Source organism: Solanum verrucosum, unplaced genomic scaffold (genome assembly GCF_900185275.1).
Source record: "Solanum verrucosum unplaced genomic scaffold, falcon-dt-bn FXZP01000012.1, whole genome shotgun sequence".
Lineage (NCBI taxonomy): Eukaryota > Viridiplantae > Streptophyta > Magnoliopsida > Solanales > Solanaceae > Solanum > Solanum verrucosum.
In genome coordinates, this window is record NW_026020063.1 from 3783152 (window position 1) to 3855240 (window position 72089).

Here is a 72089-nt window from a genome sequence, read left to right on the forward strand (position 1 = left end):
ACCCTCAAGTCCCAGAACTACGTGCCCCGTAGGTTGTAACTCCCCTATGTAGTCATCAATTTAGTGATCACGCAATCATGCCTCTATACCTTTGGCAGGGTATATTGGGTCCTCTCGATGGGACGTATACATCGGACTCCACATTTAGCTCCTGTGGTTTTTGTTGGTTATTAGTAGCTCCCTTACCGTCAGATTCTATTGCATTGACCATGTTACCATTTATAGTCAGATTTCAGTCTCAGCATGTTATAAACTTGGTCATTGCATTCAGTTATTTCATGTTTAGTATTCTCAGTATAGTATCGTGCTTATCTCTTATCATTGCTCAGATATATGCATGTTCGGTTATGTTTTTATTTAGATTTATTCTATCTTGCATGCTTAGTACCTTTCAAATACTGACGCATACTCTGCGCTACATCTTCTCGTGATATAGGTTCAGGTCCTCAGCTTCCAGATCACGCATAGATCGGTTCCTGATCTTCATCTCAGCAGTATCAGTGGTGAGTCCTCATTCTTTGAGGACGACATACATGTTTCTTTTTCTTTTAGTCTTTAGTTTCAGTTCTTGCTAGATTTAGCTGGGGCATGTCCCAGCACTTCTAGTTAGTTAGAGGTTTATTTTAGATATAGTTTCAGCTTTAGTATCTGAGTTTGACGTTTCAGTTGCTGTTAAAATCTCAGTTTTCATATATTCAGACAGTATATGGGTATTCCCCATCATTTCAGTTTATCTCATGATTTAGCTTCTGCACAGTCTTTTCTTACTTCAGTTTATTTAGTATGCTTATGATATGCCAACAGGATTAGCTTGGGGTCACTCGTGATCCTAGGTCCCGTGTCCGTGTCCTGGGGGTATCTTCGGGGTGTGACATAACTCATCATGTACTGAAAGTTATGGTCGTTTGAAGTTGACCCAAAACTCACAACTTAAGCTTAACTTGCAAAATTCTCGATTTGGCTCTTTCTAAGGTAGGATGTTACAGTACCCTTACAAGAAGTTACTCCCTTACTTTCATATCCTATGTTTTTAACTATTAATGAGTGTTTGATACCATAAAAGTGTATATATCTACTCTGATGGTTTCAAAGAAGAAGAAATAGTGCTTCTATGAAAACACTCTTCAATTACTCCTTGATACCATTAGAGTATATATATATATATATATAATCGCTAAGTTCAAAGTTAGGTCCTTTTGTATGTAAGTTTGACATAAGAATATATTGATTAAAAAAATATAGCATGAAAATCTTGTGTCAGGTTTAATATTTTTAATGTTTCATGAAAAATAAACCTTCTATTATATGAGAGGAATTAATATATTTTAATTACTAAATGTAAGTTTTAATAATAAAAAAATTTCATATATAATTAATAATTTTCCACATAATAAAATTAAAAGCCTAGATATTAAACTCATTATTGACCAATAAAAAGCTTTTTGTAACTCATAAAGCAAGTCATCTATAATACAAACTTCTATTTTGTATATTTATGGTTTGCAAGTTTTCACCAAGATTGTTGAATTTTCTTATAGATGAATATTATCATTCTTTACTCAAAAAAAGAAAAAAGAATATTATTACTCAATTCATCAAAGTATTGTGTTGACAAAAATGTCCAATCACATTTGTATCTTTTCAAAAAACCTTTTGCAATTTAAGGGCAAATAATACCCGGATTTTTTTTTTTAAAATCATTTAAAGGAAGTTCAAAATATTAAAAGACATGTGACATCAAAATATACAAGTAGAAGAAGAAGAATGACAAATTTGATTTCATATTTACACTATCCCAAAGGCTCACGATGATAACTAAATTTAAAGTCTTATACTGAGTTGATGAAAATCGGAAACAAATGAATTATAAAGGATGAAAATCTTGTAATGGAAAAAAGAAAGAAAGTATGAGGAGTTGAGGATATATATTGCAAAGCAAGATCCCACATTCTGATGAATAAATAACAAAAAGTAACTTTCTTATTCTTGGCGTCAAACATATTAACATAAAGACTGTATTCAATCTACTTTACTTTTTTTCGTTGCTTTTGTTTCTTTTCTTGATTAGCAGCTTCCAACATTTTTTTTGTTATCCCTCATTTGCAGTTTCCAACTCTCTTTTCTTCTCATATTGAATTGTGCGATTTCCTTCATCCAATCTCATGTGATTAGCATCCATCTTAATAAGTTGGTTCTTAAATAGTATTAGATAATGAACTTTTAAATTCAACTTTAATTTCAAAATAGATTCGTATGTAATAGTGGGAATTGACCCTTCATATTCAATTTTTAATTTTGTATAGTAGTGCCTACTCAAATGCAAACATTTATTTAGTAAATCTTGGTAACGTTTTAATTGCAAAAGAATTATGATTATTTAATTTAGGGAAAAGGGTCAAAAATGCCCTTAAACTATGTGAAAGGAACAAAAATGCCCTTCGTTTATAGTTTGGCTCAAAAATGCCCTTAGCGTTAATACTTTGGTTCAAAAATGCTCTTAAACTATGTGAAAGGAACAAAAATGCCATCCCTTTATAGTTTGGCTCAAAAATGCCCTTACCATCAATACTTTGGTCCAAAAATGCCCCTATAGTTACAAAATGGGTCAAAAATGCCCTTTTCCGAATAAATATATATTTTTTCTTTTTAAACACATCTTCGTCCTAATTAAAATATTATTGAAGAACACTATTCTTGTTTTCTTTCTTCTAAAATCACTTTAACAAATAAAAAGGTAGGAAATATTTTTTTTCTTCTTAATCTCATTTTATCAATTAAAATAGAATAACGTCATGTACCCTTTGGACATATAATATATGTCATATATAAGATTATAGTATATCCATCATTAATTTATATTTATATAACGATAAAAAATAAGAAATTTTTTCATTTTTTATTTTTTTCTAAATTGAAGTTGGATAACATTTGCTAATTTTAAAAAAAAACATTATTAGAAAAGAATGTGTTAAAAAAAATATTTATTTGAAAAATGAGCATTTTTTACCCATTAAATAACAATAAGGGCAATTTTGGACCAAAATATTAACGATAAGGGCATTTTTGGACCAAACTACAAACGGATGACATTTTTGTTCCTTTCATATAGTTTAAGGGCATTTTTGAACCAAAGTATTAACGCTAAGGGCATTTTTGAGCCAAACTATAAACGAAGGGCATTTTTGTTCCTTTCACATAGTTTAAGGGCATTTTTGACCCTTTTCCCTTTAATTTATATAATCCAATGAATTTGACCTACATTAAATTACTTTTTCCAACTTTCTATCTTCTCCACATTCTGGACATAATGTTATTTTTAATGGAATTTTTAAAAAAAATAATGATTACTATTTAATATTTAATTAATTGTATTTTATTTTAAGGGCAAAATGGTAATTCAACTTTGAGGTTAGAAGCTTCTCACTTTTAGTAATACTAGTTTTTCGACACGTGATTATCAATTCAGAAAATTTAGGCAAAAATTTGAATAATAAGTTTTGGACAAAATAATATTGCAGATTATTTTGTGAATGTTCAATGTCATATATATCTCTTATTTATACAAACCTATGAAGATGGTCAATGGAAAATTTTATTAGTTAAATGCAATAATGTATATATTTATTTCAATTTGATGAGGTTCAATCATGTAATTAGTCGTATCTCACTAATATTACCTTATAGACTATATTTGGTGTGTATTTTTCTTTTTATCTAATCAGATGTGATTTTCACGTGTATTCCACATTAATCTGTTTAGATGTCATATGAACATGTGGAGAATAACCACATTTTATATTTTAGAACTATTTTTGTATATTAATTTTTATTTTATAAGTTATAACATAATAAATAATGTTCTTGTTGTTGGTTCTCATATTTGACTTCTTGATTGACTGTGTACATAAATCAAAGATTATTTGACTGTCCATAGTTAACTCAGAAATGTTTTTTTTTTTTTTTTTATCGGAGAAACGAAAAATTTAAATTAAAGAATATATTTTATTTGTGAAATCATATATAAAATAACCTATTTATCTTAAACCCAACAAAGATATAGTTTATATACTTGTAAACGATTTTCAAGTCATTTAACCAAGCATGATTCGTCCGAGAAATAATAACAACACTGTGTCATCACATATATAGGGGCGGTATAATAATAAGAAAAATTATTGATAAAAAGTTAATATAAAGAAAGATGAAAGATAGAAATAGTTAATGTAATAACTATGAGAATTCATAATATTATAACTAAAATATGTAAAAGAGTGTGAATAATGTTTGCAATAATTAGTAATAACTAAGAGAATTTATAATGTTATAACTAAAGAATTAATGTGCAATAGATGAATTTCTTATAAATTTTATACTTAAATAAATAAATAGCACTTTTAATTAATGTTACTATCTTTTTTGTAGTTATTAGATTTTAATTTAGTGTACATACAAAATGAAAATGTTTATTCCATATTACAGAATATAAAATTTATTTTGTAAATGATAAATTTTAAATGATTCATATATGTTCACATATTTTCACATTTGTTGTGAGATTTTAAAAAAAAAAAAACTCGAAACATTTTAAAATAATATATTTTGAAGTTAGAAGATCTTGTTAACTTGATAATACATTCGTAACATATATAAATGCCTACCCAAATAAATAAATAGATATATATAAATACAAACTTCAATATGAACTTTTCTTCGTTAAAAATACTGAAATATTAAGAAATAGTAAAATCAGTAAAACGAAAGGTCAATGATTATATAGTAATAACTATTTTGATGCAAATTTCCTGACAATCTAAATCACATAAGAAGCATTGATAAATAAAGTGATTCTTTTGTCTTGAGCATCAAAATATAAATCATGACAATTCCCTAACTCTTGAGAAGTTTAATAATTTTGGAAAAGATATTCAGAAGCATATATCTACATTACAAGAGATATTTTTAACAAAAACAAATCATCATGTTAACTTCATATATTGGAACATTACATACTAATGTATATACTAAGGAAAAATAATAATTATTGTATCATCAGAATTATTTTCCTTGAGTACTCGAGGATAAGAAATATACCGTCTTAGGATAGAGCAACTTACTTAATCAAAATAGTGGTACCTCATATTCCGTTGAACTTCGAACTCACTCAACGACAATAAATCACAAGAATTTTTTTAAAATGCAAGAAGAAGAATAGTAGAAGATAAAAAAAATAATTGTGGTTGAAAAATGAAAAGAAACCCCTCTATGTATAACAAAGGGTAGTATAAACAACTGTTTTTTGTGTCTTATCTGAAAAGTCATGACCGTTTCGAGAAGTCACAAACCTTTGGATTATTGATAAAGTCACAATTCTTTGGAAAAGTCACAACTCTTTGGAAAAGTCACAACTCATCGAATAATCACAACCCTTTGAAAAAAGTCACAACTTATCAGAAAAAGTCACAACTCATCGGAAAAGTCACAACCTAAGTTAGAGATATTATAATAATTTAACATTCAAGTTAGGAGTTCATGCTTTTAAGGTAATACATACTTCAATATGAACTTTTCTTCGTTGAAAATACTGAAATATTAAGAAATAGTAAACTCAATAAAACAAAAGGTCAATGTTTATATAGTAATAACTATTTTGATGCAAATTTTCTGACAATCTAAATCACATAAGAAGCATTGATAAATAAATTGATTTTTTTATCTTGAGCATCAAAAAATAAATCGTGACAATTCTCTAACTCTTGAGAAATTTAATAATTTTGGAAAAGATATTTAGAAGCGTATATCTACATCACACAATTCTCTAACTCTTGAGAAGTTTAATAATTTTGGAAAAGATATTTAGAAGCATATATCTACATCACAAGAGAATTTTTTTAATAAAAATAAATCATCATGTTAACTTCATAAATTGGAACATTACATACTAATGTATATACTAAGCAAAAAAATAATTATTGTATCATCAAAATTATTTTCCTTAAGTACTCGAGGTTAAGAAATATAACCTCTTAGGATAGAATAACTTACTTAATAAGAATAATGGTACCTCATAATCCGATGAACTTTTAACTTACTCAATGACAATAAATCACAAGAAATTTTTTAGAATCCAAGAAGAAGAAGAGTAGAAGATAAAAAAAAAATTGTGGTTGAAAAATGAAAGGAAACCCCTCTATTTATAGTCAACAAAGGGTAGTATGAATAACTATTTTTGTGTCTTATCTGAAAAGTCATGACCGCTTCAAGAAGTCACAACCTTCTGGAAAAGTCACAACTTATTGAAAAAGTCACAACTCATCGAAAAATCACAACGCTTTGAAAAAAGTCACATATTTTCAGAAAAGTCACAACTTATCGTAAAAATCACAACCTAAGTTAGGGATATTATAGTAATTTAACATTCAAGTTAGGAGTTCATGCTTTTAAGGTAATATAGATAGATAGATAGATATGGTTCTAATGACATCAAGGAGGAACATGCAATGTTTTTTGTGAAAAAACTACTCAATTACTGAAAGTATATATATACTCTGATGGTATCAAGGATGAAGAAACAATGGTCAGTGAATAGAACAAGGAGGTAGTCATGTAAAATATTTGGAATGTGAGTCCAATTATCACGACCACGACCGTCGTGATTGGCACCCACACTAACCCTCCGGTGAGAGAACCACTACTACAACCCAAACCAAGCAACTAAACCAAAAACAAAAGCATTTAAGTTACGAAAGCAAGTTAAATAGCTAAAGACTGAAGTTCCCATAAACTTCCAAGAGATCTAACAACTAAACAATGAGTAAAATACACCTAGAACCTGAAAGTCAATGTACCAAAACACCTAAGTTCAACAAGTCTAAACAAGAAGGGATACAACCCCGAAATAATGAACTAACAACTAACTAGAAAAGTCTAAGTCCGAAATGTGGACATAGACAAAAGGAGAACTCATAGCAGTCTGGAAGAACTGGCTCACCCTTGAATTCGATCGGTGATCACTGATCTTCTAAGCGAGGTCTGTCAATAACCGCCTGAAGATGCCATGTACTTAACAAAGAAAGAGCAAGTCCAGTATCAGAATACAACCACAGTGTACTGGTGGGGTCACGTTGCTATCCCACTAAGTGCAACATACATAAGTCGATACAACAGTATAATCACATTCATATTTCGAACATATACAATATCATCATCATTTACGAACAACGAACAATTTCACATTTCTCAAGATACACAATTATATCAAATCATTGGTCTTCTCATGGAACCCAAACCCAACCTGTTAGCATACCGGAACGTGGTACCCAATCCAATGTTTATGCCGGAACGTGTCCCATAATTATGCTGGAACGTGGCAACGTATCCAAGTTAGTGTGTCGAAACGCAACACCTAATCCATTCAACAAGTCACAATCACAATCACAAAGTACATCTCATAATCATACAATCAAGTCATTATTCATGACATTCATCATTCATATATCCTCATTTACAATTAATGTGATCAATAATGCAACATTTGCATACAAACATGTATCATAATGAAGCAAGAACAAACATACATCACACAATCATAGAATCACAACTATCACCTATCTCAAACCAAGCTCGAAACTCTAAGAACCTTGATCCTTCTCTTTCCGAATTCGTTACATTTGTTCTTGGTCTACAAACAGCAATTATAACATGGGAAATAATAACGATAACTAATTACCCGAATTACTAACAATTTTATCAACCCAAGATCATACCCGTGATCCCAAATACCTAAATTAGGGATTTTCTACCATAGTTTCTAGATCAAAACCTCCCCCATCGATAATTACCCATTAGATTATGTTCTATGGATCGAAAAATGGATTCGGGGAGTTAAAACCTTACCTTTGGCCTCAAGAATGGTGGAAAACTATCAAGAAGTCTCCTGGGATCGTTCCTTAGCTCTCAAGTTCAAAAATTGCAGAATAAAATAATTTTGGGGTTTATTTACGACTTTAAGTCGTGTCTGGCTAGCCATAGTGGCCTTCACCCCGTTACAGTGGCCCTGCCTTGGCGACTAAAATCATCGCCAAAGCGACTTGCCTGAAACAATGAGCTATTTAAAGAATTCCAAAACCCCCTTTTCACAACACACCTTTAACCAACGACACTCAGAAACTACCCTTTCTCACTAAGATCGATTTCGAAAGTTCTACTCGCCCGAATTTAATTCCGTAAAGTTGTACGGATTCCTTAACGACTTATCTAACTACTCATGTAATCAAAATCATAATTAGATCACCCAATTGCTACCAGAGTTCTCTAGACCTCGCTGACTCTGATTTCATCTAAATTTGAACTAGGTTGGGAAATTCCAAGTTACTACGAAAAAAAATTTCGATCCAAAATTTTTTCCCGTTGGCTTCTCTATAACGACAGAGTCTGGTCGTGACAATAGTTACCAATTTACCCATCACTCGTCCCCTAGTGACAAACTTAGGAAAATAGGCTAAAGAAGGAATGAAATAGTACCTGAATCGACGAACAATTAGGGATACTTGTCTCGTATGTCCCTCTTGATTTCTCAAGTAGCTTCCTCAACTGGACGATGCTTCCATTGAACTTTCACGGACTTAATCTCTTTGGTCCTCAGCTTACGCACATCACGATGAAGAATTGCAACCGGTTCCTCCTCATATTGGAGGTCCTTGTCTAACATAATTGAGTCCCACTTTATGATATAATCCCTGTCACCATGATATCTCTTCAACATGGACACATGAAATACCATATGAACACCCGATAGATTAGGAGGTAAAGCCAATCTATACACTACCGATCCTACACATTCAAGAACCTTAAACGGACCAATGTATCGTGGACTTAGCTTGCCCTTCTTGCCAAATCTTATCACCCCTTTCTTGGGTGATACCTTAAGAAGAACATTCTCACCAGTCTGAAAAGCCATACCTCTTACCTTATAGTCTGCATAGTTTTTCTACCCACTATGGGCTCCTAGAAGCTTAGCTTGAATACTCCTCACCTTATCTTGAGCATCATTTACTAAATCAACCCCCAAATGTTTCACATCTCCAGCCTCGAACCATCCTATGGGTGATCTATATCCCCTTCCATAAAGTGCCTCAAATGGTGCCATATCAATGATGAAGTGACAACTATTATTATAAGAGAACTACACAAAGGTAAGAACTTGTCCCAATGCCCTACAAAATCAATCACACATGCCCTCAACATGTCTTCCAACACTTGAATAGTCCTCTCTGATTGCCCGTCTGTCTGTGGATGAAAGGTTGTACTAAAAGTGAGTTGTGTGCCCAATTCATCATGCAATTTCCTCCAAAAGTTGGATGTGAATAGGGTACCACGGTCTGAGATGATAGAAAGGGGAATCCCATGCAACCTTACTATCTCCTTCACATACACCTTAGCCAATTGTTCAACATTATAATCTATTCTTACCGGCATAAAATGGGCTGACTTAGTCTATCTATCAACCACTACCCAAATAGAATCGATCTTCCCCAAGGTCTTGGGAAGACTAACCACAAAATCCATGACTATCCTTTCCCACTTCCACTCTAGAATTAGCATTCTTTGAAGCAAACCTGCTAGCCTTTGATGTTCATACTTCACTTGTTGACAATTTTGACACTTTGCCACAAACTCTGCAATATCCTTCTTCATGCCCGGCCACCAATAAATTCTCTTCAAATCTCGATACATCTTGGTCACTCCCAGATGAATAGAAGATCGCGAACCATGAGACTATGCCAACAATTTCTGAATAAAGTCATCTACTCTAGGAACACAAACTCTTCATTTAAAATTGAGCACACCTTTTACATCAAGAGTGGTCTCTTGTGCCTTACCAATCGCAGTCTTCTTTCTAAGCTCCTCCAAATTCTCATCCGCAAACTGTTTGGCCTTGTTCTCCTCAATGAATGTGGCCCTCACTTCAATGCTAGCTAACACCCCACCTTTTTCTGAGATGCCCAACTGCATGAACTTAGACTCTAAGGTTTGAATTTCCTTAGCCAAAGGTCGCTTGGTTACACTTAAGCAAGCTAAAATACCCATACTCACCGCTTTTCGACTTAAAGCGTCTGCTACTACATTAGCCTTACCCGGATGGTATTGAATGGTGACATCATAATCTTTAAGTAACTCCATCCATCTTCGTTGTCTCAAATTCAGATCCTTTTGAGTGAACACATGCTGCAAACTATGATGATCAGTAAACACTTCACACTTAACCCCATAGAGGTAATGCCGCCAAATCTTAAGAGTAAACACTACCGCTGCCAACTCCAAATCATGTATTGGATAATTCCTCTCATGCACCTTCAATTGACGCGATGAATAAGATATAACATTCTTATCCTATATCAACACAGCACCCAAAACCAGAATGTGAAGCATCACAATAAACAATAAAATCCTTACCTTTAATCGGTAATAATAGAATTGGTGTAGTGGTCAAGAGAGTCTTGAGCTTTTGAAAGCTCTCTTCATATTTTTCAGTCCATTCAAATGGTATCTCCTCTTTGGTCAAATTAGTCAAGTGAGTGGCAATAGAAGCAAAGTTCTTCACAAATCGATGATAATAGCTAGCGAGCCCCACAAAACTCCTAACTTCAGTCACAGAGCTAGGCCAAACCCAATTTTTCACCGCCTCAATCTTTTGAAGATCTACCATTACCCCTTCTTTTGAAAGTACATGTCCTAAAAATGCAACCGAAGTCAACCAAAATTCACATTTAGAAAATTTTGCATACAACCTTTGTTTCCCAAGAACACCCAGAACAATACGAAGATGGTTGGCATGCATGCTCTTTCTCACTTTTCGAATAGACCAAAATATCATCAATAAAGACTATCACAAACGAGTCAAGAAATGGCTTGAACACCCCATTCATCAAACTCATGAAAGCTGCAGGCGCATTAGTCAAGCCAAATGACATAACTAGGAACTCATAGTGCCCATAGCGGGCTCTAAACGCCGTCTTGGACACATCCTCAAGCCTAATTTTTAACTGATGGTAGCCAGGCCTTAGATCAATCTTGGAGAAAACTGATGCACATTGAAATTGGTCGAAAAGATTATCTATTCGAGGCAAATGATACTTGTTTCAAATAGTGACCCTATTCAACTGCCAGTAATTTATACACATTCTCATACTACTATCATTTTTCTTAACAAACAAAACTGGAGCACCCCATGGGGAAGCATTAGGACGAATAAATCCATTATCAAGAAGCTCTTTGATTTGAGCCTTAAGCTCTCTTAATTCTGTTGGAGCCATGCGATATGGAGGGATAGAAATGGACGCGTACCAGGTTCTAAATCAATGTAGAAATCTATATCTCTATTCGGAGGCATACCAGACGAATCATTAGGAAACACTTCTCTAAATTATGACATCACATGAATAGACTCAACAGATGGAGACTCAACCTCAACATCCCGAATATGAGCCAAATAAGCCAAACAACCCTGCTCTACCAACTTGCTAGCCCAAATGAAGGATATAATCTTAGATTTCTTAGGTTTGTACACCTCTTCCAACTCTAACTTTTCCCTTCTCGGAATTTCTAGAGTTACAGACTTAGTATTACAATTAAGCACAACATAATAGGGGGACAACCAAGTCATGCCTAAGATTATATCAAAATCAGTCATATCCAAAATCACCGAATCAACCCAAGTTTGAAAACCCATAAACAAAATAGAGCAAGCACGATACACATGGGTTATTATGACAGACTTTCCAACTGGGTAGAAACATGAATGGGGGGATCAAGTATATCACAAATCATAGCAAATTCTGAGGCAAATCGCCCGGATACATAAGAATAAGTAGAACCCAGATCAAATAACACATTACCCATCCGGTCACATACAAGAATAGTACATGTGATCACTGCGTCAGACACCTCTCCCTCATTCTTGCCCGGAAAGGCATAACACTGAGCCCTATCATCTTGACAAGCTACTTCCCTGCCTGGTTGCACGTTACCCCTGCCTGCGTTACCATTTCCTCTACCTCTATGACCTCACTAATTACTTCCTCGCCCACCATGTGGACTCCCTCGACCATTACTACCATTTCCCACAGGTACCACTGCTCTAGTTGGCTGCTGCGCGAAAAACATCATGTGTGGGTGGGGACAATCTCTCCTCATATGCCAAGGTTCTCCACAGTTGTAACATGTACGATCAAAACATGGTCTGCTGCCCGTTGAAGGCGCGACTCCTTGGATATCCTGAATCAAATTATGAGATGGAGTTCCCGAGTAATTACCTGTAGAGGCGGGCATAGCAGATTGAATTGTCTTGGCTGCAAGCATTGGCCTTCCGGACCCCTGGAGTAAGAACCTTGAAAGTTACCCGAGTTCTTGGCCCTTTTATCCAATGCCTTAGTCTGACCGTCTCGCCTCACCCCCTCCATTTTCTTCACAAAGTCTGTTACCTTATTAAAACTCCTCCCTGCAGAGGTCGTATGAACAGATAATACCTGCAACTCAAAATTTAGTCCCCTAATAACTAAACGGATCCTCTCCTCCTTAGTAGTCACCAATTGAGTAGCATATCTAGACAAAGCATGGAACTTGGCCTCATAAGAAGCCACAGACATACCACCTTGGTTCAACGCCATGAACTCATCCTTCTTGCGATCTCTCAAAGTTCTAGGCACATACTTCTCTAGAAACAGAACATGAAATTGGGTCCAAGAAAGTGGAGGTAAATTTGAAGATCTACATTCCATATAAGCTTTCCACCACTGCAGCCTCACCTTGAAGCTGAAAAGTAACGAACTCAACCCCATGATAATGGGCAATTCTCAACTTATGAAGCCTCTCATAGCATTATAAGATGAACTCATAAGCATCCTCACTCTCAGAACCAAGAAATACAGGAGGCTTTAGCTTCAAAAACTTAGTCAACATTTCATGTTCATTACTAGTCATAACAAAACCCAACAAAGGACGAAAGGAAGCATCATTACCTCCAGTCCCACCCACCTTGGGCGCAGTTCTAGCCACAGGGGGATTAGTAGGATCTTGAATTGCTTGAACAGAAGGAAGCACTCCAGGACCAACCAACCCTTTCAACAATGACATGATCTGTTGAGCTAACATTGGATCTATGGGAGGAACACCGGTAGTCTCAACCTACACTTCCTCTTCTTGTCTAACCTCCTCAACATTTTCAACCTTAATATCCTCTTCTATCTCTTCATGATGCACATGAGGGGCCTCATTTTGGGGAGCATTTCCGACTGGTACCCCATCTCTAGTATGCGCCACTCTTCCTCGGCCTCTACCCCTAACTCTTCCTCCACCCCTTCCTCGACCGCGACCTCTCACTGCATATTCCTTAGTTGGAGCATTGACGGGAGCTACGAGCCTGACGCCATTGAATCTAGTATTAACCATCTGCGGACATAAGAGTGAAGGAGGTTAGATACCAATTTGAATCGCCAGATACTAATTGGAATCAAGTCATAGCACGAAAGAAGACAAGAGAAAACAGAGAGATTTCCTAAAGTCCTATAGCCTCTCGAAGAAAAGAAAAGGCGTCCTCGTACTGTTCCGCAAGACTCTACTAGACTCATTTTGGTACATCGAGATCAATGAACCTAGACTCTGATACCAACTTTTTCACGACCTAGACAGTCGTGATTGGCACCCACACTAACCCTCCGGTGGGAGAACCACTACTAAAACCCAAATCAAGCAACTAAATAAAAAAACTAAAACATTTAAGTTACGAAAGCAAGTTAAATAGCTAAATACTGAGGTTCCCATAAACTTCCAAGAGATCTAACAACTAAACAATGCGGAAAATACACCTAGAACCTAAAAGTCAATGTACTAAAACACCTAAGTTCAACAAGTCTAAACAAGAAGGGATACAACCCCGAAATAATGAACTAACAACTAACTAGAAAAGTCTAAGTCTAAAATGTGGACATAGACGAAAGGAGAACCCATGACAGCCTGGAAGAACTAGCTCACCCTTGAATTCGATCAGCGATCACTCATCTTCTAAGCGAGGTCTGTCAATAATCACATGAAGATGTCTTGTACTCAAAAAAGAAAGAACAAGTGCAGTATCAGTACACAACCACCGTGTGCTGGTAGGATCACACGACTATCCCACTAAGTGCAACATACATAAGCCGATACAACAATATAATCACATGCATATATCAAACATATACAATATCATCATCATTTACCAACAACGAACAATTTCACATTTCTCAAGATACACAATTATATCAAATCATTGGTCCTCTCATGCAACCCAAACCCAAATTGTTAGCATACCGGAACGTGGTACCCGATCCAATGTTTATGTCGAAAAGTGGCAACAGATCCCATAATTATGCCAAAACGTGGCAACCGATCCAAGTTAGTGTGTCGGAACGCAACAGCCGATCCATTCAACAAGCCACAATCACAATTACAAAGTACATTCTTATAATCATATAATCAAATCATGATTCATGACATTCATCATTCATATATCCTCATTTACAATTAATGTGATCAATAATGCAACATTTGCATACAAACATGTAACATAATGAAGCAAGAACAAACATACATCACACAATCATAGAATCACAACCATCACCTACCTCGAAACAAGCTTGAAACCCTAAGAAACTTGATCATTCCCTTTCCGGATTCGTTCCGCTTGTTCTTAGTCTACAAACAACAATTATAACATATGAATCAATAAACGATATCTAATTACCCGGATTACTAACAATTTTATCAACCCTATATCATACCCATGATCCTAAGTACCCAAATTAGGGCTTTTTCCACCAGAGTTTCTAGATCAAAACCTCCCCCCATCGATAATTACCTAATAGATTACGTTCTACGGATCAAAAAATGGATTCGGGGAGTTAAAACCTTACCTTTGGCCTCAAGAATGGTGAAAAACTGTCAAGAAGTCTCCTGGGTTCGTTCCTTAGCTCTCAAGTTCGAAGATTGCAGAATAAAATGTTTTTGGGGTTATTTACAACTTTAAGTCGCGTTTGCCCTACCACAACGACCCTCAGTCCGCTACAGTGGCTCTGCCTTGGCAACTGATGCTTATCGAGACCAACGACACTAACCTACAGTTCGAGTGTCTATAATCGTTGATAATATAGTAACCCAACCAAGGGTTGGGTTCGTGTCCCAAGGGAGTGGTAGTGAAAATAGTAGTTAGGCTAGAATTTTGTTCTAGTTAACTGTAGTTTGAGAAATTACCGAATAAAAATAAAGTAAATTCAAGTGGGTGACACCAAAGTATCAAATATCAAAGGGGGTTTTGTCACAAGTAGCTAAAATAACAAAAATAAAGAGAAAATCAAGTATGGGGAAAAGTTCTTGGGGTGTGACCGCAATATATATTGATATAAATCGTTGGGTACATGCTTTCGATAAGAAATTTGCAAGATAATAGTGACTAGACTAAGCTTTAGATGGAAATAAGTTCCCTCTCAGGCAACTTATCCCATTTCAAATGGGTTCCTCTCAAACACTCATTTGTCGCATGAAGGCCAGCCTACGCCTTACCCCACTCAGTCTCTCGAGCTGAGTGTTATGATATGGGACTAGGGCTCACCCTCTCGGGTTGAACCTCATGTCGACCCACTCTTTAGGCCATAATTCTAGCGGTCTTGGTTTCGCGACCTCTCTCTCTCGCAAGCCGAAAACACATGGGTGGTTTTGTATTTGCAACTACAAACCTATTAAATTAAACCACAACCACTAGGTGAAATCCCCATTAAAATGCATCTAACCTATCAGCAATCAAGACCCAACAATAATATCAACACATATTTGCTAAATCACACCCCAAGAATGGGGTTTTTAGCCACACATCAAGAAGTAAGAAATTATACCTAAAATGATAGAGAAATCAAATGGGTATAAGAAATTAAACCTTAATATAAGCAAAGGAAGAAGAATGGAGAAGACCCACTTCTAATTTGGGGAAGATGAACTCCTTCTCTCTTCAAGTCTCCCAAAAACCCTCTCCAAACTTAAGAGAAAATAAGAAAGCTAAAGTGAAAATTACAATAATGCTTTTTTACTCTACTGTTCCCCACAAAAACTAGTAAAGAGTTTAGTATTTATAGACTTCAGAAAATAGTGTTGGCGGATCGCTCGGCGAGGTTAGTCGCGAACGCTCAATGACTCGGTGATTCTCCCTTCTTCTAGTTTATCGCCGTTTGTGCTTTGCCTTCAGCATCTGTGCATTCTGGCTCATTGGGCGGTATATTTCTCCTTTGCGGAACGGATCGGCGAAACACCGATTGCTTCTTACATCGCCTTTTTTATCCTTCTCCTTCAGGGCTTCGCGTACTGGAACAAAGGGCGGAGTGTGTCCCTTCAACGAATCGCCAAGCATGCTTGGTGATGCTCATGCTTCAGCTTCTTCGTTCTTTTCAGTCTTTTTGTTCATTTTTGCGCCTAAGTGTCCATGCTTCCACTAAAACTTCAAATACCTGAAAGTTAAGTGTTTTCATTAGATATTTAGACTAAATAAGCATTTGAGGACACTATTTCTATTAAAAAAAAAGCTCTAAATGAGTCCAATTTGTGGACTCATCAACACCCCCAACTTAAACTTTTGTTTGTCCTCAAGTAAAACTCAAGTTCAGTAGTTCAAATAGGATGTCTCAAATAGTGCTACAGAAGACTAAATCATGAACATACACAACAAGACTCAAATTACTCATCCAAAGATTAATTGTGTACTCAAAGATTCAAGTTGTGACACACCATTACCAAAGATTCTCATAATCGCAATACTTGCTACTTATGCAAGTTCAAGCTCAACAAAAAGTATCTAAATGCCCTCACATAAAGAATGATTCCATATTCACACACAGAGGTTAATCAATTCAAGATCAGGAATCAGATGCAACACTCACACTCAAAAAGAGGAACACAATGCATGTTTTCATCCATAGGATTGCCCTTATTCTCCACTCGATCTTCGGTTCGGCTCACTCAAGATCAAAAAGGTCTTTCTAAGGCTTGTAATGGTGCTGAGTGCAAAGGTATGGTCATTTAGGCTCAATGACTTTTTCCTCATGAGATGTGGTATACTCAAGGCATCCCCTTCTTTTCCTTTATTAATTCTTTTTCTAGTGCTTCTAAGTCATCTTTTTATTCACCTCCATGGATTGCTTGGAAACCCAATTTCTTTTATACTTTTATTCCGCAACTTTTTCTTTTTCATTCTTTTCTTTTCTTTTTCTTTTTCTTTTTCTTTTCTTTCTCTTTTTTTTATATGGAGGGATTCCATTGTTCCGCAACATCATGGGTTAAGGGAGACTTTTCTTGCACTTTTTGACTTCTCTTTTTCCTTTACACCACACCCTCAACATAGGCTTTTGGCCTAAGTTGGCTATTCACTAAACTACATAACAAGAGGATTATAGGTAGTGGGTCAAGTAAGGTCTAGGGTTCATCAAGGTTCTTCCAAAGAAAGGTAAGGCTCAAAGGGTGTTCAAGAGAGTTTCACACGCTCACGGGTAAGCCATAAAAGAGGTATATGTCAAATTGGCTCACACTCTTCAAAAGTTGCCTAAGATTATCTCAAGAGAACACCTTACTAAATCAATCAGACTAACGAGGTAAATTCTAGGCTTCATGCAAGGTTCAAAGTAAGGTCATCACACAAGGCATCGACACTTAAGTCAAACAAGCCTACACACTTTCGTTGGTGTGCAATGGTCAGTATAAAAGAATCAATTTGAGAAATGGCTAATCACAACGAGATGCAAAGAGTTCACATATTGTCTATGCAACTTCATTTTTTCTCGTCGTAGCCGCACATTCATGTTTGTTCGATTAAGAGCACTATTCAAGTCATCGATATTGATTGGAAGCTAGACTCAATTTTTTTGCAAAAGAACAACCACATTCAAGAGCATATAAAGGGTGAAAATGTGTGAAAAATTCAAAAAAATTTGGAAGGGTCAAAATCATTTTACAATTAAAACAAGAAGGGAGCCATAAGCTCAAATATCCACAAAAAAGCAGTATTAACACAATTTTAAAAAGAACAACCCAAATATACACAACATACGAACATCAAATAGTACATAAAGGTGGGCCTTACCCCACCACAAATAAAAGCAATTTGTCCTCAAATGCAATTAACACAGAATCCGAAAGGTAAAATAAAGAAAGACAGAGAGAGGAAAAGATAATTTTGTCTACACAGTCGCTCCATCTGTCTGGGCATCAGTGCCTGGAGTGTTGTCATTCTGCTTCTGGTTCTCTTTTTCTTTTCGCTCTGTTTCACGTTCTGCAGCTATATTAGCCTCGATCATATTATCCAACTCGTGAGTTTCCACAAAGGCGTGTATCAAATTAATGAACCCTCAAGCCCACGAAGGGACATTAGGGTCAATGGGCATCTTTATCCTCGAACTGGTTGTCTTGTTCTAGCTCCTTGCAGTTCTTCTGATCTCTTTTGCTATTGTGTGTCTGGGTGGTATGTTTCTTCTTGCAACTTTTGGTCTGGCCATGTCTGCAAAGTCTTGAGATAATGTTAGAACATATTTGACAACCAAAACAAAGACATTCAGTTGCAGAAAGACTAGATAGTCCATTCGGCGTGTTGCCGAAGGTCACAGTGCAGAAGGAGTTAGGGGTGTAGACAAAGGGCGAATAAGAAAACTTTCGCTGAGTCACCGAGTGCTCTTGACGACCTCATGCTTCTCGCCGATAGTGATAGACGCCACAACAAATAAAGCATGATAATAAGGGTGAGATAGGGTAATTAGGCGAACCGCGGAGTAGTTCGGCGAGCTCGTCACAGCTCACCGAATGACCCAACGTGCCTATTTTTGACCCAACTTCTCAAAATTAGCCCCGCAACCCCCGAAAATGCAATTTAAGCACAAATTCGACCAGGACCCATAACATACGAATACCACTCATCACACATTAACTCCACTCGATGCATTGGAGAACAAGATTTCACAGCTTAGGCAATAAAGGCGAGGTTGTAGAAGAAAAATCGACACATAAATAATTAGACCCAATCAGGGAGGTTCAGTAGATATCAACAAGTTCACAATATTTGCAAATGAGCACAATTTTGACAAGATAATCACGGGGTTAAGGAAGCTAACCTTCTGTGCTGATCAAATGAATATTGAGATGCTAGGAAGCACTGTAATCCGATTCCAAGAACAAATTAATCAACCAAAATACTCTGAGAAATAGTGGTAATATAAAACAAGAGTTTAGGTGTGAGTTGGGGAAGGTGAAAAAGTGAGGGACGGAAATGAAATTGAAATTTTTTAAACCTTTAGCTGAAAGACCGTCCAGTTTTTGTCCATTCAGCAATATTTGTTCCGATCGCCGAACCTCTTGGCGATTCACAGAGTGAGCACTTGACTCGCCGAGTTTTACAGGACCTTCAGTCATTGTGAAGGTCCAAACGACGGTCTTCATCGCAATCGTCGATATGGTTGGTGACTCGCCAATAGCTTCTTGATCCCGCCTAGTTTTACAGATCACAATATGAATTGGTTTTGGGCCAACCGACGGTCTAGGTCAGAGTCGTTGAACCAATCGGCGAGCGTGGACTGAGACTTTAGTTCGCCAAGCTATGTTTCTCGTTCAATCTTCACACTTCCACTTGCGCAATCAACACACCATTATTTCTAAAATAAACATAAAGCGATAAAATCTTGGGTTGCCTCCCAAGAAGCACCTTATTTAACGTCGTGGCACGACGCAACTCCTCACTCAAGTTCCATTAGTGTGGTTTGCCTCATTTTCATAAGGCCATCCCTCTTTTGGCTCTGGGTAGAGAGAAGATAGCACTTGGTCCATTTGGGACCTTTGTCATCATTCATACTCGTTCTTCCTGTTTCAACACACAAACAAGCAAAACAAAACTAAACATTAAGTTAGTAAAACTACAACTATTAAAAACAGAAATTCTACTTAACTAAGAATTCCCAAATAACACCACTCCCCGGCAACGATGCCATTTTGATGCTTATCGTGACCAACAACACTAACCTATGGTTCGAGTGTCTACGATCGTCGATAATATAGTAACCCAACCAAGGGTTGGGGTCATGTCCCAAGGGAGTGGTAGTGAAAATAGTAGTTAGGCTAGAATTTTGTTCTAGTTAGCTGTAGTTTGAGAAATTATCAAATAAAAACAAAGTAATCTCAAGTGGGTGACACCAAAGTGTCAAATATCAAAGGGGTTTTTGTCATAAGTAGCTAAAACAACAAAATTAAGTGAAAATAAAGTATGGGGAAAAGTTCTTGGGGTGTGACCGCAATATATATTGATATAAATTGTTGGGTACATGCTTTCGATAGGAAATTTGCAAGATAATAGTGAATAGGCTAAGCTTTAGATGGAAATAAGTTCCCTCTCAGGCAACTTACCTCGTTTCAAATGGGTTCCTCTCGGACACCCATTTGCCATATGAAGGCCAGCCTACGACTTACCCCACTCACTCTCTCGAGCTGAGTGTTAGGATATGGGACTGGGGCTCACTCTCTCGGGCTGAACCTCATGTCGACCTACTCCTTAGGCCATCAATCTAGCGGTCTTGGTTTTGCGACCTCTCTCGAGCAAGTCGAAAACACATGGATGGTTTTGTATTTGCAACTACAAACCCATTAAATTAAACCATAACCACTAGGTGAAATCACCATTAAAATGCATCTAACCTATCAACAAACAAGACCCAACAATAATATCAACACATATTTGCTAAATCACACCCCAAGAATGGGGGTTTTAGCAACACATCAAGAAATAAGAAATTATGCCTAAAATGATAGAGAAATCAAATGGGTATAAGAAATAAAACCTTAATATAAGCAAAGGAAGAAGAATGGAGAAGACCCACTTCCAATTTGGGGAAGATGAACTCCTTCTCTCTTCAAGTCTCCCAAAAACCCTCTTCAAACTTGAGAGAAAATAAGAAAGCTAAAGTAAAAATTACAATAATGTTTTTTTACTCTACTGTTCCCCATAAAAACTAGTAAAGAGTTTAGTATTTATAGACTTCAGAAAATAGTGCTGGCGGATTGCTCGGCGAGGTTAGTCGCGAACTCCAATTGACTCGGCAATTCACCTTTCTTCTAGTTCATCGTCGTTTGTGCTTTCCCTTCAGCATATGTGCGTTCTGGATCATTGGGCGGTATACTTCTGCTTCGCAGAACTGATCGGCGAAACGCCGACTGCTCCTTTTATCACCTTTTTGATCCTTCTCCTTCAGGGCTTCACATACTGGAACAAAGGGCGGAATGCGTCCTTTTGGCGAATCGCCAAGCGATGCTCAGGCTTCAGCTTCTTCGTTTTTTGCAGCCTTTTTGTTCTTTTTTGCGCTTAAGTGTCAATGCTTCCACTAAAACTTCAAATACCTGAAACTTAAGTGTTTTCATCAGATATTTAGACTAAATAAGCATTTGAGGACAATATTTCTATTAAAATAAAACCCTAAATGAGTCCAATTTGTGGACTCACCAGCGACCAAAATCACCGCCAAAGCGGCTTGCATGAAACAATTAGCTATTTAAAGAATTCCAAAACCTCCATTTCACAACATGCCTTTAACTAATGACACTCAGAAACTACCCGTTCACGCTAAGATCGATTCTGAAAGGTCTACTCGCCCGAATTCAATTTTGTAAAGTCGTATGGATTCCTTAACGACTTATATAACTACTCATGTAATCAAAATCATAATTAGATCACCCAATTACTACTAGATTTCTCTAGACCTCATTGACTCCGATTTCGTCCAAATCTGGACTAGGTTAAGAAATTCCAAGTTACTACGAAAAAGTTTTTCGGCCCAAAAATTTATCCCGTTGGCTTTTCTATAATGACGGAACCTGGTCGTTACACCAATAAGGATAGATATATTGGATTAGATCCAATTTATGTAGTTTTCTCTTATAAAAATACCCGTTTGATCCAACTTGTTCCCCAACTCATACAACAACAACACCAACACCAACAAAATATAATAATATATTTAGTAAAATTCCATAAATAAAATCTGAGAAAAGTAAAATATACATCAACCTTATCACTGGCTCGTGAAAAGGGTCAAAAATACCCCTAACTATAGAAAAATGTCTAAAAATACTTTTCATCCATCTTTTGGTTTGAAAATACCCTTCTACATATTTTTTTTTAATCTAAAATTACCCTTCCATTCACCTTTTTGCTCACTTGTACCCTTGAAACTAACCACCCTCTCTTTTAAAAAAAAATATTTATTATGTGTCATTGTCTTATTGTATGAAATAAAATCCCCATCTCAACTAGATTGTTTCCCCATATTTATTCAAAGCCAAAAAGAATATACTTCTTCAAGACCTCAATTATTTTTATTTTTTTAAAAAAATCTAATAGTTTTTTTTATATTTGTTGTAGCTTTTTTTTGGGGGATCCGGCTTCTGTTCATTTTTTTCTCTCTATTTTCCACAAGTTCTTGCTTGGATTGAAGACACGTGGCATAAGGAAAAATTAACAGCTAAAATTTAATTAATTAAATCAAAATTTTAAATATGATATAAATAATTAATAATGTTACAATCATAATAATATTATCTTATCCATAATATATTTAAAAAAAATTCTCTCTTTTCCTATTTTTATTTTCCCTACGGGCTACAATCTACAACATCTATATTCTTTTTCTTCTTTTCAATGAATTGTTACAGTGATTATTAGTAAAAATATTAAATGGTCATTTTTTTTAAAAAAAAGATAGACTTTGTTTAGGATTTATGATAATATAATATAATATGTCCCTATAATTGTGGCATTACTAATATTTTTTAAAATATATTAATTATCTAAAACATTTTTTTTAAAAAGCTATAGAAAATAGAAATTACTAGATTTAAAAAAAATATTTTATTGGGACTTGAAATGTGTTGTATTGATTTGGATAAATTACGGGAAAAATTAATAGAGATGGATTTTTATTTCATTCAATAAGAAAATGACACATAATAAGTATTTTAAAAAATAAAATAAAGAGAGGGTTGCTAGTTTTAAAGGATATAAGTGAGCCAAAAAGGTAAATAGAAAAATATTTTTAGACTAAAAAATGAATAAAACAATATTTTTAGATCAAAAGATGAATAAAAAGTATTTTAAAACTTTTTTCAATAGTTTAAGATATTTTTGACCATTTTCCTAATAGTGATTCAAAAAAAAAAAAAAGGCGTGAGGAAGTCAATGATTGGTCTCTAAAGGGACAGTATAAATTAGTAAACGAACAGATCATCGAAATATCCTCTCCACTGTCTTCTCTTCTTCTTCAGCTTCAATTTGCATCGCCTGGGCAACAACTACACTACTCTTCAAAAACCCTAGATGGCTATGGAAGAAGAATCTTCAGTTTCTGTAGATTCTCACACTGCATCTCTCGCCTTCAATCTCGACCGTCCATTGGAATCCTCTTCTTCTAATACCAGCAAACTTAACGCTCAAGCTCCTGCTTTCCTTCCTAGAACCTCTTCTGGACGTGTCTATGCTACTCGTGCTGCTCCGCTTCATCAGATCACAACTCATGTTGCGATACAGAATCAGTTCCTTTATGCCCCTCAAATGCCACTACAGTCTCCTCAGTCGCCTTACTATGGCGGTGGTGGTGGCGTTGCTCGAAGATTTGTTGATCAAGAGGTTGCTGCTGCTGCTACTGCTGATGCCGATAATTCAGCTAAGAATGGTGGGTTAACTGAAGAAGCTGCTCAGAAAGTCGTTAATCAGGTATTTATTTGTATGTTTTAGTGCTTGTAAAGTTGCATACTGGTGAATTTGTTTATATATTAGCAGGCTAATAATGAATTTACATGTTATATATTAAGAGGAGAAAACACTCATAAAACCATGTATATTTAATTTGGATTATTTACAACATTCTGTCATTATTGATATTAGGGTTAAATGTTAGAATTTCATTTTTTTTCCTTTAACAGAAACCTTAACTCCAAGATCAGTTTCAGTAAACTTTGGAATAGAATAAAAGATCCCAAATCCTAAACTAATCTGCACATCAGATATCACTAAGAATTGAGAGTTAAAAACTTACTTTGATGAGAAAACAAAAATAATTAATTAAATCGGAGCACACATTCCATCATATCTTAGACTAATAGCTTTGTTTTTTTCAGTGTTGGAAAGTTGAGATGGCATTTACAGATAAATTTTAAAAAGTTTCAAACAAACAATTGTATTCACTTTTTTACAAATTCAGCTTTTGATTTATACATATTAAAATACAACAAAAGGAGAAAATATAAAGGAAGAAGAATTTTTGAAAAACTCGGTATTAATATGGTGCACATGTTTCCTTTTTTATGTTCATCTTATATAACTCTTAACGATCAGTTACTCTTCTATGTCTTAATTAATTACTCCACAGTGACAACAATTTTCTTATGTCTCTCAATAAATTTACATGTGATCATGCTATGGAAATTTTCTCAAGCACCTTTATTTTCCTAAGTCAATTCGTTTACTTCGAACTTTGTACTTCACGAAGAGGTAGACAAGCTACCTAAAGCTTAAAATGCCATCTCATAAAAGCAAAATGAATATGTTCCTACTTCAATCTATTCTCACTGTTTACCAAGAAAAAAATTTCGGATCTATTCCATTGCTTGGATAGAAATCCACCAGAAAAATCATCCACATAACCATCACTTTTCACAAACCAGGAGATAGAAGATTCTAGAAAACATATATAGAATGATGCATACCTTTACCATTTTTAGAAATATGGAAGTTGTTAGGACAACCTGCATAATATATTAGTACAAACATTTTGTAGCTATCATCAATATGTTCTTAAAATTAGTTTTAATCTCTAATTTTTGGCAAAATAACAAAACATTAGTTAAAAATTAAAAGGAAACATGTCAGGCCATAAGGAGAGATGGAAGATTGTCCCTGCTTGCATCTGATGGACAATATGGAAGGAAAGGAACCAAAGATGTTTTGAAAACAAGAGCATCCCTTTCCAGAGCTTGAAACTGAATTGCCTTATAACCTTTTATTTTTGGTGTAACTATGTACTCCCCAGAAAGGTGGAGGATATTACACTCACTTTTTAGATACTTTAGGAGGAGTATAGGTGATAGATATATTTGATTTTGCTTACTTTAAACTCCTGATGAATTACTACTGAAACACACTATTGGTGTATTTTGTCTATAAAATGTCAACTTACTCAAAAAAAAAAACTTATTAAGCAACATAAGAGAGTGAAATACTACCACTTTTGCTGCTTGAAAATTTATCCTCACCAGATCCAAAACAATTGATCGTGATAGATAGATAGATGCCAGAATAAGCAATCGTCCATCGAGTAGGATACAGTTGAGTATTTCCATTAGTTTTGCTTTTAAGAGATTTAGCAATGTTACCAGTTTTTTTTTTTTTTTAAAAAAAAAAAAGAGATTTAGCAACCAAAAAAAGAACGTTGGGAGACACTCACACTCTTTTTAAAAAAAAATTGCTGGCCATCTTGTATCATTGATAAATATTGGTCACAGATAATTGTTTTCAGCCTTAGCAGCATCTCCAAATCAACTAATTTTCTTCACACCGTGAATTTTTCTAAGCCATGTTCTTTCTTATTTTCTTCATTTGTTTCGTTGGTTTTCTTCATTCACAAGAAGCAACATCTAAATAGTAAATGGTGAATACCTTAACTGTTGAGAAGTTACAAAAACCATTGAATGTGTAGTTATTTATGATTTAATGAGGCAACTTTTGGACTTTTCAACTGAAAACTTCTCAAATTGCAATATCTAACCATAAAAGAGCACCAAGTTGGAAAAATGATGATAAAAAAGCAAAAAAGGAGATAAAAGATAAATAGGATTTCTACTCTATGAGATGTGCCACATCACTTTACTATTGATGTCTCTGGGCACATCGTGGGTGTAGCCCCACCAGTATTAAAAAGTGTGTTTGCGTTATAAATAAGTGATGAATGTTAATCCTATTTAGTTAAATCAATAAAGGAAGAAACCATACCCCCAAAAAGTCATCTGATGCCTATAGTAGTTTCATATATATGGGTTATGTATTTGTTTTAGGAACCCTGACATAGTGGCACAATCTGTTGACTTGTATTCACATTATTTGCAATAAAATTTCTATCCGTCTGTCACCTTTGGAGTTATTGAAGGAAACACGTGGAAAGATCAGTTTGAATGTTGCAAACTTCACATTTTCAAATATCAAAAAGATTGAACACTTTGCTCCGTACATAGACAAGTAGACGCTTCGCTCCTTACAATCAAGTGGCTTTCACTCCCAAGAAGTAGGAATAGGAGTTAATGGTACTGTCCATTAATAATTCATACAAGACCTTAATTGTATATGAGGTTGAAAGAAGAAAAAAAGTGAATAAAGTGACGCGGTGAAAGTAGTTAGAGCTGTAATTTTTGTTATTTAGGATTGAAGATCTTCCTGATACTCTCCTTTTATTTGTAATTAGTAAACCTGTAACAAGTTGTGGCAGGTTTTATTTTTTGGAATATAATACAAGACTGTTACCCTCTCAAAAAAAAAGTAGTTAGTGCTGCTGGATATTCAGTACCGATAGATAAGAATCTGATACATTTATTTTTGCTATATAGTTAGTGACATGGCGTGTAACTAAAAGAGAGACTTTCTCCTGATCATTTATCTAAAATTTAAAATGATACAGTTTCTATCTATGAATTGATTTTAATAACCAAATTCTCAATTAAGAACGAGATACAGTAATTGTTTAATGATAAGTAACTATATATTTATTTTCACATTTCGAAAAATTACTTGTCAATAGGCTTATTCTAACATGAGAGTCTTTATATCCGAAAAATACATAAATTATCTGTGGAAAAGTTTAAAGCATTCATGTGTATTCAGGGTATTTTAAAAAAATGAAACTGCTAAGTCATTTTGTTTGTGATTGTACATTACTAATGAAGAATATTACATCATTGAAATTATTTTATTTCAATGAACACATACCCTTTTGGCTTAAATAAATCATTAAGGGTTTATATACTTTCCATATATAAGGCGAAGTCTCGATCAAACTTAAAATTTGAATGGAATACTTAATTAGTCATTGATCGAATGGCTGCCCATTCTTCCATGATTTTCTTGTTTCATTTATTATAAAGAATTAAAACACACTATAAAGTACCAACAAATTTTTCTGATCTAATTGGTCGTCGTTACAGAATGTTCATGGTAATCATGAACTTTCTTTATGCACTAAGTCGAAGGTTTAATTTGTTGAATATAGAAATACCACAAGTTCTCAAATAATGCCACAAACATCATATGTAATTTCATATAATATATATATTCCCTACATTTCTGACTCTTTTTTGGTGCCAGCAACAAGGTCCAAGAAGGTCTGAAATCCATGTTTTTCATGCTGATTCTTTAATTCTATTCCTTTTCAGATCCATTATCTGTGAATCAGGTTTTTGTTTTTTTTGAAAAGGTAACAATTTGTATATATTTGTCAATACAACATCTAGGTTGTGCTAAAACCATATTTACAAGTGAAAAAGAAGAACAAGCTGCTTCATCAGCCTAACAAAAAACAAGGGTGTCTATCATTGAAGCAGTATCTTCTATGTATCTCTGGTTAGCCCAAAAACAGAAAAGTCTATAGCAATTCAACTTAATCCTCTGAACTGAACTGCTAATGTCTTCAAAACATCTGGAATTTCTCTCTTTCCAGATTGTCCACCAAATGCAAGCTGGGACAATCCTCCATCTATCTTTGTGTGTCAATCCTGTACATGCGTCTTCCCAGCTGAGCAAGACCTCAATAATCTTTCTTGGCATTGCCCAAACAATACCTTTGAGGCTAATGAAGATCTTCCATAGCATGTGAATCAGATTCTACTCATATATTAGTCTTGGGGGAAGAAAACTCATGTCCTTATTGCCTTATTTGGCTTAGATTTCTAAAGGCATCTTACCCCCTTTGCAACTTTTTACATTTTGTTTAATCATGTCAGTTAAGAAATGCATGCAATTCAGTGCTATCAAAAGTGAAAAGCACAAAAAAGCTCTAAGGTCTTTGAGTCCTGACATGCCGCCATCAATACATGATCTGTCCTTTCATGAGTGCCCTTTTTATCTTATTTATGTAATAGAACTTGAATGGGAATTGCCTGCAGAAGAAGGTATGCTTAAGGCTTTGAATATTTTGTGGAATCAACCTACTTGATTCGCTTTTCACTTGTAATATTACATCCATAATTGATATATCTTTATCTCACCGTTTTGGTAATGAAAAAAGTGGAGAGATATGTTTCAAGTAATTCTAGGATGGGTTGGCCCGAATTCTCTTTAACTGTTGCAGTTCGTTTAGACTTTTGTGTGAGTGTATAAACAGGGAATTAAAAATTTGAATAATATTTATGTGAAAAATAGTGTCCACATTCTCCTCTGAAATTTTTTAAAAAGTGATAATGCCAGCTGGTTTATTAGGGTTCAGATTCACCTTTTTGAAATGGCAACACTATTCTGTGATAAGGATATGTGCCTTGGTTTGGGGTCCATATATATCACGCTTGTTTCCAGGCCTTTCAGACTAGCACTAGTTCTTCTTCCTTCCCAGGTTCACTCTGTGTATGTCAATATGATATACTCTTATACAGTTCCTATTAATATGGCAATAGATGAAGACATCTAGTCCCAAAGATGCAATTTTCAGAATGATGAGGATTTGTTACTTAAGGGGCTGCCAAGAACTCTTTTTGGATTGCAAGTTTTAACCCTAACTTGTGAAGCCTTCCATGATCTTCTGCAAGTCTTTTGTGAACCTTAACGATGTTCTTGCAAATGCTGTTCATGCAAGGCTCGTTTGTAGAAACACATCTTTTGGGATTTTATAAAGCCAAAGCAATTTACCAAGTCCTGTAGGTACTCGATGTCTCCAGTATTACTTTTCTTTGAAACAATGGTGTGTCCGGGATAATTTGAATGCACCTCAACTAGTTCTACGGGGTACATGCTACCTCCTACCAACACAAGTATGAGGTAACTCTGTCCACCAAATCTTGGACAAATGGGAAGAAATCATCTAGTATTTTTGCCTCCACTACCTCTCTAGTATTACTTCTTAAACGGCTGAGTTGAAATATTTGAATTAAAACTTATATTAGTTTTACTTATTTTGCTGAATTTTGTATTATTTATTATTTAGGAACAAGAGTGCAGGGAAACAAACTATAGGTTTAGTGTTGTTTTATGTCCCTCTCTTTCTTGCTGGACTGTTGCTGGGCTTCACAATTGAAGAAATTATGACATTTAATGGGTACAATTTATCTAGGTTACCATTTCATCAAAAAAAATTATCTGGGTCCCTACCTATCAAAACAAATGTATATCTGGGTTCTGTTCCTGTTTGAGGTTTAGCCAGAAAACATGTGTAACAGGAAATGTAGGGTGTTTTTCACAGTATGAGTGCTCTCAAATCTGGTACCTTGTCAAAAAATGCTCTGGAGTCTGGTGACTGGTGAGCTTCTGAATCACATCTTTGCATGGCTGTGTCAGGTGTACCTTGCGGTGCTGGTTTTCATCTGACTAATTATTATTACAACAACCCCCTTCTGCCCACCCGGAAAAAAACGACAAGAAAGTTTATGGTGACCCCCCTCTCAGTTTTTTGATAAGGATAGCCATTCCCTCTCATATCCTAGCAAGTACTGAACATATTTCCTTACCAGCCACTTCTGTTAATTATTTTCCTTCTTATCACCTTTGCCTTTGAGAATGGGACATGCAATTAGCCTTTAGAATGGAACCATCTTTTGTTAGCTTTTTGATGCTGACTTACTTTTGTATATGATGCAAACCTGATAATAGATCTGCTCAGTGCCTTGCACATATGTAATGCTCCATTGGCACTTTCTTTAGTGATGTTTCTCAATCAAAAAAAGGATTACCCTTATCAAAAAGAAATTTCCCCACCCTTAAAGAGGTCAATAGTAGTATTTGATATTTTCACGGACTTGTATGTTACCAATGTCAAAAAAAAAAAATTTTCAGGGACCTGTGGATTTTGGTCTTGGTTGGTTGATGTTTGTCGTGATAATGAACACGGGAAATTCATCATAAATAATGTATGGGAAATGGATTGTGGCATTTCAACTAGCGAGTCTGAATGTTTCACCAATGAATATAAGTCAATTTAGTGAAACCAGAACCTAAGTTGCGGGGACTCTTCACTTTCAATGTTGTACCCGTGTCGGATTCTCCAAAAATACTCTACTTTTGGAGAATCCGACACACAGTCGTTGACATTTATGAAGAGTCCAAGCAACATAGGCCAGAACTAAGTACAACAACTAATATACCCTTCAATTCCAAACAAGTTGGTGTCAGCTATATATATAAATACTAACTGACCATGTTTCCAATACAAATATATCTCAGGCAAGTATTATGCAAAATAAAAATATAAAGGGTGGGCCCATTATCCCCAAGTTTTGAAGTCTTTTGTTGGTCCTAAGGGTTGCCCCAAATGGATTTCTCAGTCATAAAAAAGATTCTCTATTTTTTCTACTGGCAAAGAATCTCTAATAGGGTTAAACGACTCCTAGAAAGCATAGACCTAATAAGCATATTAGCATGACTAAAATATATTCCCAACTAATTGGTAACGCTTATCTATTGTGACCTATCTAACGCTAATTATGCATTGAAGTCGGAGCTGTGTAATGAAACTGAATACTGTGCCTGTAATTTCATCACATACTCTACTTCTGTCATACCTGTTGATATAAGAGGAAGTTGTGATGTCTGACAAGAAGTGTTCACTGGAAAGAACAAAAATATGTCTTGATGAGTTTTTTCTTGAAGTTCTACTCGAAAAAATAATAATCTAGAAGTTCTACTCAAAACTGTCCAGTTTTGTAAGGTAAGCCACTTGAAACTTAAAAATAAATGCCGTGAAATTTTTAATTTTATTTCAAGTGCTTGTGAAAAGCTTGATAAGATGTGTGAGGAAGGAAGGAACCGATGATATATTGGAGTATATACTTGGACCTTTTCAAATTTGTTTAGGATAAGCTGCTGGAAGCTTGAAATAATGCCGTGAAAATTTTCAAATTACAAGTACTTGTAAAATTCTATACGCTATGAAGTTCCCTTTTCTTTGTTAACTCAGCTAATTCAGGTGCATTCTTGTTCTCTACAGGTGGAATTCTATTTCAGCGATCTAAATTTGGCAACGACTGAAAATTTGATAAGGCATATGATCAAGGATCCCGAGGGGTATGGTGAGTGTTCTCATTCCGTGCTTGACTAATCATGTTTTAATTGGTAATTTGAAGTTGTTATTTTTTCATGGTCTTGCTTGTTTATACTTAATTCTTTGCTATAGTACCAATATCAGTGGTTGCGTCATTCAAGAAGATTAAAGCTCTAATAGGTAGTCATGCTCAGCTTGCCGAAGTTCTGCGCTGCTCAATAAATCTTGTGAGTTTTCTTCGTCTCCTTGCTGTCCTCAGATCTCTCTCTTCACCCTTGAAAGAAATCACTCTTTGTGCTTCCCCTGTGCAAAATGTTGCAACCATTTCTGTGTTTCAAATGTTTTCTTTCTGATATTTTGCTATTTGACTTTTCTGTTTTTAGGTAGTTAGTGAAGATGGAAAGAAAGTTAAACGGCAAAATCCTCTGACTGAAGCTGCCCTAGAGGAGTTGCAGGTATGTTTCATTCCTAAAGTAATAGTGGTTTACAACAAGAATAATTTGAGTGCGTGAAGCATTTCATTTTTCCATTCACTGGTTCATCTTTTCAGTTTGTAGGTTTTATTCTTTTAGGTTTCGTTTGGTAGAGTGTGTAAAAATAATGCAAAATGTAGTGTATTAGTAAAACTTGCATTAATAACGCTTGTATTAGTTATGATAAGATTTTTTTTATGCAATGTTTGGTTTGGTGTACTAAAAATATTATGCGTTACATAGTTTTTTTAAGCAAAATTATTTGTTTACAAAAATACCCTCAACAAATATAATGGAAAGGATGTAAAAAAAGTTTTTGAGGGCAATTGTGTCTTTAATAATGGTAATGCATGCATTAGAACCCATTGCATTACTAATGCATAGAAATAGATGGTATTAGTAATACACTCTTCAATACACAATAGAGTGTATTACTAATACAAGCATTAGTTATGCATAGGTTAGAAAAGTGTACCAAACAAGGTACTAATAATACATCAAGCTAATGCAAGCATTATTTTCTCCAATACACTCTACCAAACGACCCCTTAGTGTCTGGTTATCATTTGACCCATCATGTATTTTCATTTTTAGTCTCGCATAGTGGTTGCTGAGAATTTGCCTGAGGACCACTGCCACCAGAACCTCATGAAGATTTTTTCAGCAGTTGGAAGGTACATTAGTTTGCTGTAGTTGTATACGGAATAGTCTGAGAAATCTGCTTAGAAAAAATATACAGCCTTTTTAAGACTCTGCATAATGAATTGTGCCAGGGTAAAAATGATACGGACCTGCCACCCTCAGCCTTCAAATGGTGGGGCTTCTTCAGCATCTAGATCAGCAAAATCAGACAGCACAATGTATAGTAACAAGGTAAACATCAGATAATTTGATATGTCAATAACTAAATTATGCACAAGTAGGACATTTTGAAATTGCTGTTGGATTTAGAGTAAGAAACGATGGTAATGAGTTGTTGAAGTTCTTGCTTGGGACCTAAATTTGGATAATGTACACTGCTAATGCAAAGTAACTCACTATATCCACAAAAAGAAATGCGAAGTAACTTGAGTAGAAAGTGGAAAATTTGCTATTGCTACCCAAAAAAATATCTTCAGAAGAAACACCATTTTCTGTCTATATTGGTACTTTGAAATGCAGTTGCTCGTTACTAGATCTAAATTAAATAGCTAAATGCAGTTGCACGCATTTGTGGAGTACGACGCTGTAGAATTGGCTGAGAAGGCGGTGAGTGATTTCTAACGTTTTTTCTTAGTTACACCTTGGTTATCTTTATCTCTGACATCGTTTTCACTATGCAACCTGCTTTTACAGGTTCTTGAGCTAAATGACGTGGATAATTGGCGAAATGGTCTAAAAGTCCATCTGCTGCTTAGACGCACAGTAAGTCCTAATTATTCTGTTCCCTGTTGATTAAATTTGAAACCATGTCCTAAAAGCGGCTTAGTTTCTAACTTGTCATTTAGCGAAAATAAGAACGAACGTTAATGAATAGTCAGATTAGTTTTGAACTTTTATATCAAAATTACTGATATATGAAAGATCATTCTCTCGATATTCTTAGCATTCAGGTTGTGCTGGTCCATATTTGAATTCTAAGTAAGATTCAGCTGTCCATACCCTTGAGGTTATAGGGTTTGACTCCTCCATTCTGATTAGGTTACAGGGCTAGACTCCTCAATTTTCATGAGGGTACAAGATTTAGTTTCTGAATAGATGCAATTAGGATAACTGAAGAGTTCCATGCTTGTATTCTGCAATTTTGATCTGCTAGGTACTTGCGCATTTTGATTGATATTGTACAGGCCAAATCTGGTCAAGCCCGAGTGAAGAAGGTTGGTCATGAAAGTGATCCGAACTCCAAAGAAGATGATGATGTTGCATTTGAACTCAATGAGAAACATGATGGAGACTCCTCCCACCATGTTGATGTGCAGTCCAATGACGTTGCAGTAAGTGATATTGCCATGTTTTTAATTAACCAGGAGATATTTCTGTTTCTTTTCCTTTCCGGGAAACTGCACCAGATAAATTCTACTGAGACGGGTCTTCTAAAAGATACCACACTTCTTTCAGGATGTAGTAAATGATTCTCCAGTTTAATTTATTATGGCTTCATTTAAATGTCACTTGGACAGGAGGAGCATGGCCGCGTTGGGAAGAAGAAAGGGAACAATCGTGGTCGGGGTAAGGTACAGGGACAAGGACCAGGACAGACGAGGGGTCGGGGTCGTGAAACTCCCCAGTTTCGACAAACCAATCGTGGAGGGCGTACAGGGGGTTCTGTAACAAAAGTGAATACTGGAAGTAGTGTGGCTAGTGCCCCCTCGAGTACCGGTGGTGTTAATGTAACAGGCCAGCCTGCAGTAGTTGCTGACCAGTCAGCTGGCAAGCAATCTTCTGTGCCTCGCATGCCAGATGGCACTAAGGGATTCTCCATGGGTCGAGGGAAACCAATTGCTATTAGAACTGAGTGATGATGTTCTAGTTTCGTGAAAAGAGTCTCTGTTCATGCAAACATTTCCCAAGTATAGAGAGGGCAATGTTTCTTCTTTCTTTGCAGTATTGATGGCAGAGTTTTGAAGACTGCCGTCAAATCAGTGAAGATGATACATCCATCGATTTAGCAGCAAGAGTCAAGACTCAAGAAGTTATCTGTTGTTTGTTGTTAAACCAAAGAGCCTGTGCTGTGATTTAGTTTTGGAACACTGAACCTAGAATTAACATAAAGCAATACAAAATTGGTAAAAAGGTTATTTCAGTCTTGCCTGTTTGGGGATGATATGCTGTGGATAATCAAAGGCATAATAATACATAATGCCATTTAACTTGGTTTCATCGGTCATTTATGTCCTCCAATTTTGGGTGTGCATTAATAGATACTTAAATTTATATAAAATTAAACAAGTAGATACATGCATTTTTACGTGGTAGGATGTCACATAAGACAATTATGTTTATTTGTTTAGAATGTTAGAAGGCTTAGTTGAAGTCAAGAGGCAGATTTATGTTTGGTAATTCTTCAATATATATAATAAAATAATAGATAACGGATGCATGCCTCTTTTAGGATGCCCTCAGTATAGTACACACAAGGGGAAATGAAGCTTTTATTCCTTCTTTCATCCGTGAAAAAATAACATCTTCCCTTAATATTCTCAGAACAGTTTAATTTGTTTTCCATCCGGTGTTTGGAGCTCCAACTAAATTTAGATCGCGCACTGCAAAACCCATTTGGGGGTGGAACATTATGAAATGGAGTCGTAAATTGGCTTTTGCATGTCTTTCTTCCATCACACAAGTACTAATTCAATTCTAATATTTCCGTGTTAATTTATGTGAAGGTGTTTGATTGGATTTGGAGCCGAGAATGAAAGAAAAACTTTTAAATTACTGGTTGACATAAATTAGGATCTTCAACTATAAACCCCACCTGAATTACTCTTGAACAAGTTGTCCCATTTTATTGTTATTATCTGAGCAACCAGGCTGTTTAAAACACGAACTTGTTCATGTTTGGACAAATCTCTGTCAATTTCATTTGTTTAAAACACTATAGGCTGAAGAACACTATATAAGACCTTTTTCAGTTTAAAAGAGAAACTAAAATGATGGCAATGTTGGTTCTACAGATCACTTTATTCAAAGGGAGCACAGAAACTATAGATTTTATTACAACATCTGTGGAGATGGCATAGAAGCTCAAAACAAAATGAAATTCTTCTTGGTGATCGACGTATATCCCATAATCATAGTATGAATGCAATCTTGTTATCATCTTCCTCTTCACATCAGAACAGAATTCTGAAAAATGTCAATGTTTCAAGCACCGAGTTGCAATGTGCAGCTGGAGTATGTCAAATAGCTTCTCTTTCAGCTACTAGATTCTCCTAAGAATTGATGAGCCGTTCCATAACCAATTTGAGAACTCTAGGAGCATCAACAGTTACTGCCACTTTTACTGAGGGTTTATCAGACCATTCAGTGACTTCAGCAAACCTAGTTTGTTCAACAGTAAACATAATAAGTACTACATTTCAATCAAATATCCCTCAATTCAAAACATTATCTGTACAAAGATCAATAAATTTCCTAAAGCATCAAAACAGAGAGCAAAACACGCGTGCATAGAGTATTTTAGTCATTTGAGACACACTTATCTAATCCAACACATCAAAACAACATGTCTAAGCCTAACTGAAAAGACAGCAAAAAGGTCTAGTTTCAGTAAGAATGGAAAAGATAGTTGCAGAAGAGATCTTTCGGTTTGACAATTTTGTCTTTTCCACAAGGCCTTGTATTCCTATCCAACAAAATTGTAACAACCCAACTCCTCTTTTTGGGCATTTGTGTGCCAAATCATGATTTGAGACCCCTTGTATAAGTCAATAATATCAATTTGGACTTGTCGGCATGTATTGGATAGGACCCGAGGGACTCGGCTGAGTTTCGGTACCACACCAATTCACAATTGCAGATTTTGCTGGTGCAGGATTGTGCTTCGCGATTGCGAGGGGTCAGCCCCTATCACGGAGGGGAAGAAAGATGGCCACCGCTAACGCGAGCTAGGATCTGCAATCACAAAGAAGGGGACATCTTCCAGATGGGCCTAGTTTCCCTTCAATGCAAATGCGACCACGACAGCCGTGAGCCGCGAGTGTGAAGACTTGCCAAGTTAACCCAGCGCCATCGCAAAGAAGGCCCGATCAGTATATATACAACAGTGATGAAAAATAACAGCTATCTTGAGAGGTTTTGAGGAAGCTCTCAGATTTGGGATCAATAGGGTGGAATGTCAACCTATAAATCAAGGTACACTAGTACTACAACAACATACCTAGTGTAGTTCCACATAGTGGGGTCCGAGGAGGGTAGAGTGTACGCAAACCTACCCCTACCTTACAGGTAGAGAGGTTGTTTCCCGTAGACCCTCGGCTCAAGGAAAAACAATCCAAAGCAACAGTTCAAACAAATAAGTGACGGAAGTGAAAGCATAATAAAGCAAAAGACTACGATAAATGAAGTACAAGAAACAACTAATAATAACAGAAATCGAAGGACAAGAAACTACAGAAGCAATACTACGACAACTAGTATGGATGGATAGCAAGACAACACACTACTACCCACTAACCTACAATCCTAATCCATATCCTCCACAACCTCCTATCTAAGGTCATGTCTTCGGTAAGCTAACAGTGCCCCAAATCCCGTCTAAGCACCGCTCCCCAATACTTCTTTGGCCTACCTCTAGCTCTCATAAAACCATCCCTAACCAACCTCTCATACTTCCTCACTAGGGCATCCGTGCATCTCATCTTCACATGTTCGAACCCTTCCAAACTCGCTTTCCGCATCTTGTCCTCCACCGAAGCCACTCCCACCTTGTCCCCGATATCCTAGTATGTGCACACATCCATCGCAACATCCTCATTTCTGCAACATTCATCTTCTAAATGTGAGAATTCTTGACTAGCCAACTCTCCGCCACATACACAATAGTTGGTCTAAACACCAATCTGTAGAACTTTTCTTTGAGTTTTGGTGCCACCTTCTTATCACACTGGACTCCCGATGCGAGCCTCCATTTCATCCATCTTGCATCAATACAGTGAGTTACATCCTCGTCCATCTCGCCATTTCCTTAGATAATAGACCGAAGATACTTGAAACTTCCTCTCTTATGGATGATCTGAGTATCAAGCCTCACTTCCATGCCATCCTCATGTGTTACGTCACTGAACTTGCACTCCAAGTATCTTGTCTTGGTCCTACTCAACCTGAACCCTTTCAACTCCAGGGTCTGTCTCCAAATCCAGCTTAACATTAACTCCACTACGAGTCTCGTTAATCAAAACTATGTCATCCATAAATAACAATTTCCTACACTAGTCTTGCATAGATTGGAGTCGTGGAGCAAGGAAAAGCAAGGAAAGTGAAGGAATGGGGCTAAGTTGCCCATGATGTAAGTGGAACTTTAGTTTCGTGTTTTGCTTGCTTTCCAATAAAAGCATGCCATTTTAGTTGCTTTGATGCATTTAAATTATCTAGTTCATGTGCGAGGAAAGTATGAGCAAGATAGCTATTTTTTAATACCCGGTATTGGCCACAAGGGCTGAGCTATGTATATTATATCCATCATGTTTATTTAGTTGTTCTGAACAGTTGATGATATTTGAGCATGTCTTTTATCCATTGTTATTTTCATCATGCCTATTCAACTGTACTTGATATCTGAATACTATTTGAATTATATTACTTGTGGGTAAGACATTGGCATAACAATCTTATGATCCTTTCCTTTTAGCAGAGTGCATTCTGCCACTTAGATATAACTTCTTCTCTCATCATTTGTCTCGATGATACTTCCTCCAAATAGTCTTCACTTTTTAGTTTTTGATGCTACAGCCGGATTGATATTTCAGAGGATGGTATGCTGCTTTATTAAGAATTCGAAGGTAGTCAAGAAGATATTTATGTTGCTTTCTCGAGAGGAATGGCCATACAGACATTGAGTCGATATTTTTAAAGGCAGACCTAGTGTTAAAGTAGCCGGGTTCATCTGAACCCAACGCTTTCGGCTCCAACCTTGTATCAATTTGTGAAATCTAATAGAGTTGGTATATATTAAGCGAACCAAATACACCGCTTCAAGAGAGAAGTGGATATAGTGGCATTTACTCCTCAAGCCCATTAGAACTTTAAAGCTTCCAACTCTTAGATCTTAGATCTGTCCCTGAATATTCTCCTCATTCAACTCATCCTATCCTTTCTCCACTCTAGGATTGTCACTTTTCTCTTCACTGTTCTCTTTCTGTTGTCTCTCATCCTCACTTTCCTTTTCACTTTGATCCTCAAGGATGATTTCACTTGACCTTCCTTCAGAATAATGAACATATGAGAAAGAAGATTTAGGTGCACACAAAAGTTGGTTTCCTCGCTTGACCACAACATAATTATTCCACTTCTGATCATATGGAAGAACATGAGCATTAGACAGGCACAGAAAGATATAAATGACATTTGACCTTAGGTACATCACAACAAACCTCCCTATGAGAATCTCCTTTTGGGTTCATGAAACTAAAGCGGGCTTGAGGACAAGATCCTTGGAGGACCAAAAATGAGAAGTGTTGACTGTTGAGGAAGTTTTCCTTTCCTGATATCCCTTTACTGAAGGAAGTTGAATCCTCAAAGTACTATCCTGTAGTGTGATTCGAAGATGGCAAGCGTCTAGGTCCAGCTGGAATTGTCAGCCAATGACAGAACCATATGATACTGATGGTGCTAGAAATATGGAGAATAGTAAATGTGCCCAACCATACTTTTGTAGGGCTGGGAAGAGAAGCTTTGTTGCTCTGAAAACACAAAAAAAAAGAATGGAGGATACACTCGTTCTTCTAAAAAAATGCAACAGTTTACCTTTTTTGTTTGTTATAAAATAGAGTCAGACCCCTTGTGATGCCATTTGTTTGGACACGAACCACACCTTCTGTATAGGTGATTAGTGAGGGATCAACAGCAGCAAGCAGAGCAGTTGGATCATGAAGGTAAACACCTATGTGGAGTCCCAGTTCCCGTAAAATCAGAACAATGAGCACGCACCAAATAATATACTAAGAAAGCCAGTTTGGAAAGAGACAGACCTTTTGTGCTGTATGCATCATGGTGATAGCCAAAATAGACACCCAAGATCTTGTCAAGGTACTTGGCATACTTACCATTAGACTTTGCCAACTCGTCTCGATCAAAATCTGAAATGGGTAAATAAGTATAAATAAAAAAGATAATTTTGTGGGAAGTGAAATAAAATGGTCCGGAGGAGCTCAAATTGTAGCATCTATGTTAAGAAGGGAGGGAAAAAGAATAAAGTACAAAGCACATCTTAATGCAATAGTATAAAACTTTCCTCTATATATTGTTACATTATGAGGTAATAATTTCATCATTACGTGAGATACTGTACTATTTTCCCAACAGTTATTGGCCTATATCACAAATTGATCTCTTTTCCCAAAGAATGATCAACATGTCAATATAAATCATGCAAGTTTCTTTTTTTGATGAAATAAATCATGTGAGTTTATTACAAGTTAAACACTGTGACTACCAGCCTGCCAGTGAAATCTGCTACGCCAAGATTAAAAGAGAAGCAAAGGTTTCAATATCCAGTTAAATTTGGGTTATCTGTGGAACTCCTGAACAAGAACCCAAATTTCATAACTTTCCTTCGCCCTAGGCGTATGGGAAGATGGAAATATGGCTTTGGCAATCAGATCATGCCCACTGGATTGGATGCAGAAAAGAGTTTGTTATAAAGCACATGCAACTTTACTTAATTAAAGATCCACGCATATGTATTTGCTTATTATTTAGCTAATGCTCAAGAATTTTTCAAGAGACAGGCAGAGGGATCAGGTAAAATTCTTCTGAAAATTTCTCTCTGCTCTTTAATTCATAATGTTACTATGTTACTATCTCTATTTCCAACAACAACAACATACCAACAGAAATCCTACAAGTGAAACCTGGGGAGGGTATAGTGTACGCAGACCTTATTCCTACCTCGGGGAGATAGAGAGGCTGTTTCCGAAGGACTCTTGGCTCAAGTACAACAAATCAAAGTAGGTATGAAAAGGAAAAATGCCAATGAAGAAAATATAGCAACTAATAAGGAAACAGTAACAACACAATAATACGATAATCAAAAGACAATAAACAAACAAATGATGATAGATATCAAAAACAAGAAATTACAAGAATAAGGCTAATACTACGACAAACACCACCAAGCCTAAATCCGCCGAAAAGCAAGACAACACTCCACTATCCACTAGCCTTCTAATCTAATCCACAACCTCCACACCATCATATTTAAGATCATGTCCTCGGTAAGTTGAAGTTTCACCATGTCCTATCTAATTGTCTCTCCCCAATATTTTTTTGGCCTACCTCTATCTCTCCTCGTACCCACTATATCCAACCTCTCACACCTCCTCACTAGGGCATTTGCGCATCTCCTCTTCACATGCCCCAAACCATCTCAACCCGCTTTCTGCATCTTGTCCACCACAGAAGTCACTTTCACCTTGTCCTAGATATCCTCGTTCCTAATCTCATCTCTCCTAATATGCACACACATCCATCTCCGCAACTTGTATTTTCTGAACGTGGGAGTTCTTGGCAGGCCAACACACTGTCCCATACAACAAAATCGGTCTAACCACCACTCTATAAAACTCAACTTTCAGTTTAGGTGGTACCTTTTTATCACACAACACCCCGAAGGCAAGTCTCCACTTCATACACGCCGCATCAATATGATGTGTGACATCATCGTCGATCTCCCAACTCCCTTGGATTAAAGACCCAAGATACTTGAAACTCTCTCTTGGGGATAGCCTGTGTGTCAAGCCTCATTTCCACGTTTGCCTCATGGATCAACATTTTTATTTGTTGAATGCTGACACTTAATGATGTTACACAAGACACGAAAAGTAATTTATTTAAAATTATTTCTCAATTTTTTCTTTTTCTTCCTTAATTCGCCATCCTTCAACTGTGCTACTATCTCCAAGTAACCAAATATCTTAAATAGTTTAAGCAGACAGTAAAAAATGGAAACTTCTAGTTGCTTTTGCAGAATATTTTCAGACCTGACATGAGGATGGTCCAGAATATTTAACCCATTCTTTCAAGTCATGAATGCAGGAAATGTAAGAGGAATAAGAATATGGTAGTGTAAGTGGAACAGAATATTTGAAGTACCATATGAACTGGTTGTAATAACGTAATCAATCGAGAAAGTACCAGTAAGGACAACTTGATGTGTAACATTTATTCCAACTGCTAGAACATCAGCACCGCTAGTAAATACAATATCAGCAGCATCTGGATCTCCAAAGATCTTGTGCAGATGAGCAACAAAACAGGCATAAATATAACATAGAGAATACACCTGAAAACCCAAAGTATGATTTTGGATGTATCTTAGCAACTTACATTCGCCTCAGCAGCTGGGTTGACATTTCCGTTTACAGAAAAGGCACCACCAAGAACAACAATTTGCCCAATGTTTTTAACAAAATCAGGATCTGATTGAATGGCCTGTTTCAATATGCCATTTCAGTGAACAGGTTTCTATAAGGTTATTATCAACTCATTCCATTCCAAATTATGTGGCATAAATTGACTGAACACGGAGCATAAGAAAGAAAGGAAGTTTTGGTACTAAACATGCCATAGCATTTGTGTGACAATTATAAGACTTCTAAAACTTGGTGTCTTAAACATGCCATCAAATTTGTGTGACTATTAAGGGTTAGGTTAAGTTGTTTCTGAATGTAGAAACTGTCATTCTTTTCGGAACAGACTAAAAAGGAATGATGCCACATAAACTGGAATGGATCGAGTAATATTTAGCTGGAAGATTACATACTTACTAGTGCTATATTTGTCAAGGGACCCAAAGCTACAACAGTAACCTTTCCAGGGTATACACTGGCTTGTTGAACAAGAAAGTCAACAGCATTCTGTTCAATAGGCATTCCATTTGGTGCAGGAAAGTTTTGGTTTCCAAGTCCATCCGTGCCATGAACAAAATCAGCAATTCGAAGTTTTGTACCTTTCTTCACATTAAATTAAACAAAGTAAGCAGAAGCATATACATAAGGAAAAGACATTTCTAAGTCTGCTGCCTATTCTGACTATTACCTTTTCTCAAAAAAAGGTTTGCTGCCTATTTGCTAAATGAACAAGTAATCAGAAAAGCACATTAAATTTTAGAAAAAGGAAATGTTATTGGTAAACCATATGAGAATTCTGCAACAATCATCACGTCCAGGACCGATGTTGCAATTGATTTTGTCATACGGAAGAAAATGCAAAAAACTAAAATAAGAAGATCCAGCATACACTTCGCCATTTCTTTTATCATATTCCCCCCACTATGCCTTATTCTGTGGATATGTTTTGCTGCTAAGTCAGGTATTGTAGGTTAGAAAATAAATTCTGATGCTATTTTAGAAAGCAGTTTCCTCTGAGCCACAACCTTCTGGTTTTCCTAAGAGAACATCTTCAGTTCCACTTGTTATATGGAGCAAGATCGCTATTGGTACATGGAGAAAGCTCTTGAAAGTTACCCCATACACTTGGAGTATGGAAGAAACATCTTAAAGTATTACTCACAAACTCGCTAAGCAAGATTTCTTGATACGATCCGAGACACAAACCGCAGTGGAATATCAAGTAACAATAATTGAAAGAAAAGTAAAGATAGAAGTCAATTAAAATAATCGAGAATAACCTGAATAGTAAAACAAAGAAGAAATCTAGAACCCTAGATGAGCGTTTCAGGCAACAATCGATATACAAACTTGATCGCTTCCAAAAAACTGAAAAATAGAACCCAAGATATAAAAAAACAAGAAGAAGATTAACCTCAGAAATCCAATTCACGAAAACAGGCAATCATGAGTCTAACTCAAACCAAGAGATCCAATAGCGTCTCAAATGGAGTTTTCCGATCTCAAAACTGTTGGGGAAAATGAGGAAGATCTCAAAAATATTCACAGTCAATATAATGGGGGATAAAATGGGAAAATAACAACGCCAAGAATTTTACGTGGAAACCGTTTTGAATAAGGGAAAACCACGGGCCAAGAGGAGCAATTGATATCACTATAAGAAGAAATTGTACACTACGTAGTCACAAGTACAATACTCAAAGTGACCATTACACACTCAAAAGACATAACCCTCTTTGATTTTCCACTTCACAAAAATATTGTTCACACTCTATTTTTCTTCAAAAACTATTTTCTTATAGTCTATAGTATACCTCACTATGCTCTCTAATATTTTCTCTCCACGAGGTAGTGGTTAGGCCCACTGAGTGGGATTTAATTAGGTATATTGTACATAAGCTGATGTAGAGGTCCCTATTTATAGACACGCACTATGCCCATTTTTCCACCTTGTATTAATTGGCCGATAGCCAATTTCAACAAAGATGTGCCCATTTTTCCACGTATTAATTGGCCGGTAGCCAATTTCAACAAAAGTGTGCCCAATATGCTGCAAATCTTGCCAAAGAAAATTTTATTTAAAGATAGGATCTGGACCCCACAATCTCCCCCTCCAATCCCATACACCTGAAGGAGATGTCTTCTCAAAGAGAGCTCATGCCGACAAGTTCTCTACACAGGTCGAACTTGTCTTCTTGTCTTCTGATATCTCCTTGGTTAGCATATCCGCAGGATTTTCACTTGTGCGAATCTTTTTGACGTGAAATGATTCACTCTCTACTTGCTCATGAATCCAATGATATCTCACATCTATGTGTTCTGTTCTTGCATGGTACCAAACTACCAGTGTTATCAAAGGTGCGCTTTAAGCCCTGAAGCGAGGCTCAAAACATGTTTAGCACTTTGCCTCGCTTTATGTGCACTTCAATGTCGTCATCAAGGTTCTAAGGCAACTTTTCCTTGCCAATGAGCCTCTTATGAAGAAGTGACACTAAATATTTCACTTTATCATGATTTAGTTTCAATTTCTTTGGTCATATATTTGTTATTCATGTTTATAGTTATTAGTCTTGGACTTAACATATATATTTGTATTTTTTCTCTCTTTGCACCTTTTTTTCATTAAAGCCCACGCTTTATTTGCGCTTAAAGCCCTCACGAACCTTAGAGCTTCTTTTTGCCTTTGATAACACTGCATGGTACATGGAGTTCTTGCTCAAGTGTATTGCACTTTGACTGTCACAATAGACAAGATACTCCATCTGTTGCAATTCAAGTTCTTGAAGGATTCGCTTGAGCCATATAATCTCTTTGCTAGCTTCAATAGACGAAATGTACTTTGCTTCAATTGTAGACAGTGCAACACACTCCTGCAACTTCCACTTCCATGATATAATTCCCCCCGAAAAAGTAAACAAATATACAACAGTGGATTTTCTGTTATTAAGGTCACCTAAAATATCAGAATTTGTATGGCCCTTCAAGATTGGATTTGATCTCCAAAACACAAGCATTCATATGAGTTTTCCTCTTAGATACCTGAGTATGCACTTCACAATGCTCTTTCCCTGGATTGTCAAGAAACTTGCTGACAACACCAACTGCATGAACAATATCAAATCGAGTACATATCATTGTATACATTAAACTTCTGTCAACAAAGGAATATGGAACTCTATCCTTTTTCCTCTTGTTGTAGGACACATTTTCTTGCTCAACTTCATATGACCAACAAGATGTGTGCTAACAAGCTTAGCATTCTTTATGTTGATGCGCTCAAGTACACATTCAATGTATTTCTGTTGTGACAAATAAAGTTTCTCTCTAAGATGAATAATTCTCATGCCCAAAAATTTGCTTAGCAGGACCCAAGTCTTTCATAACAAAAGACTTACACAACTCTTTCTTCAACTCGTCAATTCTAAAAGTATTTCTGCCCATAATTAACATATCATCCACATCTAACAAGAGGATGATAAAATTATCATCAGAATTTTTCTGTACACACACAATGATCTGAAGAAGTCTTCTTATAGCCTTGCTACCCCATAATAGATTCAAACTTCTTATACCACTATCTAGGAGCTTGCTTTAGGCCATACAGACTCTTTTTAAGTTTGGACATATAATTTTCTTTACCTTTCACCTTGAAGTCCTCAGATTGTTCCATATAAATCTCTTTTCTAGGTCACCGTGAAGAAAAGTCATCTTCACATACATCTACTCAATCTCTAAATTAAGACTAGCAGCTAATCCAAGAACTGTACAAATGGAGGACATTTTCAACATGAGAAAATATTTCTTAAAAGTCAATACCCTTCCTTCGACCAAATAGCTTAACAACCAATCTAACTTTGTACCTAGGCTTCAAGTTATGGGGTCTAGATCCCATCTTATAAGGAAGAAAATCTTTTTGGCAAGATTTGCAACAAATTGGGCACACCTTTGTTGCAATTGACTGCTGACTGATGAGTCCTTAGGGCTATATTTTAATAGAAATTGTGTCCTCAAATGCTTATTTTATCTCTATATTTGATGAATGAAAAGGTTAAAAAAACGAAGAAATGAAGGCCTGAGGATCGCCGAGTCCACTTGGTGAGTTGCCGAAGGGTCTTACTTCGCCTTTTGTTCCAGTGTACTGAGCCCTGAAGGAAAGGATCAAGTCAGTGGAAAAAGGGAGCAGTCGGCGTATCGTCGAGAAGTTCTGCGAAGCAGTACCATGTCGCCCAATGACCCAGAGCACGACGATGCTGAAGGATGGTGCAAGACGGTGATGAACTACACGAAAAGGTGAATCGCCGAGCTGATCGGCGATTCCGACTAACGACGCCGAATGATCCGCTGCAGCACAAATCAGTGAAAACTATAAATACTGGTTAGAGTTGTAGTTTTAAGAGTCGAACAATTATTATAATTTTCATATAGAATAGTACTTTTGGATATTTTTGTTCTAAGTTTGAAAGGGTTTTGAAGACTCGAAGTTCCAAAGGGTTTCATCTTCAAGATTTGGATTTGGGTCTCTTGGATTCTTCAATTTTGGCCTGTATCAAGACTTAAATCTTCATACCCATTTGAATGCAAGCTCAATTTGGTATAAATTTCTATCTCTTATACATGTGTGGCTAAAACCCCCAATTCTTGGGGTGTGATTTAGCGAATATGGGTTAAGATAATTGTTGGGTCTTGCTTGCTGATAGTTTAATCGTAGTTTAATTGTGATTTCGTTTAGTAGTTGTGGATGAATTTAATGAATTTGTAGTTGCAAATACAAGTTTATTTATGTGTTTTCGGCTTGCTCGAGAGAGAGGTCATAAAACTATAACTACTAAATTGATGGCCAGTGTGAGTGAGTCGACATGAGGTTCAGCTCGAGAGAGTGAACCCTAGTCCCATGTCCACACACTCAGCTCGAGAGAGTGAACCCTAGTCCCATGTCCACACACTCAGCTCGAGAGAGTGAGTGGGTTAAAGCGTAGGCTGGTCTTCATGTGGCAAGTGGGTGTCCGAGAGGAACACATTTGAAACGGGGTAAGCTACTCGAGAAAGAGCTTATCCTCCTTAAAGTTTAGTCTAGTCACAATTGTTCTGAATCTTCTATCGAAAGCATGTACCCAATAATCTAGCTTAACCCGTAATCCCTTCACACCCCAAGGATCTCCTCCCATTACTTAGAAATCTTTGTTTATTTTGTTGTTTTTACTCACTAGTGACAAAACCCCATTGTTAATTGACACTCTTGTGTCCCCCTTTAATTTACAATGTTTTTAATCGTTAATGTTTTTAGCTACAATTAGTTAGAACTAAATTTTATTTTTCTATTAATTCTCAAAACCACTCTCTTGGGAACGATCCCAACCCTTGGTTGGGTTACTAAACTATTGTACGATCGTAGACACTTGCATCAGAAGTTGTGTCTTGATTACGCAAACATCACCGACCTTGTTAAGAAATTTGGTCAAAGAAAGGGTTGACTTTGACGATATATTTTCTCTTATCGTGAAAATGTTCTCCATACGTAGAGTTCTTGGTTTGGCTGCTAGTCTGAGTTTAGAGATTGAGCAAATGGATGTGAAGATAGATTTTCTTCCTAGTGACCTAGAAGAAGAGATTTAAATGGAACATCTTGAGGGCTTCAAGGTAAAAGGTAAAGAAAATTATGTGAGCAAACTTAAAAAGAGACTCTATGGCCTAAAGCAAGCTCCTAGACTGTGGTACAAGAAGTTTGAATTTGCTATGGGAGAGCAAGGCTACAAGAAAACTTCCTCAGATCATTATGTGTTTGTACAAAATATTTCTAACGATGATTTTATCATCCTCTTGCTATATATGGATGATATGTTAATTATGAGCAGAAATACTTTCAGAATTGATGAGTTGAAGAAAGAGTTATGTAAGTCTTTTGCTATGAAAGACTTGGGTCATGCTAAGCAATTTTTGGGCATGAGAGTTACTCGCCTTAGAGATGAAGGAAGCCTTATTTGTCACAAGAAAAACACATTGAACGTGTACTTGAGCACTTCAACATAAAGTATGTTAAGCTTGTTAGGACACCTCTTACTGGTTATATAAAATTGAGCAAGAAGCTATGTCCTACAACAAGGGAGGAAAAAGAGAGTGTGGATAGAGTTTCATATTCCTTCGTCATCAAAAGTTTAATGTATGCAATAGTATGTACTAGACCTGATATTGCTCAGGCAGTTGGTGTTGTCAGCAAGTTTCTTGACAATCCAGGGAATGAGCATTGGGAAGTTGTGAAGTGGATACTCAGGTATCTGAGAGGAGGTTCAGATGAATACTTGTGTTTTGAGGATCAAATCCAATCTTGAAGGGCTATACAGATGTTGATGTGGCAGGTGACCTTGATAATAGAAAATCCACTATTGGATATAAATTGTGTGCTAGCGCACTACCATATCTGCCCTTTTGCCAAATTTGATCTCTGTTGGCTTCTTTCCACCCAAACCTTCTGCCTAACTCTGCTGCACCACAATATCTTGCACTCTAGTTTGCCACAGTAAAGTCATCATCGACATGGTGGAAGTGAAGGGGGATGGCTAGGCCATTGCCCTCCTTCACCTCTACACATAAGTTAAGGTTATGTGCTTTGTGTACAAAACAATAACGATAATAATCCAATTCCTCGTGCTCCTTGCTCCTCCCCAAAGAAAATTACGGACTTTTTTTAGTAAATACCATATACCATATAATCACTAAAAGAAGCTCATATGCTCAATTCACTTCACTTTTACCTCTTTTATTCAGCCATCCATTTGGCTAGGTTTCCCAGCCTTTTTCTTCTTTTCCTCTTTGTTCTCCTACCTTTATCATTATAGCAAATTTGCTAGAAGCACTAATCAATTTAATGCACTATTAATTGCTATTTACAGTTTTAAATTAATGAAAGACCGCAAATTAAACATGATAATAGAAGTACTTAGCATAACATATATTCATTTTGTTGATTATTAGTTTTTCCATCGATGTATTCTGCTGTGACCAGTGACCATTCTTCTGCTGTTTTATCAAAAATCAATGATCAAATACTATAAATTTAAAGATTTGAAAACATATTTTCCATACAAATGTCAATGACTTATTTCTCTTTTATACTATAAGTTGTGTTTGCCCCTCCCCTAAAGCACCTCCCTGGTTGTCCCCGCCTATTTCAATCAAATGGTTTGACAACATAGAACTTGTCAAAGTCATTCTCTGGGCAAACTGGATTACCAACTGTAGTTTAACTACATACTCTAATACCACTTGTTATGCAACTAGGCTCAGACTGCCGCAAAAGCAATTTTCTAACATGGTTAATCATATTTGACACAAACACAGCAAAGTTTTAAAGACTGATGAACACAAAATATTACTGAACAAGAGAGACCGAAGGATATAAGATGGTTCAACAAAAGTACGCTTACATCCACGATAAGATAAAAAACATTACTATATATGGTCATTATGGCTGGGGAGCACTGCAAGTTGGTATGACCGAAAAGCACTAAGGAAGAACTAAAAATTACAAGAAAAAAACACAGAAAAGCTGATATATTCTCAAAGACTCAATGAACTCCAATTATTGGGAAATATCATCTATCATGTCTCCTACACCAAAACATTTATTGTGAAGACATCTATTGTTTACAAAAGACATGACTTTTCTGAGTTTCAAAATCATCTCTCATTTCTTTCTAACCAGCTAGTCCAAAAGATGCAAACAGAGGGATGGTATGCCAGATTTTCTTCAAATTTTTGATGGCTTTCTTGACTCTACAAACATTTCAGCAAGCGTCTTACACTATATGAAATCACCAATTTACTCCACTTACAGTTAAGGAAGAGGTCCCAAATTTGTTTTGTATGGCTGCAGTGGAGGAGGCCAAAAAGTAGTGATCCTTTAATTAAAGCAAACTGAAATCATTGCAAAGGAATGAAAGACACCTCAATGTTTCGTGCATCTTTTTCGCTAACAGCATGGAAAAACAACTTTTTCATGCCCCAAATGATACCAAAGTGCTTCACACAGTTTCATTGTTCATCTGTCTCCCCCATTTTCTTTACTTTTCTTGACTATAGTTACATTCCTAACTACCAAGTGTTTCTAATACCAAACTCTGCCTTCACTTATTCCTTCTTTTAGCTTTGGTCTTAGATCTGAACGTTCGATAGGACCAGTCTAGAACTATTTTTTTACTTTTCTTCTCAGATCCACATACATGTCCCATGATAAACAAGATCAATGTCTTTGTAACTTAAAAAAAAAGTTCAATGTCTTTGTTTTCGACTTTTTTTCTTTTCTGGGAAAGGGTACTACAGTACTGATTAATTTTTCCTCGTATTCCTTTTCTCTTATTATTTTCACCAACTCAAAGAATGTTTCACCTGGGAAGCAAAAGGAAAGGGGGGAGAGAAATAGAGAGACAGAGTATGTACCAAGGTAAGTATATCTAGTGTGGATCATCATAACAAAACCAAAAATGAAACACCACAGTAGAGCCAAAGACTTGAGTCCCCTTTAACAAATAAATCGAAGTGACAACAATAACTAAAAAGCTTGGAGTATGGAACAGCTAAGCAAGTTAAAATGAGCAACAGGGTAGGATTGCATACAGTGATCGTAACATGAGAGCCTTCAGCCACCGGAATATCTGTCCTCCCAGCTATGTCCAACTGAATCATTAAAACCTCAAATCAATAACCATGAGCATAGCAGATATCGGATACACCACTACGATAGACCAACTAAGGAGCAAAGCTAAGTCAGTAGTCTTTTACCTTTTAAAATTTACACTTAGAACAAAAAAAAAAAAAAAACAAGGCATAAACAATTAGCAATTATCCAAGAAAATCAGCACTTTACCAGATGTAAAGCATTTCTGGTAGCTAGAGTTGTGTAGACATTTCCATATATAGTTGTAAGCCCGATCACCTCAACTTCAGGAGATTCCAATGCCACGAATATCGCCATTGCATCATCTGAGAATAGTTCAATTAACTCAACAATACAATTCACAAAAATTTAATCTTGGAAAACTTAATTCAACTGAAAAGAGTTTCTATAGGAAATTGAATGCAGAATTCAGAGAAAAAAACGAAAACCCAGATAAATCTTGACAAATTCCACTATAATAAAGTAAGTAACAAACAACACCAACTAAAAATATTGGGTATACTGAAATCATTCTTTCTACTATGTGTGTTAATGGAAGATACCAATGCCAGGATCAGTGTCAATGATGATCTTCTTGGGTTCTGAAGCCATTTTCTGAATCTAAATTGGAAGTTGAATGGATCTGGGATCCGGATGATGATGAAGGGAAAAGTCGATTTTTTTTTATATTATACAAACTAAAAATGCTCAATTCTCTGCATCTTTCTAGAATCTTTGATTGAGAGTTAAAAAGATAAAATCTATTTTATTCAAATTATTTTTGTAATATTTAAGGAATCTTAAATATATGGTAAGATAAAATATATTTTTAAAATTAAGAAATTCTTAAATATTTTGTAAGAGTAAAATATATAAGAAAAATTAATAATAAAAAAACCTCCATGGGGAATAGATGTAACAATTCAAAAAATCTCCACGGGCTAACTTTTTTGGTATTCTTCGTATGTATACATCATCTATAGAAGGCTAGGCTTAGTCAACCTTCTTCATATGTAATCAGATTTCAATGTCAATCAAATCAGTTCTCGTAATAATTTTTAAAAAACTAACATTGCAGGTTTGTGACGAATGTACTTATAGTTGTATTTTTAATTTATTTTTTTAAATCATATTATCAATTCTTGTTTGTTTTTAAATATTCTTAATTTTACATTATCTCAAGTTATAAATCTAATTTTTCGTTTACCAATCGGGAGGACCTTTGTATCTAGGGTGCATATAGAAATCCTTTAGTTGAATATAAGCATAATAATTTTCAACACCTCACTATTGTATTAGAAAAATTAATTAAAAAAAAATCTCCACGGATTAACTTTTTTGGTATTCTTCGTATGTATACATCATCTATAGAAGGCTAAGCTTAGCCCACCTTCTTCATATGTAATCAGATTTCAATGACAATCAAATCAGTTCTCGTAATAATTATAAAAAAAAACTAACATTGTAGGTTTGTGTTGAATGTACTTATGGTTGTGTTTTTAATTTATTTTTCTTAATCATATTATCAATTTTTATTTGTTTTTAAATATTCTTAATTTTACATTATCTCAATAATTTTTCGATTAGCAATCGGGAGGACCTTTGTATCTAGAGTGCATATAAGAATCCATTAATTGAATATAAGGAGAATAATTTTCAACACCTCACTATTGTTATTTATCTTATGGAAATGAATATTGAAATTCTTTTTTATGTGTCAAATACATTTTTACAGGTTTATTTTATTTTCTTCCAATCTCTTTCTTTCCATCCATTTTTATTTGTAGGAGGATGAATATTTTGGTACCAAATTTTATACGGCACAAAATGAGGTATTTAGTTCAATGAACATTTTTTTAAAATAAATATATTTGGTTTAAACTTTAGATTCTTAATTTTTGAATTGTTACTTCAAATTTTATGATGGTCGAAGAAAGTGAATATCGAGTTTAACAACATTAATTACTTATGTCTAAAATCTCTTTATTATAATTTGGAAGACTGATAAAAGTCATATGAAGACTCTTACATGAGTAAAATTTCTTTATTTATTGTAAGTTAATTATAATTAGCCATCAAGGTTAGCAATAGTTAAATTTCACGTAATGATGAATATTTGTTATTTTACTATGTCTATCTTCAAGGCTAATTAGGAAAAAATATTGATTCCACATTAAATTAGAAGGAAAAAACTATTTATACCTATTAAATATAATCAAATAAGTCCTTCGGGATGACTCAGTTAGTTTGGAGGGTGGTTATCCACACGGATGACCCGGAATCGATCCCCCCTCAATGCCTTCTGAGTCGAGCATATCTCATAAGGCTTGCCTAGTGCGGTTTACATCTCCTGTGTGGTTTGTAGGCTATTACACAATGGGGGGTTTACCCAGTGCGCACAAAGTGCTCACCATAGAGTGCTCACCCGAAGGACAAAGGTTGTAGCGGTTGCGGGTTATCCTGGGGTTCCAAAAAAAAAAAACAAATATGTTCACAAATTTAAAACCAAATCCATATACATGGCATGAACTCAATGACTTATTTATGTTCAACCATTCTAGGTACTTCTCCTATTCTGAATACATGTGTATGCTTTCTTACACTTTAAAACCATAACATAGTGAATTCAAGATCAATTCACTTATTTTCATTACATTAGTTAAAAATTATTATCCCAAGTAAATCCCGACATCCTAGAAGTTGAGGAGCAACTATGGTTGATGTATTTTCCAACATTTCCATATCTTGACGCATCAAGGGTAAAGCCATCTTCATCCTTCTTCGATAAAGAAATTGACTCAATTTTGTGGTAATTATTACGCACATCATTCCTTTTGGGGACTTATTTGTTATAGTTGCCAACATCAAACAAGTAGTCATCATGATTTATTTTATTTTCAATTTCTTTTTTCATCAAGCAACTCTCCAACATATTCACATATCAAACTTTCAAATGAGACATAATCTCGTGACCTCAAACCCAATCCTCTTGATTCGATTTTGAAAACCTTCAAATGATACCGAAGACCATGTTTGATAACTCAAATTTTACAAGAAGGGGGACATTTGCAAGATGGACCACACTCATAAACAAGAGGCTTTACTCCAATAATAAAGTGTGTTGCTTTGAATAGACACTCATATTTGTTCCTACACTACTAAAAATAGAGCCAAAATTTACCAAGAAAAAAAAGGACTACATCGGTCTAAGAATCTAAGGCAAAATCTGACAACGTCCCTTAATTTTTACCTTTTTTTAGTATTGTAAAAACAAAGTTGAGATTCCATTCAACACACAAAAAGCTCTATTGTTGGAGCAAGTAATGTTGTAGTCAATCTTATAACTTTACTCCTTGCAAAAATAGAATTAGCCGACCTGGTCCATGAAACTATTTGGAGGTTTTAAAGATCAAATCAAGAGGATGGAATTTGAGGTCATGAGATTATGTCTCATTTGAAAGTTTTATAGGTAAATATGTTTGGGAGTTTCATGACAAAAAAAAGAAGTTAAGAATAGATAAAGCATGACGAATACTTGTTTGATGTTGGAAAAAATGATGAAGAAAACCTTGAAGGGAATGATGCACGTAGGGATAACCTAAAAGTGAAGTCAAATTATTTGTAGAAGAAGGCAGACGATGGCTTTATCCTTGAATCTTGATGCATCGATATATGAGAATGTTAGAAAATGTATCAACCATAGTTACTCCCCAAACCTTTATGCTCAAAATGTTATGTATTACCATGATGGTAGGAGAGTACCTCGCATATTTTTTTTCACTTCTAAAAGAATTAATTTTAGATATAGATGTAGATGACGTCACAAAACAACAATTAGAGTTGAGAAGAATCAATAGGACCAAAAGTTCTTCATGTTGATTTGTGACCTAGACTCAATTAACAACTAGTTAAAAAGGACTAGAGGTAGAATAAATTGATCCTACGGAAAATCTTTGTTTCTCATCTCTAACTATTTTTTTGTTTATTCTCACCCCTCTTTTTTGATTTTCTCTTATTTTACCTAGCTTTTGTATTTTGTATTTCGTTGATGTGTTTTGTCACGCCTCGAGGCTACCCCCAAGACGCGGACACGGGACCTAGGATCATGAGTGACCCCAAGCTAACCCTGAGCTGGCATATCATAAGCATACTAGATGAACTGATTAAAGAAAATACTGCACAGAAGCTTAAAACCATAATTAACTGAAATGATGGGGAATACCCATTACTATGTGAATAAAATAAATTGGGATCTTAATGACAACTGAAAGATCAAACTCCAAAGCTAAAACTGAATCTAACTATGTCTGAAATAAAACCTCTAACTGACTAGAGATGTTGGGACATGCCCCAACTAAATCTAGCAAAAACTAAAACTAAAAACTAAAAATGAAAAGATAACATGTCACTCGTCCTCGAAGAATGAGGACTCACCACTGATGCTGCTGAACTGGAGATCGGGAACTGATCTATGTGTGATTTGAATGCTGAGGATCTGAACCTACAGCGCGAGAAAATGTAGCGCAGAGTATGTGTCAGTACTTGAAAGGCACTGAACATGTATGATAGAATAAAGCTGAACAATATACATAACTGAACAAAGCATACTGAACAATGATATAACATGAACATGATATTATACTGAAAATATTGATCATGAATTGACAGAATGCAATGACCAAGTTTATAGCATGTTGGATCTGAATATTGAACTGTGACTGGTAACCTGGTCAATGCACTAGAATCTGACTGTGGGAGCTATTAATAACCGACATAACATAAAATCACATGAGCAAAATGTGAAGTCTGATGTATACGCCCCATCGAGAGGACTCAATATACCCTGCCAGAGGTATAAAGGCATAACTGGCGTGATCACTAAACTAATGCCCACAGAGGGTTCTTATAAACCTACGGGGGACCCGTAGTTCTGGGACTTGAGGGTGACTGACCCCAGTCCAACTTGGTTTAAAGCCTACTGCCAATAGAATGCACAAAATACAATATAACTGAAATAAACTGGATAGCTCGATATTCTGAAATGCTAAATGAAAATGCATCACTAATGTACTGGTAATGAAACATTCTTAATTTAGGCATGTATATCTAAGTAATCTGACCTAGCAAGTGTAATTCATGAACTAAACGAATCTACACAACTAGGGTTCTGAGTTTCAAGCAAGAACTAAGTAACAATTCCATGAAAACATGATAATCTAATTTGGATTAGTCTAATAACTGAATCACAACATAAATTCTGAAATTCTAGAAACCCTAGGTCTAACATATTGTATAGAATCAAGAATATGACTAAAATCAAGGGACCTAATGGGTGAAAGGAACCCACTAGTGAAATCCCACACACCTGGTGACGAATTCCACGAAGAAATCTTTCGATTTCGAGGCTGAAACTGATGAAAACCTGATGTGTTCTTGGACTAGGGTTTGGTCGACTCGTTCTCCTTCTTTTCTTTCAACTTGATGAATTTTCGGAGAATGCGTTGACTAGGGTAAGTTCTAATTAAGTTACTAGGCTAAAACTGACCAAAACTACATAGTTTAGGGGTTAAACGACGTAGTGTAGGAGTCCAACGCATAGGGAAAAGACCAAACGAACGCTGACTTAAAAGCTGTCGGGGTCACCGACGGACCGTGGATGCACCGACGGTCCATTCTGGTCAGCCATCGATCGTTACTAGGAGTTGAAGACTGGAGGTCTGACCTACGGCCCTGGACCATGGACCGTGGTCAGACCGTAGACCTACAGTCCATAGGTCCTGGCGTAGGCTGGCCCTTAGCCAAATTTCTTGGACTTTCTAGGGAGGGCTGTAGGTAGCCAACCACGGACCACCACCTACGGTCCGTGGATCACCTTACGATCCGTGGGTGGGGCCCATCGGTGACACCTGCAACTTCTGATTTCTGCAATATGGTTTGTCTAGGATATGGGGTGTTACATTATCTCCCATTGGGAACATTCGTCCTCTAATGAAGACTAAACTAGCGAAAGATGGAGGGAAAAAACTGCAAACCCTACCACAAATAACTAGAAGCTGATTTCTGACTGAACTAAGTTCCAAGAACATGCAAATATGCTGAAAATGCAAGTATAAACTGAAGGAACAAGATACTAAGACTGAAGCTACACATGAATGGCTAAAAAACTGGAGAAGAACTATTACCTCACGCTGGAATGGAATCGGAAGGAAAGAGATGAGGATAATTGGCCTTCATGGTTGCTTCTGCTTCCTAAGTAGCTCCTCTACGGACTGACTCTTCCAAAAAAACCTTCACTGAAGCGACTTCTTTGTTTCTCAACCTTCGAACCTGACGATCAAGAATCTCAACTGGCACATCCTTATAAGTGAGACTATCCTTCACAACCACACTTTCCAATGGTACTATGGATGTTGGATCACCCACACACTTCTTTAGCAACAAAATGTGAAAAACCAGATGCATTGCTGCTAGTTTTGTTGGCAACTCTAACTCATAAGCCACTTTGCCCACTCTTTTCAAGATCTTGTAAGGGCCTACATATCTAGGACTGAGCTTCCCTTTCTTGCCAAATCTCATTACCCCTTCATAGGTGACACTTTCAGGAAGACCCAATCATCAAGTTGGAACTCCAAGTCCCTTATCCTTACATCTACATAAGACTTCTGATGACTCTGGGATGTCTTAAGTCTATCTCTGAAGAGCTGAACTTTTTCCATAGCATCATGAACTGAATCAGGCCCTATCAAGGCTACTTCACCTACTTCAAACCACCCAACTGGGGATCTAGATCTGCGCCCATACAATGCTTAATAAGAGGCAATCTGAATACTGGAATGGTAGCTATTATTGTAGGTGAACTCTATAAGAGAAAGGTGATCATCCAACTACCCTTGAAATCGATCACACAGGCTCTCAACATGTCCTCTAAGGTCTAAATGGTACGCTCTGCTTGACCATCCGTCTGTGGATGAAATGATGTGCTAAGATTAACCTGAGTACCAAGACCATTCTGAAATGACTTCCAGAAATGAGGGGCCTTACTATCTCATTAATGTAATGCTTGGTGTAATACTCCGCTGAATCTGTAGTCTTGACAGCCAAAAAGTGCGCAGACTTAGTAACTCTGTCAACTATCACCCAAATGGAGTCATGTTTTCTGCGAGTATAAGGTAAACCTGAAATGAAGTCCATGTTTATCACTTCCCACTTCCAAGTTGGAATGTTGATCTCTTGAGTCATACCCCCTGGTTTCTGATGCTCTACCTTCACCTACTGACAATTAAGGGCACTTAGCCACAAAATCTGCTATATCTCTTTTCATGCCATTCCACCAAAAGACTTCTTGTAGATCACGGTACATCTTAGTGGCACCTAGATGAATGGAATATCTGGAGTTATGGGCTTCTGCAAGAATCTGTTGTCTCAACTCACCCATCTTAGATAGCAAAGCACACCATCTCCTCATTGGTTGAAAACCTCAACTCTCTACTGATGAAATGCACCCTTCAGTTGAAACAATATCGAATCACTCTCTTGCTTTTCCTTAACCTCCGCTACTAATGAAGATTCTAACCCATTCTGAACTGTCACACCACCATCTGATAGGCTCATAAGGCGAACTCCCAAGCGAGCAAGACTGTGAACATCCTTTGCTAGTTCTTTTCTTTCTTCCTCAACATGTGCTACACTACCCATAGATAGTCTGCTAAGAGCATCTGCTACTACATTGGACTTACCAGGATGATAAAGCACATTTATATCATAGTCTTTGAGGAACTCAAGGCATCTCATCTGGCGAAGATTCGACTCTTTCTGGGTGAACACATACTGAAGGCTCTTATGGTCTGTGAACACATCTACGTGAACACCATACAAGTAATGTTTCCAAATCTTAAGTGCAAACACCACTACTGCAAACTCGAGGTCATGAGTCAGATAATTCTTCTCATGCACCTTAAGTTGTCTAGAAGTATAAGCTATAACCTTACCTCGATGCATCAACACACAACCTAGGACGACTCTAGATGTATCACAATAAATTACATAACCGTCTGAACTATCTGGTAGAGTCAAAACAAGAGTTGCAGTCAACCTAGTTTTCAGTTCTGAGAAGCTTTTCTCATACTCATCTGACCACTGAAACTTAACATTTTTCTGAGTCAACCTAGTCAATGGAGAGGCTATGGATGAAAATCCTTCCACGAACCTTCTGTAATAACCAGCCAAACCCAAGAAGCTTCTGAGATCTGTAGGAGAGGTAGGTCTAGGCCATTGTTTCATTGCTTCTATTTTCTGAGAATCCACTCGAATCCCTTCGCTAGACACTATATGCCCAAGGAAAGTAACTGATTACAACCAAAACTCACACTTGCTAAACTTAGCTAATAACTGGCGATCTTTGAGAGTTTGCAGGATAACCCTCAAATGAGTCACATGTTCTTCCTCATTCCTAGAGTAAATGAGGATATCATCAATAAATATGATAACAAACAAGTCCAAATACTGCTTGAACACCGTGTTCATCATCCATGAAAGTTACAGGAGCATTGGTTAGTCCAAATGACATAACTACAAATTCATAATGACCATACCGAGTTCTGAAGGCTATTTTTGGAATGTCACTATCTTTGACTCTGAGCTAATGATAACCTGATCTGAGGTCTATCTTCGAAAAATGACTAGCACCCTAAAGTTGGTCGAACAAGTCATCAATCCTGGGGATAGGTTACTTATTCTTAATTTTGACCTTGTTCAACTATCTATAATCAATGTACATCCTGAGAGAACCATCTTTCTTTTTCACGAACAACACTGGTGCACCCCATGGGGAAATATTAGGTCTGATGAAGCCCTTATTTAGAAGGTCTTTCAACTGCTATTTCAATTCCTTAAGCTCAGCTGGATCCATTCTGTAAGGAGGAATAGAAATAGGCTGGGTATTTGGAAAAAGATCAATTCCAAAGTCGATTTCCCTTTCGGGAGAAACTCTGGGAAGATCTTCTGGAAACACTTCTGGAAACTCATTAACTACAGGAACTGACTTAAGAGTTGGGGTTTCGAAGCTTGAATCCTTAACCCAAACTAGATGATAGAGATAACCCTTAGAGATCATCTTTTTGGCCTTAAGGTAAGAAATGAAACGACCTATAGGCGCTAAGCTACTACCCTTCCATTCTAAGATTGGTTCATTTGGAAACTGAAATCGAACGATCCTAGTTCTACAGTCGACTGAGGCATAATAGGAATGTAACTAGTCCATGCCTAGAATGATATCAAAGTCTGCCATTTTTAACTCTACAAAATCCTGTGGGGTGACTTTTTGAGAGACTGTGACAGGGCAATTTTTGTATACCCGTGTAGCTATAACTGGGTCACCAACTGGTGTAGAGACTGAGAAGGGTTTTGAAAGAGTTTCTGGACTGACACTGAAATCGACTGCTATATAAGGAGTTATAAAGGAAAGAGTAGCCCCTGGATCTAACAAGGCATAAATATATAAGTTAAAGACTCGTAACGTACCAGTGACCACATCAGGAGAATATTTTTGGTCCTGGCTAGCCTAGAGAGCATACAACTTGTTCTGGCACTATCCGCCACCTGTACTAGATGAGTTACCCTACTGAGTCGGGCGACCTGCTGGTGCTGCTGAATTTGTAGACTGAGCCCTACCTTTGTTACCTCCTTGACCCTATTTAGAAAAAGGACAATCTCTCAACCTGTGACCAGACTTACTACGCCCGAAACATCCTTCCTTTCCTGCAAGACACTCGCTCGGATGGTTCTTACCACACTTTGGAAAAGTGGGTAGGTTCTGGTGCCTGAAGCACTCCCCTGAGACTTAGAGCCTGATACCTTACCTTTCTGATCCTGTCGAAACCTGGAAGATGGAACACTAGCTGATGAAGGTGCTGGAGCTGAAGATTTCTACTGGAACTGAGAGCGATTTCCACCACTCAATTTCTGCTGAGAATACTCATAGTTGTTTGTCCTAGCCTTCTTATTATCCTTAGCATGTTCCCTAAGCTTATCTCCCTCAACCTGGTGTGTATGGGTCATAAGCCTAGAGATGTTCATATTTTTCTGGCAATATAACATTTATGCACTTTGTTTCCACTAAGTCTGACACTCTATACAAAAACTTATTCATTTGTGCCCTTGGATCAACAACCATATGAGGAGCATACCTGGAGAGTTGGGTGAACTTGAGTCCGTACTCTTGGACTGACATGCTACTTTGCCTCAAATTCATGAACTCCTAAGCTTTTGCCTCCCTTAACTCTCCTGGGAAGAACCTGTCCAGGAAAGTCTCACTAAAACACTCCCAAGTGATAGGAACGACATTCGTACCCCTGTTTTCTTTCCATTGAGTAAACCAGATGTGAGCTACATCATTGAGCTGGTAGGATCCCAACTCTACCCTATAATATCCAGTCACTTGCATCACTCCAAAGATTTTCTTAACCTCATCAATGAAGTTTTGGGGATCCAGACGAACCTACGACCCTAGAAACTAAGGTGGGTTCATCCTAACAAAATCCCGAACTCTAGTTGCAGCTGACCCAACACTAGTATTAGGAGGAACTGGGGCCTGTTGATTGTTCTGGTTGGTCACACTCTGAGCCAAAAGCTGAATGGCATTCCGAAACTCTGCATTCGAAACTTCCTGATCTGGGACTGGAGGAGTTGCGTTAGTGTTGCATGCATTAGCATTCCTAGGGTAAGCTCTATGAGAAGGCATGATCTAAAAATGCACAACGCTGGATTATAGAGAGATCATACTAACGCAAGATAAGAATATCAAGAAAGTGAAGTTTTACTAAACACTTTGTAACCTCCCTCTCATTAGATGTGGTGCACTTCACACCCATAAAAAGGGCTCTACTTAGTGCGTCTTTTCAGACATCCTAGGACACTTGATCCTAATGCTCTAATACCAAGTTTGTCACGCCCTGAGGCAACCCCAGGACGCGGACACGGGACCTAGGATCACAAGTGACCCCAAGATAACCGCGAGATGGCATATCATAAGCATACTATATGAACTGACTAAAGAAAATACTGCGCAGAATCTTAAACCATAATTAACTGAAATGATGGGGAATACCCATTACTATCTAAATAAAATAAACTGAGAGTTTAATGACAACTGAAATATCAAACTCCGAAGCTAAAATTAAATCTAACTATGTCTTAAATAAAGCCTCTAACTGACTAGAGATGCTGGGACATGCCCCAGCTAAATCTAGCAAAAACTGAAACTAAAGACTGAAAATGAAAAGATAACACGTCACTCATCCTCGAAGAATGAGAACTTACCACCGATGTTGTTGTATTGGAGATCAGGAACCGATCTATGCGTGTGAGTTAGAATTTATCCCTTATAGCCCATTTGTCTTAAAAACTATTCAGTGTAGTTTCGAACCGGTGTACCCTTGTTGTAACATAGTTTGATAGTTGAGACCTATGACACTACCCTTTGGAGTTCATTGAACTGTGTTGCCCTATCTTGGCATCTATCTTGGTTATCTTTGTTTTGATAGCCATGAGGGCTATACTTGTTTACTTTGGCATTACTAGCCTTTTGACTTAGGCTTGGCTTGGATTATAACCCTTCAAGCTGGGTTTTGACTTTCAGAAACCTATATAGTATCAAAACTAGGTTAATTGTGGTAAAAGTAGGTTCTAAGCCCTTTCCAAGACGACTCTAGTTCTCATAGTGCAATGGATTTTCCTGATGTAAGATTTAGGGAAAGATTGATCCTTATTTGTGGCTATCCCGACGTCAGATTTCGAGAGAAGCTACGTTTTGTTGAAACATCTAGAACCTGTCCTATGTGTGTAAAAATTTAATATAGTTTGAATTGGTTGGATGTATCAAGATATTTTCTTGTTTAAGCCTCTATTTTTTTACTATATTGTGATACATGCTTAAACATATTTCTTAGTTAATTCTTTTTGAGTCTATAACCTATTTCATTGTATAGCCACATTATGTAGCATAGTTCCCCTTTGTTGATTACCCTAAAAAAATTTGATCTAAAACTCCTTAATGCACTTTGAGTTGAAAGACTTATAAAAATATAAGGGAGATAGAAAAAAGAGATGAAACGACTTAGAGAATTATGATTATGTGGTAAAGAGAAAGTAGAAAATAGTGCCCAAGTGTTAAATTATCTAATGCTTGTTGTAAGTAAAGGATGAAAAGAAAAGAAAATTCTATATGACTTGACTATAAAAATTAGAGAAGTATGATAAAGAAAAGAAAAAAAGTGAAAACATCCATGTAAAAACTAAGTAGTTGAAGAAGAGACAAAATCTAAAGAAAAGTTGAAAAAAATAATATAGCAAGTTGAAAGTAAGGCGAAGTGAGAAATTAAAAGGAGCTTTATTGATTTTGTCAGCATCTTAAAGTGCATAGGGAAGAGTAGTCACTACCCTTAGCCGATGTTACAACCTAAAAAAGTTCTTTGATCCTACACTTCAATGCTTTAATTGAATTTATAATACACTATTGGCAAGCCTATGATATATTTCTTGAATTTTCTTGTGAGAGTGAAAAAATTTGATTTGCCCATGTCCTTGTTGATTATCTATATATGATGAGTGAAAAAGAAAGACAATTATTTGATAATGAGGGCACTTGATAGTTATAACTAGTAATCTAATGACTATAGTAATTGCATTTTAGTGAAGAGTCAATCTAGAAGTAATGATGTTTGCATGAAAAGTCTTGAGTTTGAAAGATGTTGCAATGAGTAAATAACATATTACAATTGAACTGTCTATGTAAATCAAATTTGTGAATAACATTATTTGATTGACACTAATGTGATATAGGGTCTATAAAGGATATGATGAGTTGTTCAAGGACAAAAAAAATCTCTAAGTGTGGGAGGTAATCTGGGTGTATTTATTCATACAAATACAATATATTACCCATGATTTAGCTAAATTTTGATTATGATCTTATGAATATCAATTTGTTTATTGAATATTGTTGTGTAATGAGCTACTAGTTATGATTAGGATGATTTTAGGTCAAAACAACAAGAAAAGATCCAAAGGATGAATTGGAACGCAAAACAAAGTATCCTGGACATTAATATAGCCAAAAGAACTACAACAGAGGAATCTGCAGTGCGAGGTGGCATACCCTGCGTTGGGCCTTGCATTACACATGTTCTAAACCAGAGATTTATAGACTTGATAATTTTGTGACACACGAAGAAGGAAGCAAACTTGGAGATAGAGCCCACATCGCGACACTCTTATTATTGGACTGAAGTTGACCAAAGTCAAAATATATTTCAAGCAAAATTAAAATTTCGATTCTATTGTTATATATATGTCATCAAGATGATATTTTAAGGGTTATGAACTATTTCTAAGGGGAACGAACTATTTCTAAGTATTATAAACTAGTCATAGAAGTTGGGGTTACTCATAGCTTAGAGATTCATTATTCTTCAATTTTTAGAGTTTAATTAGTTTCTTAGTAAATTATTATGATACGGACAAAATTATCTTACAAAAGTTATATTAATCAAAGATGTTATTTACTTTCTTCTATATTAATGTTCTATAGTAGTTTAAATTATAATAATTACTATTTACTATTAGTTATGAATAGCTAAACTCATAACTAGGGTTATAAAACTTAGAGTAGAGATGATTAAATTAAAATCTTCTTATCCATGGGTGATCATTGTAGTTTAAGTTTCTTTTGTAAATATTTTTTTAAAATGATTGCAGACATTAATAATTTGCTCACATTTTGACTGCTTGACAAAAAAGGTTAAGATTAAGAAAATGACCATTAACAAGGATTTGAAACTACCAGCTTCCATCTAATAGCTTGAGTTAGAGATATAATAGCTAACCTGAGGCTTTAGATGAATGAGAAAATTAATTCGACACACAAGTGTTGGCAGGGTGACATTCTCTAATTGGGATGCGACGCATTATGAGACTTATCGATTCATCAGTTTTGCACAATGAACACATATGAATAAGTTAATAGTAAATTATATAGTTGACTTTCTATATCTAAGAACTGTAACACTAGTTCGTCTTTTATTATTGATTAAAGTTTGAGTAGTTAAAATAATTCACAATAGTTAATAATTCACTTTAAAAACCCCAATTCCCAATAGTAATTGACAATAAGAATTTCAATAGAAAACTATAAAGATCTCCAACATCACTTTTCATGGAATTTGAACTCAACCTAGTTAGGTTACTATATTTTAACAATTGATTGCTTTAATTATAATTAAGCGTATAATTTGGGCGTCGTCACTATGCAGACCAATAAAACCATCAGGGTATCGAAGTGTATGCAAAACACTATTCGGACCAATAAAATCATCATGATATTTATATTATGCACAAAATGCATGAATATGTATGTATGCGAACTAGCAACCTTACAAGTAATATGTATATAACCGTACCTCCTCCGTACCATAACCATAACAACAATATCAACCCGACAATTACTACATTTGATGACCACAACAATATATACACCACCTCATATTTTCAAATTTGATACAACATCGACATTATCAAATATAATTTTTTTACAAGAATAACACTAATAATAATTTGACTCTTCGATAACATGTTAGACCATACCCTTATTTCAACAATCAATAATAAGTGTATATGTTGATACAATTAGACTACTTTTTTATGATGATGCATGTGTATGATGAGTTCAACCATACCTTTATTTCAACAGTCAACAATGATACATTAACTAAAATACAATCAAAACAAAAGATGTCTACATTTAATAATGTGTATAAATGGTTCATACAAGTGTTGGTACAACTATATTGAGCGAATAGATAGTCTATCCAATCAAATTGAGCCAACAGATGCTACAAATTATTATATTACTAATACATAGTGAATTATTTTAGGGAAACGACATAAATTCTTTCTTAAACTTGTCCTGAAAAATTAGTTACACGCTTAAACTATTATGACGACCTATTACACACCTTTACTATTTAAAACTGAATTTAATACCACCCTGAGACGTGTAACACCACTCTCACAACATGCAGTGTATTACACTCGCTGCTACATAAGCACTACGTCAGTGCCACGTCAGATTTTATAATTTCTTATATTCTTTTTGTTTTGTTTTCTTTATTAATTAACTTTCTTTTTGTTAACTCTATTTAACACTAATTAATTCATAAAATTCTCTAATAATTATATATTCTTTATCACTAAATTCCACCCACTTTATCTCTAATCTTATCGGAAAAATCATTCATTTGATTTATATCGCGATTTTCTTTGTCTTCTCCGGCAAGAACAACCAACTCATCACCACCATAAGCCTACCTCCATTCGTTGTTCTTATCCGACAAACCATTAGCCACAAAACAATCACCTAAACCACCACAAAACAACCACTTAAAATTCAAATCAATCACCAAAAAACACCAAATCAGACCTCATTATCTTATCCCTTTGCAATTTTATTCTTTTGATTTCTTTTGCAGGTGTGTTGGCGAGCTCAAAGCTTCAGCCATGGCTCTGATGAAGTTCCAAAGAGCTCCACACTTCCAGATCTGAACAACCAACAAATAACCACAACCAACAACACCAGTACTACACTCTCGTTGTTGTGAATCTTCGAGGTTGTGATGAAAATTAAAGAATGAAGAAGAAGGGCAATGGGTGGGGAAGGAAGATTTTGATTTTTTAATTATTTTTTTAAAGGGTAATGGGTTGGGAAGGAAGATTTTGATTTTTTTTTAACTTTAATTTTTTCTGACGCGCTAGTATTTTATTTATTTTTTATTATTTTGCCACGTCAGTTTTAAGGAGTAAATAAATTCACTTTTAAGTAGTAAATGTGTGTAATAGATCGTTATGATAGTTTAAGTGTGTAACTAATTTTTTGGGACAAGTTCAAGGGGAAATATATATTTTTCTCATTATTTTATTAGTGATACACCACGAATTTCAGAAAGTTGTATCATATACAACACAAATTTCAGAAAGCTATATCACTAATACAATAAATTTCAAAACAATTGCTGTAAATCAAAATTAGATAAACTATAACTACTAATAAAAATTATGATCTAAACTATCGTTATTTATGAAATTTTCTATTATTTTTCTAATAACTAAAATAAATAAGAGTAATTTTAGGAATAACAATCATAAAAATCATATTAGTGCTCTATAACTACGATTTTGCTATTTGCGCCCTATGTTTGCTATGGAGCATCTAATTTGTATAAATCACAACGATTTGTATAAATAAGGTGTTTGTGTCTACGAAAACTGTGTTTGTAGATGTATATGTTCTTTGTGTTAGGCTAGAGTGACGAGCAATATTAGGAGAGAGAAAGAAGAGAGGCGAGCGAGAGAAGACATAGAGTGGAGAGATGTGAATTGTATATGTATATCAACTAGATAATTATATATATGTAACTACTATGTATATGTATCAATGATTGTGTTTGTATAATTGCATAAAATTTGAATTTGTATATGATTGAATCGAGTTAAAATATTTGTATTTATTTATCAAATATCTCTCACTTTATATAAACACAAATTGTATATTGTTTTTGTATAATTTGTATTTGTATAAAGCGAGAGAGAGAGAAAAAAATAAAAGAGAACTGGGTAGAGGAAGATTTGTATTGGTATTATTATAAGTGTATAGGACGGAGAGATATGTATTTGTATTTGTATACACAATCTCTCTTGCTTTATACAAACACCAACACAATTTATACATTTGTGATTATATAAAAGTGAGAGAGGCGAGGGGGAGAATTGAGGCGAGCGAGATTCAGGGGAGAGAGGTGAGAATGACAATGTGTTTGCTAAGAATTAAAATTAAATGAAACTGTAACTATAACATTTATTTTGAATTAATAGTTTGCTATAATTCACAATTTTTCCCAAATAAATATAGGGGAAACTAAGCAAATACCCATAAAAGCAAAATAATTACAAACATATACCCTTTTATATTCATATCCTACTAAATAATTACACTACATACCCCAACTAATTTCACTTAACTGATACTAAATCAATATCATATACTGTATTGATATTATTAAGACTGATAATTTCTCTTAACTGATACTAAATCAGTATCATATACTGTATTTGTATCATTAAGGATGATAGTTTCGCTTAATTGATACGAAATCAATATATATATGTTGTATTGGTATCATCAAAGTTTCTTGTTCAGAAATTACTCATTAGTCAATAAGAGTGTGTGTGTGTATATATATATATATGTTATCTTAAAAGCATGGACTCCTTACTTGAATGTTAAATTACTATAATATCCCTAACTTAGGTTGTGACTTTTTCGATGAGTTGTGACTTTTACGATAAGTTGTGACTTCTTTCAAAGGGTTGTGATTTTTCGATGAGTTATGACTTTTCCAAAGAGTTGTGACTTTTTCTATAAGTTGTGACTTTTCCAAAGGGTTGTGACTTCTAGGAAAAGTCACTTTGTTGATGAGTTGTGACTTTTCCGATAAGTTGTGACTTTTTTCAAAGGGTTGTGATTTTTCGGTGCGTTGTGACTTTTCCAAAGAGTCGTGAATTTTTCAATATGTTGTGACTTTTCCAAAGGTTTGTGACTTCTCGGAAAGGTAATGACTTTTCAGATAAGACTTAAAAAACACTTGTTCATACTAGTCTTTGTTGACTATAAATAGAGGGGCTTCCTTTAATTTTTGAACCACAATTTTTTTAATCTCCTACTCTTCTTCTTGCATTTTAAAATTTTTTGTGTGATTTATTGTCGTTGAGTGAGTTCGAAGTTTAGCGGAATATGAGGTACCACTATTCTGATGAAGTAAATCGTTCTATCCTAAGAAGGTAAATTTCATAACCTCGAGTACTTGAGGAAAATAATTTTGATGATATAATAATTATTTTTTGCATAATATATATATTAGTATGTAATGTTTCAATATATGAAGTTAACATGATGTAGTCTAAATTCATTTATTTTTGTTAACAATTTCTCTTGTGATGTAAATATATGCTTCTGAACATCTTTTTTCAAAATTATTAAACTTCTCAAGAGTGAAAATATGTGAATATATATGAATCATTCAAAAAATTATCAATTACAAAATAAATTGTATATTCAGTAATATGGAATAAACATTTTTATCTGTCCCTACACTAAATTAAAATCTAATAACTATAAGAAAAAATAGTAACATTAATTAAAAGTCCTATTTATTTATGTACATATAAAATTTATTATAAATACATTTATTGCACATTAATCATTTGTTTATAACATTATAAATTTTCTTAGTTATTACTAATTATTGCAAAGGTTATTCACACTCTTTAACATCATTAGTTATAATATTATGAATTCTCATAGTTATTACATTAATTATTTCTATCTTTCATCTTTTCTTGTATTAACTTTTGACCAATAATTTTTCATATTATTACACCGCCCCTATATATGTGATAACACGATGCTGTTATTTTTTCTGAGATGAATCATGCTTGATTGAATAAATTTAAAATCGATTATAAGAACATGAACTATATATTTGTTGGGTGTAAGATAAACATGTGATTATATATATGATTTCACAGATAGAATATATTCTTTAATTTTAATTTTTAGTTTTTTTGGTAAAACAAAAGAAATCCTTGTCAGTTAACTATGGACAGTCAAATAACTATATTTGGTTTATGTATACAGTCAATTGAGAAGTCTAATATGAGAGCTAACAACAAGAACGTCATGTATTATGTTATAACTTATAAAAGAAATTAATATACAACAATTAGTTCTAAAATTTAAAATGTAATTGTTCTATTCACATGTTCATATGACATCTAAACAGTTTAACGTAGAATACACGTGCAAAACACATCTAGTTAGATGACAAGAAAAATACACAACAAATATCGTCTATAAGGTAATAATATTGAGGTACGACTAATTGCATGATTGAACCTCATCAAATTGAAATAAATATATGCATTATTGCATTTAACTAATAAAATTTTTCATTAACCATCTTCATAGTTTCGCGTGAATAAGAGATATATATGACGATTCACATTGAACATTCACAAAAGAATCTGCAATATTATTTTGTGCAAAGTTTATTATTCAAATCTTCACTTAAATAAGCAATATTATTTACTATAATATATATTTTCTGAGTTGGTAATCACGTGCAACACATGTGTCGAAAAGCTAGTATGTATATATATATATATATATAGGCTTAAGTCATCTGCGGCCCCTTAAAGTTGTCCGTATATTTCACTTGAACACCTTATCTTAGGCTTGTTCCAATTGAACACCTTTTTTAGTAAAAAAAAAAAATACCTATTGAACATTTTTTAACAATCAACTAAAAATAAAAATGGTGTGTTATACACTTGCGGCTGACGTGGCATTGTAACTAATCAAAAAAAGACACGTGGCATTGTCCCATAATAACAATTTAAAAATAAATTAGAAATTAAAATAAAATAAAAAGTATGTTTTCAGCAAAAAAAAAAACCTTTCTTCCTCTTTTTTCTTCATTGCCAGAACAACCCACCCACCCCCGACTTCCGTCCTTCCCTATTATTTTGTTTTTCCTGAACACACGCACAGCGATCGACAATTAAAATTGTGTACACTCCGATAACCATCCTTATTCCACCTTTTTTCCTTTCCATTCTTAATTATATAAGAAAACAACTTCAAATTCATATTAGTTTTATCGGAAAAAATGGAGTTTAGTCGGAATTGTTTTTGACTCAATTTGATTTTATTTTTGATGAATTTCTCTTCACAACTCAAATGAAAATCTTTAACAGTAAACTCTTTTTACTGGTTATTTATTTCATTGATGTTTTTCCGATGAAGTGAACAACGATGATGATATTGATGATAGCGGAATGATGCTAGAAAGAAAGAATGAATGAAGGATTATATGGGAAAGGGGCGTGTGGAAGAATGGTCGCAAAGGAATTTGGCCGACGAGGTTCAAGTATTTTGAATTGAGACTTTCAATTGGGGAAGATGAGTTGGAGAAGACAACTGGGGTTTTTTTTTTTAAAAAAAATTATGTTCAGATTATGAATTTTCTTATGTTGATATGTCCATTTTTTATTGTTAGCAAAAAAAGAATCTGGCTTCACGCGCGTACTTACAATTGTATTACACTTATAATGACATGTCATCAAAAAGTATTTAATAGGTACACATTTTGAACGGTAGAGGTGTTCAATAGGAACAACCTCTAGTTGAAGTGTTTAAGTGAAATATACAGATAACTTTAAGGGGCCGCATATGACTTAAGCATATAGATATATATATATATATACTGATCTAGTATCAAATTAAATGAAATTATCAGTCTTAATGATACCAATACAATATATAATATTGATTTAGTATCAGTTAAACCAAAATTATCAGCCTTAATGAAAGGGATATGAAGTGTAATTATTTATGAAGGAATATGTATTTCTTGAATTACTTTGAATTTGAGTATGAACATGTAATTATTTTGAATTTTATGACGCATTTTTCCTAATAACTAAGCTTAGAGAGTCCAGCCCAGGAAATATATGGGCCAGTCCAAAAGGCAGTGGTCACAAACTGACAAAAGCATAGTAGACGTTACAGAAAAGAACAAATCCTCTTTTTCGGAGTTTGAAATCCACCATTTTCATAGCCATACAGAGAGTACACAAACCGCAGCCATTGCAATCTGTTGCCCTATCTTACTACTTCATACAGATCGCAATCTTCACATTAGCAGCTATTTTCTCTACTGCAAAATCAGAAAATGGAGAAAAAGCTCAAGGATAAGAAATGGAGTTATGAAAAGAGAAGCCCTTTGCAAGATCTGAATGTTATTCCCAGATGTAAAAGCAAGAGTAGCACCATTGAAGCTCCAAGAGGTCGTCTTCCTTTTCTCATCTCTTCAAATTCTTCTTCTTCGTCTTCGTCTTCTTCCTCATCATATTCTTCTTCTAGTACGCATTTACACAGAACACTGAAAGTTTCTTCGAGAAATTCAAATCCAGTGCCTAAATCTACACGTTTGAGATCTAAATCCACCAACGAGAATGATTTACCAAGACCCATTACGCAAAAACCCAAAAAGAACCTTCCTTTTCTATCTGGGAAGAAACCCATCTCCCGAAAGTCAAATCTGAGCAATCCTGTGAAGAAATCGTCATATGGGTCGGTTAGACTGGGTGTTAAACCCAAGAGTTTGAAGCAAAAGGTGGAAGGAAAAGGCTCAGGTGAGCAAATTCAGCTTTTGGATTTTGATTGTAATTTGACTAGTTTTGAGAATTGTACACCTCTTGGTAAATTAGCATCTGGTTCTGGTATTGATTGTGCAACTTTAGATCATACTTGTAATGTAGAGAACTCAAATACAACTAGTAATACTACAAAAACACCTCCCATTGAGGCTTCAGTGTCACCTGAAATACAATGTGGGCTATCCACTGGGCTGGTTTCAGCTGCAACACCTTGTTATGCTGCTGGCCATGTTCTCTCTGGTGTTACTGATAAAAGGAAGTGTAGGCCTAGAGG

The 72089-nt window shown here is 35.6% G+C and overlaps 3 protein-coding genes across 3 annotated transcripts in view; 2 read left to right on the forward strand and 1 right to left on the reverse strand.

Moving 5' to 3' along the window:
- The first annotated feature begins 23330 nt into the window (after positions 1-23330).
- On the forward strand, positions 23331-34566 carry LOC125823497 (la-related protein 6B-like). Its single transcript, XM_049502876.1, has 10 exons — positions 23331-23809; positions 31269-31350; positions 31455-31549; positions 31706-31777; positions 32390-32469; positions 32569-32668; positions 32996-33043; positions 33131-33199; positions 33622-33768; positions 33955-34566. Exons 1-10 carry the CDS (start codon positions 23414-23416, stop codon positions 34291-34293), a joined length of 1428 nt encoding a protein of 475 aa, XP_049358833.1. The 5' UTR covers positions 23331-23413; the 3' UTR covers positions 34294-34566.
- An 872-nt stretch (positions 34567-35438) lies between these two features.
- LOC125823504 (probable uridine nucleosidase 2) lies at positions 35439-51190 on the reverse strand. The gene is made up of 9 exons (XM_049502884.1): positions 51055-51190; positions 50702-50817; positions 50452-50511; positions 42259-42444; positions 41819-41923; positions 41627-41723; positions 39463-39570; positions 39239-39374; positions 35439-35815 (listed from the first exon to the last, which is right to left on the reverse strand). The coding sequence occupies exons 1-9, from the start codon at positions 51101-51103 to the stop codon at positions 35707-35709; spliced, it is 966 nt and encodes a 321-aa protein (XP_049358841.1). The 5' UTR covers positions 51104-51190; the 3' UTR covers positions 35439-35706.
- Positions 51191-71280: 20090 nt separating this feature from the next.
- The window catches only part of LOC125823494 (uncharacterized), a 2110-nt gene continuing 1301 nt past the window's right edge, over positions 71281-72089 (forward strand). Inside the window, exon 1 of the mRNA XM_049502872.1 lies at positions 71281-72089. This exon is cut by the window's right edge and continues 1301 nt beyond it. Within this exon, the coding sequence (XP_049358829.1) occupies positions 71329-72089 (761 nt within the window). The 5' untranslated portion in view covers positions 71281-71328.

Coding starts and splice junctions, on each gene's coding strand:
- LOC125823504 (XM_049502884.1), bottom strand. CDS start 51,103: ATGGCTTCAGAACCCAAGAAGATCATCATTGACACTGATCCTGGCATT. Junction 50,818..51,054: donor TGACACTGATCCTGGCATTG/GTATCTTCCATT, acceptor AACTATTCTCAG/ATGATGCAATGGCGATATTC. Junction 50,512..50,701: donor CCAGAAATGCTTTACATCTG/GTAAAGTGCTGA, acceptor TTAATGATTCAG/TTGGACATAGCTGGGAGGAC.
- LOC125823497 (XM_049502876.1), top strand. CDS start 23,414: ATGGCTATGGAAGAAGAATCTTCAGTTTCTGTAGATTCTCACACTGCA. Junction 32,669..32,995: donor GCACAATGTATAGTAACAAG/GTAAACATCAGA, acceptor AGCTAAATGCAG/TTGCACGCATTTGTGGAGTA. Junction 33,200..33,621: donor ATCTGCTGCTTAGACGCACA/GTAAGTCCTAAT, acceptor GATATTGTACAG/GCCAAATCTGGTCAAGCCCG.